The sequence below is a fragment of the Chlorocebus sabaeus genome, chromosome 25, assembly GCF_047675955.1.
Source record: "Chlorocebus sabaeus isolate Y175 chromosome 25, mChlSab1.0.hap1, whole genome shotgun sequence".
In the NCBI taxonomy this organism is placed as follows: Eukaryota; Metazoa; Chordata; class Mammalia; order Primates; family Cercopithecidae; genus Chlorocebus; species Chlorocebus sabaeus.
This window is the reverse complement of record NC_132928.1, coordinates 42,294,677-42,366,765: the sequence shown is the minus strand read 5'-3', so window position 1 is coordinate 42,366,765 and position 72,089 is coordinate 42,294,677. Positions and strand designations below refer to the sequence as shown.

The window sequence follows — 72,089 nt, the reverse complement described above, 5'->3', positions numbered from 1 at the left end:
CCTAAGAAAAAAAATTAGAATCAATTATGTATTTTTGTTTCTTATGTGATATTAAAATATTAGATAATTTTACTTATATTTGAGGTTTGATAATAAAATATTAATAATATTTATGATGTATAAGAAAAGAATTTCTTTTTAATGTATTTGGGCTTATGCAAAAGATATATTAGAAGAAACAAGAAATTTACATAATTATTTTTATTCTGTCTCCTACTATGCCCCATTGATTACTTCTTTGTCTACCCAAAAACTGTGTGTTTTATGAGGGTGAGGATTATGCTTATCCATCATTCCACATTAACAATTTTGCTATTTATTTTAATTCTCTAGTTAATCTTTTTGACATCTCATTGCAACCCAGGTATGGATTAAAATATTTAGGAATTCAATTTCTATTATTTTTATAGTTGCAATCAGATTGATTGATATTAACATTCACCATTCCTTCTTTCTCTATTATTTGTTGCATATTCTCTGATATGCAAACAGTTATAGGATTTACATTAGGCTTTAATGTATTCTCAAACAATTTGGTGAGTTGTTTGGGAATTCTCATGGGTCAACAAGGTTGTTCCAATAGTATCACTCAGCGCTTAAACACTCATGAGTTGATGAGCTATTATTGTAGTAAACACTCCACTCCCATTACTGTTCTAATTAATTTCCATGAGGATATTTAGGTGGCAGTTGGGTGGTACAGGGTTGGGAAATCCATACTCTTTATTTTATTATCTTTTTCTTTTTTAGTTATATTCAGTTGCTTTAAAACGTTATAGATTTTCTAAGCCCTTTAAAATCAAATTTGTAAAGTGGGAAATGATCCATCTCTGTAAAAACTGTATCTAACTGTTTAACTGATTAATACATCATTAAGACACTTTTCAGAGTAAAATATTGTACTGTTAATGCTGTAGATATGTGTTAGAGAACAAAGCAAAATGAAGATGTCTTGCCACGCAAATTTAGTTGTTTACATCTAGTGTAGTGTGTTAAGACACAAGTAATGTATTGACTTCCATGGGTCTTTAGGCATCAGAGCCAAGTTTTAGTCAGTATCTTCATGTTTTCATTAAAACATGTTTCCCTTGCAAAAAAGTGTTTTTTTTAAGAGGACAATAAAACAGAAATTTAGTGACCAGATTGGTTAAAGGCCCAGGGGATCATATATCTCAGTAGCATTCATGTATTTCAGTAGCATTGATTCTGAAGAAAGAAGTGTTTTACATTCAAAATGCAGAAATTTTTGTTTTAATTAATTGGTTTTTCTTTTTAATTCAACACATTCCTCCTTTAATTTATTCAATGAGGGAATGGGATTACATTAATTAGCATACCTTATATGAAATTTGCAAATGATATAATATAAACTTTTCTCGATATTATTTGATTAATATGCAAGCAATCTGAAAATGGATGCATGGTCATACCTAGCTTCTCAGAATAGGAAAATCAATTAACTAAACAACCAACCAACCAGTCAATGAACCAAAAGTATTTTTAAAACTTTGGAAAGTATTTTTTTTTAAATTACTGATTTTAACTTGATTTACGGGGATCAATTGAAATAAAGGCAATATGAATTTAAGTAGAGTATGTACAATAGATTATTTCAACTTTAAATCACTTATATTCCTTTTGTGGCTGAAATCTTTTGGCTACTATCTTGGATGACTTTATCTAGACATAGTGCTTTTAATAAAGCTATCAATCTAACTGGAATATAAACATGAACATTACTGATTTTCAGAGTATGCACAATAAGCCTTTTGTGTCGATGGCAACTTTAATCATAAAATGTTGACATGACACGTTATCACCATATATTAAAATGGTGCAAAAGTCATGGCAAAAACCGCAGTCACTTTTGCACGAACCTAATATTTATATTTCTTCATGTGTAACTAATATTTCAGATAAGGAAAGCGTAAATAAAATACTGTGTCAGATGTGGCAAGGGTGAAAAAACACATCCCCAAAAATGTTAAATCAATTGATGACTAGTTTTCAGTAAATGGAAGGGTTACTTTTACTCTCATTAGACATAAGAAACGAACAAAAGCAATTCTTTTTTCTTTAAATCACATTTTAGAGAGGTAGAAATTAAAGGTGTGATACTGAAGAGAAAGTTTAAGTCAAATTATGTTTCTAAAAGACTATAAGAAAATGAAAGTCATGATTTAAGAACATCAAGGTGACGAAAATTCTTTCTACTAAGGAGTATGTTAACAACAGCAATGTAACTCTGACAATACACACTATAAATCCTGAGGACCCAGTGTTGGCAGCATAAATACAATATGTTATGAAGCTTTGCATATTATGTGTGTGTGTGTGTGTGTGTGTGTGTGTGTGTAGGGAAGGGCAATTGTGCCTATCATTCAAAAGAGAAAAAACTCATTTTTTTCATTTCAAAATCAAAGTAAAATATATGGAGATTGTTCTATACTTCACTGGTTAAAAACTGCCTGAAACTAATAACCCACTTCAAACATTTTTACTGAAAACTGTTTCTACTTTTATATCTCAGCACTGACAAATATAACTGATCAGTTAACTACTGAAAAGTGCATATACACACATAAACATACAGCATGTTTATAGATGGTATTAGTTCAGTGTTTTATCTTTGTTAAAGACTCCTTTTCTATTATTGGATCATTCTCTATATTTTCATACCTATTTTTCTTTATGAATGAAATTTTTGTGTGCAGTTTTTCAAGTCTGTAATAAAATTCTTGTTAAATAGAGTTCATTTTAACTTGCCTAAGGTTTGGATAAAAGGAATTATAACTATCTATATATACCAATCCAGATATGTATGTATGTTTCACAAAATATGTTTTGGAGGCAGACATAGAACTGGGAATTATCTTTAAAACCACACTGAAAAGGATACATAGAGGGATATAGTGACTATCAAACTCACTTTAATGCCCATTCTTTTTTTTTTTTTTTTTTTTTTTTTGAGTCAGTGTCTCATTCTATTGCCCAGGTTGGAGTACAGTGTCATGATCTTGGATCACTGCAAACTCCCCCTCCCGGATTCAAGGGATTCTCGTGCCTCAGCCTCCCAAGTAGATGAAATTACAGGCATGTACCACCACACCTGGCTAATTCTTGTATTTTTAATATAAAGAGGGTTTCACCATATTGGCCAGGCTGGCCTTGAACTCCCGACCTCAAGTGATCAGCCCTCCTTGGCTTCCCAAAGTGCTGGGATTATAGGCGTGAGCCACTACACCAAGTGTAGTGCCCACTCTTTTAAGGAAGTTTTGTTTTGGGAGATTGACTCTTAGAAGTAGCCCGTAATTTCTGTGATATAATTTAGTACACAGATAGATATGATCATAGTTAGGTGTAATATTTTTCTAACTTCAGGTTTAGTTTTCCACTGTTGATTTTTGATGGTTTATTCAAGGTTAATTTGACCGTGCAGAACAATACAATATTACTTATTCTGAGGATCAATACATTTTACATAAAATAGCAGATTTTTAGGATCTAAGTAACTCCCTCGGTATGTGGTATAGATGATAGCCATCAGAAAATTAAGGCTAATTTCTATGAAAATAAATAAAGTACTAGGAGTCCCTGGACTCTATTCCTAAGAAATCTCATCCCAAACCTCCAAACCTTTCTCTATAGGTTTGAATTATTTACTTTGCAATAATAAGATGAAGAGTTGTAAGGATTCTGACTGTCTAACTTTAGGGGATAAAATGAATTAATAACACAAAGTGTCAACAACTCTATCTTGAAAGATACATACTTAAGATCAGCCATTGCAGGAGACAATACTGAAGATAAGATTCATTCATTTCCATTTATTCCACTTGAAATGCCATCTGCTTTTCTTCATTTGCTTTTCAGAGCGAGCATTCCTTTCGCATCAGTGTACTGTCTGACCACAGTTTAAAAAGCCAAAGTGAAAACTACACTGTATTTCTGTTGAAAATGTTTTTATTGATTAGGTAGTTTGGGAATAGTGTTGACTTATAGAAAGTATCTGTATTGTCAAGCCCAAGCTTTAATTACATGGTAACCACTTTGAAGACTAGCATAGTTTTTAATTTTCCCCAATTTCTGAAAGTTAAATTGTCCATCCCAAGAAACATAATGTGTAGTGAGTTTAAACTTTTCTTACCACAAGATTTTACTTATGTTATTTATGAACTATTACAATTATAAACAATATCATCAATCTGGACCTTTTAATGCAGCATTAATCCTGAATTTCCTAGTAACTAGGAATTTATTAGGTTTGAAGGTCATTTTAGAGTGGATTAAGGTTATCTATGTGATTCTAACTCAGATATAGGAGGCCCCTGCTGGGCCATTAATGGAATAAGTTAAATCTTTGCTTTCTACTCAGAGTCTATGTAAACACAGAACAAACATAAGAACTAACCCCAGGCAATGACCTGATACTGTTTTAAGAAAGCATTCTTCCTTATTTTCTAGAACTCAGAAGTGATTCTCTACTGAAATGATACAGTGTGCCCCAAAGACATTGCAGGAGAACAATGGTAATGGCAGGACTGTATGCCCTTGATTTCAGAATGCTTTTTCTAGGAATGAACTATATGTGTCTTTTTTATTGAAAATGTTGGACTAGCTATGTCAAGATACCTTTCTGTTATTTTTTTGCTATTAGTCAATTATATTAGTTTTATGCTTTTGCTTAATTTCATAAGATAATTTCACATTAAAGTAGGTAGAAAAAAATAGTAATTATCATTGAATTTGATCCCCTATTTAGTAATTTCCAATTTGCTTTCCCACAGAAAATCTGGCTTATTATTTTTTCAGAAATAAACTGATTATTCATAATTGATTTTTATAAAACTAGTCATGATTAGAAATTCAAAATTGGGTATAATATAGTTATTATTATGTCAAAAATAATGGGAAAAATTCTGTTTTTTATTCCCTCATTCAAAGAACACTTCTGACACCAAGTATTTGGGTTTGTTCTACACCAACCAGCTCCTCAACCTTTCAGACACTCACAGGATGTTTTACCAGTCCAATTCTCACACTAACTACCTGGTGTTAGTACAGACCCCACAGGTTAAGGTCTCAGCCCCACAAGACTGCCGCCTACTTCAGACATTGCAAATAGTGAGTTTCCATATTTCTGCCTGAGTTGGCAACAAACAGGGGATTCCTATGACTCCTTCCTCAGGTTCAATAATTTGCTCTGATAGCTCACAGAACACAGGGAAAATTTAAATTTGGCTGCTTTATTATAAATGATGTGGATACAGATGAACAGCCAGACGAAGAGGTACATAAGCAAGGTCTGGAAGGATCCCAAGCACAGGAGCTTCTGTCCCTATGGAGTTGAGGTGTGATATGAATTAGCTGTGTCCACACCCAAATCTCATCTTAAATTGTAGCTCCCATAATCCCAACATGTTGTGGGAGGGACCTGGCAGAGGTAACTGAATCATGGGGGTAGGTTTTTCCCATGCTGCTCTTGTGATAGTGAATAAGTCTCACCAGATCTGATGGTTTTATAAAGGGCAGTTCTTCTGCAGACACTCTCTTGCCTGCCACCATGTAAGATGTGCCTTTGCTCCTCCTTCACTCTCCACCACGATTGTAAGGCCTCCACAGCCATGTGATACTGTGAGCCCATTAAACCTCTTTCCTTTATAAATTACTCAGTCTTGGGTATGTCCTTAATAGCAGAGTGAGAACAGACTAACACTGGGTGTGCCACCCTCCCAGCACATGTATGTGCTAGCCAACCCAGAGTTTCTTGAAAATCCATACTTTAAGGATGTTTATGGAGGCTTCATCACATAGGAATAGTATATTATCAACTCAATCTTCAATTCTTCCTTTCATGAAGGATGGAGAGTGGTGCTGAGATTTCCAAGCTTGTATTCATGATGTGGTCTTTCAGGTGACCAGATCCCATCCTGAAGCTATCCAGAAGTTCATCTATAGTCACCTCACTCGAAAAGACACTCCTATCACCTATAAAATTACAAAATATTTAGAATTTTTGTGCCAGGATCCAAAAACAAAATATTTTAGAAAAAAGGATGCTCCCAGCATGCCTATCACATAGGAAATTATAAGAGTTTAAGGAACTTTGAGCCAGGAAACAAGGATAAAGACCAAATACATATTTCTTATATCACAACTTGTAACACAAAACAACCTATGTTTTATTATTTGGCTCACTTTTAAGTGTGAGTAAAGCAAAGCCATATATATATGCATGTATGTGGTAGACAGCAACTGAGAAGGGTGTTATTTATTCTTCTGAAGATAATTAAACACACTGGAGAAAACATATTGACTTCTTTGAAATAACATGTGGTAGGAGAAATAATGACTGCCTCCCAAATGCCCACACCTGTGAATATATGACCTTGGTGGCAAAAGGAACTTTGCAGATGTAATTGTAGCTGAACAGTCTAGCCTGGAAATGCATTTTACAATTGTTTTTTCCTTTTTCTCTTTTTTCCATAGTCTCATGATATAACCTTGGAACTTACTGCAGAAACATTGTTTTCTTCTCCTTAGTCTTAAAATATAGCCTTGAAATGTGCTTTCCTTGAAACACCACATCCCTCTCTTTCTCACCCCCCTTATACCACGGACATTTTTCTAACTGTGTGTTGGTATCTAATTATGTTCTTACTTAGAAGTTCCAGAGGCTAATCTTAAGATAAACCAAGCATAGAGAACCAACTCCAAAATCCCAGAGATTACCTTAAGGCAGCTCGTCAACATCCCGGCTATTGTTGAGGTGATACCAGCCAATGCTCTTGGTGGACCATAGCTTGAGATAGCCACTAGAACAAGACACGCAGACCTTGTACTTGCCAACCCTTCCTAATGTCTTCCATTTCACGTTTTCCTTTTAAAGTCCCTCATTCCAGCGTAAGGCTTGAAGTGGTTACTTTGGATGTGAATTTGGTCACTTCCTCGTTACTAGTTTTGGTAAACAATGTCACTTTCTTTCTACAACACCTCACTCCTGTTATTGGGTTGAGTTACATGATTGAGTATGGTCCTTCAAATAGGAAAATTATTCTGGATTATACTGGTGGATCCAATATAATCACGTGAATCCTTAAAAGCAGAGAACCTTTCCAGTTTGGGTCAGATAGAAAGATATGAAGATGAGAGAAGAATTAGAGAGATGCCTCATTGCAGCTTTTGAAGGTGAAAGAAAAGGGCCACAAACCAAGGAATGTGGGTGGCCTCTAAAAGTTGGTAGAAGCAAGGAAACCAATTCTTGTTTACAGCCCTGCTGACACCCTGATTTTAGCCCTAGGAGACCCAAATATGACTCCCAACCTACAGAACTGTAAATGACACATTTTGTTTAGATCATTAACTGTAAGATAATACATTTGTGTTTAGACCATTAAAGGTGTGGTGATTTGTTACAGCAGCAATAGAAAATGAATGCAAAAGTATTCTTTTATTAAAAAAAAATACTGCCTTTCTGATTTCTCTCCTAGTTTGGATGAATTCTTTTATTATCAAAAGAGATTAATTTAATCAAGTTGTGCTATACTGATGTGTGTTGCAGAAAGCTTATGATATTCTAAGTAAAAAGGTGTTTTTGTGTATTTCATAAATCCTTCAAAACTTAGGGAGCTATAAATACCTCTCTTTTTTTCAGTAGTATCTACATTTTCTTTACAAACAGCCTTGTTCTTTTCATTAAATGAAGAATATTATGTTATCAGTGACAGAGTCACACATCTTTTAGGTTTTCCCAGCAGCTATAAAACTCTTCTACCCATCATCTCAGACTGCTGATTCCAACCTTTTCCTTAAGTATTATTGGTTAATACTTGAGGCTTTTTTTTCCTCAACATGAGATGGACAAATAAAGGCTACCTAGCAAATTCAGTACCAATTTTTCATTTCTTCTTCTTTTTTATTTTTTCTTTCTATAATTGCCTCTACTATTTCATTGCTAGTTAGTAGAAATAATCTATGTAGAGAGACAAAATTGATGCTGCCAGTATCCAGGACCTTCCACTCCATAGCAATACAGGAAGGAGCAGTGTAGGCACATAGCAGTGTCTAATATTCTTTAAAGAACATTCTCATGGCATCCTTAGCCACTGTCAGTTCCACTTGGATCAGTAATGAAGGCTGAGAAGCACCTCAACCCTCTCCCAGATGCAGACAGTGTTTCCAAAATGCCTAGGAATCTTTTTCTTGCCTACTTAACACTAATCCACCAAAGTCTCTAAAATGGTTTCATTTTATTTCAAATGTGTAACAGGAAAAAGGTGAGAATATTGTCTGAAATCCATTTGATTGTACAGAATAACACATTCATTTTTGTGTGGCTTATATCAAATTCAAGCCTGTAACCTTGGACTTGTCAATGTAGGGATACCCTTTCTTCCAAAATGAATGTTAGATTTTGGTTTATGCTTTCCAGATAATTCTTTTTAAACAATTATTTCTGATCTTAGTTCTGAAATGACTATCTATGCAGATAAATAAACATACCAGAACTTATATTTTGAATGTAGTTCAAATAATTGATCTAGTAGTGAAATAGGCAAATAGTAAGAATCAATGTATGTCAAAAATGTGTGTCTGATTTCTACAAGTCTGCTGTAAACTGTTCTTATCAGAGCAGTAAAAGCTTTACTATAAAAAACAAAATTAACCTAAAAGCGTCATGAGTTATGAAACTGACACACATAAACACACACACACACCACACACACACACACACACACACACACAAGGTTAAAGGGGAAATGTTTCCAATTCCTTCACAAACTAAATGTTGTATTGACAAGACTGTTCCATGTATTAAATTACTGTCATCTGTAATTATTATATTATGAGCAACAAGGTAGCTTTTACATCACATAGAGGATTATGTTAAAAGAAAAACCTAAATAAACTTACAACAATTTTTGTAGTGAGCAGAGATGTACGTTGAATACAGATAGCACATTTTACAACATTTTGCTGAGATATTAGCTTAATTTTTCCTTTAGCTTTTTCCAGAATGTGTGTATTTTATCCAGAAAATGATGCATGTTTTTAATTTTGGTGATATGCTATATTGATGCAATGCTACATGATTAAGAATTTATTACTGTTATGTGCTGCAACACTTTAGGTGGTGCATAAAAAGGAGTCAACTAGCTTCCAAAATCCACTGCTTTCTAATTTAGATTCCTGACATGATGCTCTGTTGCAAAATGCAAAACATATTGCACTGTCTTGTGAATTATTTTTTCTTTGTTAACAAGGTCACTCAAATGTGGTGTTTACAAATTGTGAATTGTGCTTAATATATTAAATAATGACTAAAGGTTGAGAAGTCAAAAGGTTGCTCTTTACATTAATCTACCTTTTAAAAAATTTGTGTTATTTTATTGTCATTACTTTCTATCCAACCAGGAAAATGCTGCTATATTTTTATTTTTGTTTTTATTTTCATTTTAAAGTGCTATTGCTATAAGAATAATGATAATGCCACTAGTATCTTCAATAATAATAATCATAGTTCACACTTACATGGCACTTTTTATGGGTGAGGAACGGTTCTAAGCACTTCACATATGTTAATTCAACTTTCATAAGTACTTTAAGGTCGTTATTATTATTATCCCCATTTCATAGGTGAGTCTGATATACAGAATATAGAAAAATTTGTTTAGTTTCTGATTAATGGAGCTTGCATTTGAATCCTAGTATTCTGTATTCAGAGTCTATGCTTTTAACCCCTATGATAAACCTGTTAAAAATAATTTATGTAAATTTTTTCATATGAAAAAGAGTGACAAAAATGCTAATAATTTTTGAAATGTTTTGGATCTGTTCTAATGGTTGGTTGACAATTTCCATAATAAATAGTAAATAGAATTTATGTGAAATTTTGTGAAAATATACGGAATCACCTTTTCTCCTCTTATTCAATACCTATTTTTATAGACCTCTAGTATTTTTTATTCTATGGATGCTACTTCCTGCTACAGACTACATATTGCTTTCTGAGGAAGGTTATGTTTGCTGAAATGTTAAGTAATCTTAAACCATAACAAAGTTTATATAAATTTCCCATGAAGTGAAATGCATTTGTCCTCTGGAGTCCCAATGTTGAATGAGAGTCACATCGACATTTGTAAGTTTTCTAAAACTCTTTCAGAACTCTAGGATGGACACCATCTAGGTTCGCTGACTCACTGTCCACAGCTTCTTTACCCTATGAGAAAAATTTAAAATGGGTAAAAATAAATTGGGAAAACTGTCATAATGCAGACAAGTTTGATTCCTTTACTCAGTTTTCAGTCTAACTTAAACTCTGTGGTGGGCTCTTGTGTACTGTGACTTTGCTGGAATATGTTGGGGTATTGGTACCATTGAATCAGCTGTGGAACAAGAAGAGAACTGGGCCAAATGGTAACCTCCCTGGGCCAAGGAACAGGAGATGGGATCAAACAACAGTGTTGCAAGCCTTGATCTCATCAAATGCAGCCAACACGTCTAATGTCCAATACAAATATTATTGAGCTTAGACATGACTTAGATATGTATCAATACTGAGAGGGCCACCCTAGTTAATGGAGCACAGTGACAGAGAATCTGAACACAGATAATATTACAGGCAATTATAGGCCTGTGACTGTAGTATATACTTACAAAGCTTAAAAAAAAAAAAAAAGGACATACAAAAAGCTGAGCATAATGTCAATGACCAATTAAATTTCCTGCTCCTCAGGACTAGGGTGTTGACTGAAATATCCTATAGGATGATCAATCAGAAATTAGAAGGGGGTGAAGCAGACAAGGTCACTCTAATGGGAAAAAAGGTAGAGGAGGGCACCTGCCCTGTTCAGATGTCTATTTACTCTGACCACTCAAATACCCTATCTTTACCTGTAATATTATCATCCTCCTAAATTGTAATCATTCATAATATTAAACTCAGGAAAACAAAATTATAAAATCAAAAGAGGTCTTCCATAAATAACATCTAAGGCAATAGAACCTATTTTCACTATTAATAAGGGTCACAGGATTATACTTTCAAGCCTTTTTAAAAGATTAATTCTCTATTGATGAAATAGCATTGTTAACATTTTTGGTCCTTAATTTATTATTTTGCTAAAAATAAATAAAGCATATTTGAATTAAGTTTAGATATGGGCTCAAGAAAAATGCTAAGAAATTTTTTATGAATATAAAATGTATCTTTTTCCCTCTGAAAATAGATTCTAGGGTATTGATTCATTTTTAGCGGGACAATCTTGCTGGAGATTATAGAGAAAAGGTCAGTTTTCTGCCAAATTACTTTCATTATGTTGTCCAAGAAGGTAAAAGACAGGTTAATTTAAAATTGCAATTACATCTTTGCACCAAATACATCTGGATTAGAAATAACAAGGAGTTTTTTTAAGTTAAAATTTTGAACCAGTGAAATTAAGGTAAATGTCTTTAAGGCTGTCTTTTATTTTAAGTAAGTATCCAATAAGAGCTTGTTTATCTGAAATTAAAATGTAATACTTTTGAAATAGCTGTAATTATAAATAACTGATTTTAATGGCAAATTACAAATTCAGTAAGAATATTTTGATTTGTATTTTTATTATGTAGATTTATTTCATGAAACATTGTTTTTTGTTAGGCAGATAATTACATTTACAATGGAAGCAATATTCTTGTTGATTACTCAGTAGAAGTTTGCATTTTATTTTACTAAATAATTTGCCTTTAAATACATTTTTCCATGATATTCCATATTAGGTCCTTTTCCCCACACTAATAATAGATTTTCATGGAGAGGAGAATATTTGTGGGTTGTATTATATACTGATGCCTTATATATTATGTTGTCTCAGTTATCAGAATAGAAACAGAAGTTCAGGGAAGTTTAATTTACTCAAATCACAAAAATGGTAAATGGAATTCTCAGAAAGACTTATAATTAGATCTGTCAGACTCTATATGTGCTCTCTTGGCCCCAGGCCCTTCGGAGACATTTTCTTCCAGGTCACTCCTGCTGTCCTGGGTAGCCAGGGATGCCTGTGGGCTGGCTTCGCTACTGCCAGGGCAAGGTTCTCAGCCTGTGAGAGAAGTTCCAACAAGGCTGTCACCCAGCCTTTCTTCTGAAGCTAGTAAGGATGCATGAAATCCCTCTAGCCAGAAGCAGAATAGCTTGGTCTGCGCTGTGGTGCACTGTTCAGTGAAGCAGTTTACTAATTTTAGAACCAAGATTGTCTACCTGAACACCGGGGATGGAAACCTCACCTCTCTGTGTATGATAGCAGGACTTTGCCATTTTACCATCTTCATTAGCATCACTTTACTTTTGAGGGACCCTCCTGCTCAGAAAAATGATTTGTTCATTACAGAAACTTCTCAAAGACCCTCTTTTCCTCAACAGAAAGTATCACCAGAATCAAAGCATCAGAGGTCAGTTTTCTGTGAAATTACTTTTGTTACATTGTCCCTGAAAAAAAAATTAAATTATCATTTCGGTTTGAGCCCTAAAATTATTTGAATGCCTCCACCAATTTCCGAATGATTGTATCTTAATTCTTACCTAATCCTAATCAATCCCCCTTTTGGAAAGACCTGTCTTAAATCAAATTTCCAATTTTCAAATTTGTGATCCTGCTGTCTCTTTTCTGATACACTGGCAATGCTTTGCTTTTGTTTCTGCAATAAGTAATAAATTCAGCTTTGCCTTTTTCAGTAAGTTGTTGGTGATATCTGGGGAGTCAGCTTTTGACATTTGCAAACACACAATCCTTTTCTTACAGGTCTATTCATATATTGCCATCCGAGAAGAGTTCTATCTCTTCTGACTTGCTGCTCATAGACCCAAGTAGAGTTGCTTGTCCCCATTACAGAGCCAACATCTGGAAGGCTCATGTTTACTAGCCATAGCAAGCAATTACCTGGGCTGCTATATTGAGAGCTATGAAACATTTCCTGGAAAAGGTCATTTTAAGGGGAGGCATTTGGGGAGAATGATCCATAAGGCAAAATAAAATTCTGTATGAGCAGGTGCAGGTTAGAGGTAATATAATTTTGGTGCCCATATTAAAGGTTGTGTCTGTGAAGTCAGAGACTGCTGAAACAGAGACATTTGGAATTTGTATTAGGCATCATTTAGCTTGTCTAATTATAGTTGTGTAAAACAAACTGTGAAATTCCCCTTCTGACACAATGTCTGACTCTTATACTCTTTTTGCTGTCTGTCACATACCTTGAGATCTCTCTGAGTGTGATACAATATCTAGGCCCTTCCTCTTTCTTTCTTAGCTCAGAAACATTTCCTAAACCATGTGCCACAGAACACTCAGATATTCTGGGTAATCTTAATTGATATCAAGTAAAATATACAATATTATATGTCTCTTTATGAGATTCAAATGGAAAATTCTGTCTCAATTTGAGATTGAGAAATTCTGTCTCAGTTTGAGAAAATTGTGTCTCAAATTTTGAGATTCAAATTAAAAATCTGTCTCAATTTGAATTACAAAAATAAAAATAAATTTTGTGTGAATTGGCATGTTTTAGAAGTATTTGAAATGCCTTAAATTTTTGTTTTTCCTAGTGATATCTTGCTGACCTCTTGTGTCTCAAGTGAAGCAGTTTGGAAGTGTTCCCCTAGTCTGTAAGGACAACATCAACAAACCTTATCTCTTGTCTCTCTTTCCACATTATAACCTATTAATATTCCCCTAAATTGAAATGTCTTTTCAAACTTCCACCCGCTCTGCCACAAGCAAAATATCAAACCAAAAAACAAACAAAAAACCTAAGGCAAGGTTCTCTTCTTTTCGTGTTTTTGCCACCATTTTGTCTTCAACATTTTTAAATTTCTTGTTTATTTAATCCACCTCTTAGAAAATTACTGTTGTAATCTTAATGAGGTCACTTCCCTAAAACCAACCAGTATTCTTTTGATGATTCTCCTATGGCCAGTAGTTCTCATTTAAATATTGTCCCAAAGATTTGAAATGGTTAAAAACAGTATAATAATTGAAGGCTACTTTGTACCCAAATCCAAAAGTTTACTAACTGCTCTGTTTCCTATCATTCATTATATCCAAATACATTGCCCAATACAGCCAATCAAAGATTCTGCAAATAAATCAAATGACAACATTGAAATTCACTATTAGAGGCTAACATAGACATTTCCAAAATTTGAATATAAATTTTCTGTTATGAAGGTACCAGGAAAAAATATAAATCTAAAAATTATGTCTCTTGTCAATTTATAGAAGTTTATAGGCTTCAAAATACAAAGGAATCAAAATTCAAAATTAAATTATTTTTATCTTTTGTGAGTCTGATGAAGCTAACCATTATCTTGTCTTATTATTTGCAATCATAGCTAAAGAGGTTCTGAATATTTACATAGAGATGAGGGTTTCTTTAGCTACTTTGTACCTGGGCTGTCTTTCATGGAAATAATCACAATTCCTTCAAGACCTCAGAAGGTATAGATCAAGGTGAAATCTTTGATGTGTTTCATTTCCAAGAACAGCCAAAGAATTAGAAGGACATACAGGATTATCAAAATAGTCACAAGCCTGACCACTCAACAAATTTAGGCTCCAAACTTTCTGGGGACTGATTCTTAGTTCCTGGAGAAAATTCCCAATCAAAATTATATTCAAAAGCCTCCTCCATAGTTTTACCAATGATCACGGCAGAAATGGAATGATAGTTACGGGAGAAAGAGGACTGAGATGTCCCTGGTATCAGATGATAGTCAAATATAGAGAGATCACAACATGTAAATCTGAAATCAATCAATAGAAATCTCCATAAACAGTTAAATTTGACACCGCCTGGGGAAAATTAATTATACATGGGTGGGGACAGCAAACAACATTGCTGATATTCTGTCAGATAGTAGCACTAAAATAGTGTTGTCTTATTGGAAAGCATAGATATTCAGTGTGGTCCCTGCTGTTGTCAACAGACACGTTTCTTTACCATCCCACTATTTAAAATCTTGTAATTTATCTTTCTCCATGGACTTCTGAGACACTTGTACTACAGGACTGGGACATGGAATCTATCAAGTCACATAGCCCTCACAAAATAATATTTTAGGATTCAGTATTTTTCTGTAGTGTAGCACATAGGTATAGCCAGTGCCTGTTAGGATGGAATTTCACAGTTTTCTTTTAGTTACGCTTCTTCGGTCAGCTAATGCTTTTGAGGTTTATTCATGTGGGTGCATATACCATTGCTTTGTTCCTCTTTATTGTTGAAAAATATTCCATCATATGGATATACTAAATTTTGTTATTCATTTACCAGTTAATAGACATTTGGATTGTTTTCAATTTTGGGCTATTATTAATAACACTGCGCTGATTATTCAAGTACAAATCTTTGTGTGGACATGTTTTCCTAACCCACCAAAGAGTAAAACTACTGGGTCTTGTAACTTTTAAAAAATTGAAAAACTGCTTTTCCAAAGTGGCTATACCATGTTACATCCTAGTAACATATAAAGGTTCTACTTTTTCTACATTGTCATCAGCATCTATTTCAAAGTATTTTCTATTTGAACAATGTAATAGGCACGTAGTAGTATCATGCTGTAGTTGGAACTGTTGTTTCTGTAATGACTAATGATGTTTAGGACCTCTTCATGTGCATATTTGCTATTTGTATGTCTTATTTGATTAAATGTTCATCCAAATATTTTTGTCCATTTTTTAATTAGATTGTCCTCTTACAGTTGGTTTGTAAGAATGTATTATATATTCTGGATAAAAGTCTTTTATCAGAAATATGTTTTTCAAGTACTTTTTGCTTCTCTGTGGCTTATCTTTTCATTTTCTTAATATTGTCTTGAATAACAAGAGACTTAAATTCTTATGAGGTCTGGTTTGTTATTTTTATTTATTTTAATTATTATGCTTTTTGTCTTATATTCAAGAAATTTTTTCTTAATCCAAAGTCACAAGGGTTATCTTCTATGATTTATCTAAGAGGTAGTATAGTTTTGCACTTAAATTTAAGGCTGTGATCTATTACAAGTCATTTTTCTTTGTGGTGTGAGGTAAGGGTCCATGCTTATTCTTTCCTTTTCCCTGCAACGTGAATCTCCAGTTGCTCTAGAACCATTTTTTTATACTATCCTTTCCCCCATTTAATTATGTCGGCACTTGTGTTCCAAATCAATTAATCATATATATGTGTTTATTTCTGTTCTGTTCCATTGATCTATGTGTCTACCTTTATGCCAGTACCACATTCTTGATTACAGCTTTCAAGGAAGCTGTGGAATCAGGTCATGTGTCTTCTAAATTTATTCTACTTTCTTCAAAATTGTTTGTTATTCTAGGTTCTTTATATTTCTAGCTGGTCAATTTCTATTAAAAAAAGATATATTTGGAAATAATTACCCTCTTAATGATATTTAGTATTCTAATTCAACATACCTTTTTGTTTATTTAGGTCTTTAACTTTTCTTGTCAATGCTTTGTAGTTTTCAATACATGGATCCTTCACTTTTTAATTAAAATGTATCCCTAAGTAGTTTATTTATTGCTATGAAGGTTTTAATATCTGAAAACCAATTAATGTCATATGTAATATTAATAGAATAAAGAATACAAATATGTGATATGAAGGTTTTAATATCTGAAAATGAATTAATGTCATATGTCATATAATGGAATAAAGAATAAAAAATATCATCACCTCAATAATCTCAATAGAAGCCAAAAAATTGTAAAAATTAAAACACATATATTCATGGCAAAAACTCATTTTATATTTTATTTTCTGTATACTGTTGTGAATTAAAATGTTTTCTTAAAATTAATTTTTTAGAGTTTTGGATTTTTCATTGCTAATACATACAAACATAATTTTGTAAAATTTTGTTTTCATTTTTAATTTAATTTTTGATTTTTGTATACTTATCTTGCTACCCACAACCTTGCTACTCACTTCTTTGCTCTAGTATCTTTTTTTTCTTTTTTAGAAGTGTTAGCGGGTAAATTATTTGTGGTTTTCTATGTGTAAGAACATTTTTACTGTGAATAAATGCACTATTACTTCCTGGTTTTTTAATCTGAATGGCTTTAATTACTTAGAGTTTCAATTGGCTAGAAACTTTAGTACCAGTGCTGAATAGAAGTTGGAAGAAATAGTACTGACTTATCCCTGATCTTATGGGGAAAGCATTTAGTCATTTACCATTTGTATGATATGTGCTATAGTTTAGTATTTTTTTTCAAGATGACTTTTACAAGCTTGGGTAAGTTCCCTTCTTTTTCTACTTTCCTGGATTTGTTGAGTTTTTGTCATTAATAGATGTGTGTTTTAATTTTTTTTTTTTTTTTTTTTTTTTTGGAAACAGATTCTTTCTCTGTCTCCCAGGCTGGAGTGCAGGGCCACGATCTTGGCTCACTTCAAGCTCTGCCTCCCGGGTTCACGCCATTCTCCTGCCTCAGCCTCCCAAGTAGCTGGGACTACAGGTGCCCGCCACCACACCCAGCTAATTTTTTTGTATTTTCAGTAGAGACAGGGTTTCCCCGTGTTAGCCAGGATGGTCTCCATCTCCTGACCTCGTGATCTGCCTCCCTGGGCCTCCCAAGTGTGTTTTAACTTTTTTAATTTTTTGGCATCTATTGAGATTATTGAGATGACCATGTTTTTATTCTTTATTCTATTACTATGACATGTAACATTAATTGGATTTCAGATATTAAACTGACATTGCATTCCTGGGGCAAAACTCACTTGACCATGTGGTATAATCCTTTTCACAAGTTGCTAGTTTCAATTTTCTAATATTTGTTAAGGGCTTTTATATTTATGTTCATGAGGTATATTCGACTGTAGTTTTCTTGTGATATCTTTGTCTTGCTTTGGTGTCAGGTTAACAAAATGACCTCACAAAATGAGTTGACCTCATAAAAGTCACCATTTCCTTCTCTATTTTTTTGAAAATTTGTGTAAAATTGGTATTTTTTTTCTTAAATGTTTTCCAGAATTTACTAGTGAATCCATCTGACTCTGAACTTTCTTTGCAGAAAGATTTTTAAGAATTAATTTCTTTGCTTGGTATAGATTTATCTCATTTTCTGTTTTGTTTTGCTTGAGTCAATTTTGTTATTTTTTTCTTTCTTGAAGTTTGTATTTTTTATCTAACTATTCAAATTCTCAGCATAAAGTTTTTCAGAATGTTCTCTTAAGCTACTTTTAACTTCTGTAGGGCTTGTTGTGAAGACTTCTCTTTTGTTCCTGATTTCGGTAATCTGTAGTTTTGCTTGTCTTACTAAATCCTTATTTAGATTTTGTCTTATGAGGCTCTCCTGTGGGATTATAATAAAATCATTATGTCTGTGTCTGCCAATAGCATCCATTCATTGTTCAAATAATTCTTATTCATCTTCATGCAGGTGATATGCTTTTCTCAGGCCAATATCCAATAAGGGCTGCTTATATTCAGTCTATTACTCTTCTGCTGGCTCCCCTTTCAATATTTCTACTGTTAGTTATGTTTTACCCTGGAGTCTTAAGTATACAGTACTTAAGGCTCATCTATAAAAACTCTATCACATTGAAACTCATCCAGTGATTATTTTAATATGTTAGGACTCTTGGGCATGGGGCCAACTCACAAAACTGTTTTCTCCTTGATCTGCAAAACAAAATTTAGAGCAACTGACTCATTACTATTTACTTAGGCCTGATACTAACAATTTATATCCAGACTTACTGGGATATTCCACTATACTTATAACTTAGGTGTCTTGGGTTGAAAAGTATCAAATTATATTTTTCCTACAAAACATATGAAGATCCATTCTCATGTAAGCTCATTTATAATGCCAGGCTACACTGCCTCCTGAAGATCAAGGTTAAACTGTATCAGCCCTTAGATGTAAGGCCTGTGTGTTTCCTGAAGCCTGTGTTCAGCAAGGAAAATCTCAGCCTTTACAGAGAACTGGCAGTGTTTTCTGAAATGCCTACTCATTAGCTCAAGAATGGGCTAAATATACCAAAGGACAATTACCTTAAGACAAGGTGACTGATATGGTTTGGAACTGTGTCCCCACCCAAATCTCAGTTTTGAAGGTGGGGCCTGGTGGGAGGTGATTGGAGAGTGGGGGTGAAGTTTCATGAATGTCTTAGCATCACACATCCTCAGTCCTGCACAGTGAGTGAGTTCCCACAAGATCTCGTTGTTTAAAAGTGTGTGGCACCTCCTCCCTAACTCTCTTGTTCCTGCTCCTGCCATACAAGACTTGCCAACTCCCCCCCGTCACCTTCTGTCACAATTCTAAGCTTCTTGAGGCCTCCCTAAAAGCCAAGATACCAGACTCATGCTTCCCGTATAGTCTACAGAACCATAAGCCAATGAAACCTCTTTTCTTTATAAATTACTCAGTTTCAGATATTTCTTTACAGTAGTACAAGAACAGACAAGACAGTGATGTTCCACGTGCCTGAAAATTCAGTGAAGACCCAGCTGTTAAACTCACAACTACAAAAATACAGTCGCATCATAGAATTACAGGCTTATGCAAACTTCCCACACAGCCTGCATTGATGAAGTATCTCCAACATTTAAAGCCTGTTGATCTCGTCAGGACTCTGCCTGATCTCGTCTTCTTATTTTATTACTCTCCAAATATCCATCTTATGATTTCCATTTTCAGTGTGCCAAATCTTAACACTTTTTAAAATGTAAACTACTACTCTCGCAAACTTTAGAACCTCTTTCCTCCTGTCTTCACTTTTCCAAAGGGGAAAATAATGTCTTCGTAAGTTTCACAGCATGAAGGAGCAAACAGAAAGCATGCCCTCCCTGTAGGCAGGTCGTCATGTATCTCACTGAAAAAGAGAGAATGGGGCTGGAAGAGAATCATATTAATTTAGTCCTCTCTCTCTAAAGAGGAGGAATTGAGCAAAGGAAGCCAAGAAATGTTTGCTGACAAAAGTCTCCCTATATGGAAGAAGACGTTAGGATTGGGAAAGAAACATTCCTTCCTAATATAATTTGTGGTCTCAAATTCTCACAAATAATTTTACTCTTCCCTTTTTGAAAAGTTGCCAATCTTCAATTCTGGGTAAATCCCACTGTTGACGTTTTATGTTCTTGTTTTTAGCTTGGAAAAAAAAAATCTGTTAGGAAAAAAGAACTAATGAATACACTGAATCATTAACTATGTTTTTGGGTTTTGTTTCTGCGATAATGTTTCATTCTCTAAAAGATGTCTATACTGTGAGTATTATTATTTGCCTACTGCACTTCAACTGTATTCTTTCCTATTGTGGCTGATTTCCTCAGTAGTACTCGGTATTTACATTATTCATCTCCAGTTTTAGTTTGCTACAGAAATCATTTGAAACATGTTTCGTTTTCCTCAAATACCCAGGTACTGAAATACACACCTCAGATGACTTTCATTTCCTCAAAAGTTTTCGCAGTTGCCCTTTTCCTCCTTTCTCAGAGAAGGGGGTTATTTTCCTGTTGTAAAGTCAACCCCTTCATGAATGGCTATATCCCCTTTTATCTTCTTTTGGTCCTTCCACTTCCCTCTAAAAAGACAACCACTCTAATGTACTAAATTTGCATCTCTTTTTTCTTGCCTTGTGAATTTTTGACATATGGCATTTTATTGCATAATCTCACTTTTTCTTATTATTTTCCTTTTAGTGCTGCTTGTTGCTGATGTTTCTGCCCAAATATCATGAAATGTGGAGAAGAAAGAACGCGCACATGTGCCCTGGAGACTTTCCTTTTATTTTTAAACATGTACATCCTGAAATTATGTTAGAGTACATTTCAACATATTCAAAATCATGTCATAAAATGAATGTTGTGAGAATTATTGACAATTCTGAAAAAGCTTGGGTTGTTACTCAGTTAAGATGTAAAAGAACCCACGATTATTTTCCTTTTCTTCTTCTCTGCCCCACTGTAGGTTCATTGTTACCAGCCCTGTAAAAACAAAACAAAAAAACAAAAAACTGTTTTTGATAATCAGGTTCAACCATCTCTCCCTACTGCAATGGTTTGTTAAAAACATGCTTCTGGCAATGTGTAAACCTAAATACAATGCAGAGTTTTCATTATCCTGCAATAAGAGCAACTGCCTGAAAATAAAGCCTGCACAAACGAGGGCATAGCCAAATTGTGGAGAGAGAATGAACGTGAAAGAAGCACAGAGCCAGAGGGACACAGGCAGCCTCTGGGTCAGTGTGACTAGTGGGCCTGAAGCGAGATTCCTTTATCTTTTTAGTTATATGAGTTAATGAATTTGCTATATTTGCTAAAAGTGGCTTGAGTTGGCTACTTAACATTTGAAAATAAAGTGTGCTGGAAAACAGAATAATGGGTAGTAAGAGGGAGTGTTTGGAATTTGAAGACCCAAAATGTGGAATCAATTGAGTCAAAATAGGGTGGGCGACAGGGAAAGTATCTTTTCCTCAAATTGGAAATTCTTGACAATCTTTTTGTAAGAAGCAAAGGGTTGATTAGACCAATGATTATTGTGTTTTTGAAAACAGATACTTGATTGAGTAATAGTAGGAAGCAGGATGTGTTTTCTAATGCTTAAGTCTTATAATATGGTATTAGAGGAAAGAATATCTAAGCTTTAGTTTCAACTGTCCTAACTAAGAGAGGAAAGAGAATGGTACAGTTTGCTATGGTCAGCAATCCATAATGACAGAGAGTTAGATAATCGTGCATAGTGGGAAGTTGTACTAGGTGAAGTTTTTAAGTTATTCTTTTCCTTCCTCCCTCTTTTTCTCTCTTTCTTTTCTTTTCTCTTTCTTTCTTTCTTTCTTTCTTTCTTTCTTTCTTTCTTTCTTTCTTTCTTTCTTTCTTTCTTTCTTTCTTTCTTTCTCTTTTCTTCCTTCCTTCCATCCATCCTTCCTTCTCTTTCCTTTTTTCTTTCTTTCATCTCTTTTCCTTCCTTCCTTCCTTCCTTCCTTCCTTCCTTCCTTCCTTCCTTCCTTTCTTTCTTTCTCTTTCTTTCTTTCTTTCTTTCTTTCTTTCTTTCTTTCTTTCTTTCTTTCTTTCTTTCTTTCTTTCTCTCTCTCTCTTTCTTTCTCTTTCTTTCTTTCTTTCTTTCTCTTTCTTTCTTTCTTTCTTTCTTTCTTTCTTTCTTTCTTTCTTTCTTTCTCTTTGTTGTTTTATTTTATTTTACATTCAGAGGACACTTGTGCATGTTTGTTACAAGAATAGATTTGTAATGGCGAGATTTAGGCTTCTAGTGACCCAATCACTCCAATAGTGAACATTGTACCTAATGGGTAATTTTTCAGCCCTCACCCTCTCCAACTTCCCCCATTTTGAAGTCCCAAATGTCTATTATTTCTATTTTTATATTCATGTGTACCCATCGTATAGCTCCCAATTGTAGGTGAGAATGTACAGTTTTGATTTTCTGTTTCTGAGTCATTTCACTTAGGATAAAGGCCCTCAGTTCCAGCTCTGATGCGTCAGAGGACATGATTTCATTATTCTCTACAGCTGTACTAGCTAGATGTTTTGTCTCAGGCAGGGTGAGGAGCAAGAAACACAACCATAGATGCCATTGGGAATAGAGGAAGTTTGTTTCCCTAGCTCTGTGTGAAAGTTTCCTGTACTATGTTATCTTCCAGACCAAATGAATTGCCACTTACTCTTTAGTCACCAACTATGATTTAGTCTTGTAGCAAAATACAAAATATACTTACGTCATTATCTAAGCCCATTAATTTGGAAACAGAGGCCTAGAAGGGGGCTATTAAAGACCAAAGAGGGGAAGAACACCAAAGTCTGTAGCTAAAACACAAGGATGCAGGATCTAGATTAATCAGCTCTAATAAGTTTGCTATCTTTAGTTACTTGGTTGGAGAGTTGAGAGAATGCAAATTTGCCAGCATCCTATTGTGATTTTAAAAAGTACTTTATTACCGGAAAAGTCCCAAGCTAGGTAAGTAGGAAAGGATTCACATGATTATTTACTCTTAAGGTTTGAAACTTGAAACTACCCACACAGGTAGTGAGTTGGTAAAGCAGCATAGCTGCTCAATGTCTCTTCCACATAAGAGTAGGAAGAGTGATGGAAGGGTGAATTTTCCAGTGAAAAGAATCAGTAGAATTGACTTTGGTTGACCAAGAAACATTTCACTTCCTTGGCAGGGAATCCTTGCAAACCATGTCTAGGAAATATCATAGATGCCTTATACATTGTTTCTCCTTCTTCCCCTTTGTAAATCAGAGCTTTTGTGATAATTATCCTGTTTTAACTTCATTAGTGTATATTCAGTGTGTGGAGGTGGTTAAATATATTATTTATCTATGGCCTTTTGCACCTTGAGGTCATATCTAAACAGACTAGTCTGCAGATTGCCCAGAAAACCTTGACTTAGAGAACAAGGTATGAACTAAGATTCAGCTAGTCACCCTCTGGAGGAAAGGATAAGTGAGATTTTGCTTATGAATGAATGGGACACTTGCATATTGCTGGGCTGAGAATTTTTGAAATTTTATGAATTGTGGAAAAGGCATTTATGACTACCAGGAAGTGAAAGGATAGAATTACTGAAAGCATCTGCTTTTTTTTTTTTTTTTTTTTTTTTTTAAAAGACGGAGTCTCTCTGTGTTACCCAGACTGCAGTTCAATGGTGCAATCTCAGCTCACTTGAACCTCTGCCTCCTGGGTTCAAGCAATTCTCCTGCCTCAGCCTCCTGAATAGCTGGGACTACAAGCACTCATCACCACGCCAGGATAATTTTTGTATTTTTAATAGAGACAGGGTTTTTGCCATGTTGGCCAGGCTGGTCTCGAACTCCTGGCTTCAAGAGATGTGCTCAGCTTGGCCTCCCAAAAATGCTAGGATTACAGGCATGAGCCATAGCACCCAACCCGAAAGCATCTGCAATTTTTTTTTCACTCTGCCCACCACCATTTATTTTCAGAAAAAGTGTCTCTTCTGCTTCATATGATTTTGATAAGCTTGTTAATCAAGATAGTTTGACATTTCTAAATGAGATAAAGGGATAGGATCTGATCATTTTGTTAGAGCAAGACATTTACTATGATGTTTATAAGGTAATATAGTGTCCTTGTGCAGTGGATAACCTTTATAATTAAACACTATGACAGTGGTTGTGATATACAGCATTAAGGAGCCACAGGAACACCAAAATGAAGAAATCACCCTGGATTGAAGCATAGTGTTCTGAGAACACTAAGTAGTTTGGTGCAACAGAGGTAAATTATATAGAAAAGCTTGTGACATCCTCTTTTCCACATAATTGAGGTCATGGTGTTGAACATCTTGTGGCTGTAATCAGAAGGTTAGACTTTACACTGTAAGCAGTGTTGGGCCACTAAAGAGGAAGAGTCTCACTCTGTCGCCGAGGCTGGAGTGCAATGGCACCGTGTCAGCTCACTGCAACCTCTGTCTCCTGGGTTCAAGCAATTCTCCTGCCTCAGCCTCGCGAGGAACTGGGATTATACGTACTCACCACCATACTTGGCTAGTTTTTATATTTTTAGTAGCAATGGGGTTTCACCATGTTGACCAGGCTGGTCTGGAGCTGCTGACCTCAGGTGATCTGCCCACCTCAACCTCCAAAATTGCTAGGATTATAGACATGAGCCACCACGCCCAGCCTCCTTTCTTTCAATAGTATTTCAGAAGTATGTTGAATGAATGAACTAAAATGAGTTTTATCGTTACAGCAATCTGATAATAAGTATGGAAAAAGACTGTGAAAGACCAAGTGATCTGGGAAATAAGATGGCTTTCCTGGATGAGAATGAAGTGCAAGTTTTTCCAATCCTCAAAGAACCAATAGAAGGAACGCCAAAGATTTGGCCCTTCTCTTACTCTTTAGCATATTGAGTACAGCTTGATTGACTGTGCTGTAGGTATTAGACAATTTTAGAATCATTACGTAAATCAGCATGCCTCTCATATTAAAAAAAGTTTTATTTTACATTGATGAATGCTTGTCTTCCTTCTTAAGAAAAATAAATAAATATCTACATCCTAGCAAACATATGGTGTGTTTTAAAACTGCTAGCAAATAACCTACATAATTGGACAGCCCATTATCTTGATTATTATTATTACTTAACAGATATAGCACTTGCTTCAAACGGCATTCACTCAAAGTAACTGACAAGCATTAATTACTTAATGTGTTCATGTTCTTTATGGAGAAGTTAAATATAGTTGAGTATATATCTGAGGACACACACATATACACACACTCCCAGGATTAATAGAGAGTCCAAGGAAATGTCTGTTGATTGCTGAATGTGTGTATAATTATGTGTATATAATTCCCAACAAATGGATATCAGTCTTCATTTCAGAAATATACTTTCAGTAACAATGTTTATAATCACTTTTAGCTACAGTTTTAGTATAAAAATTATTTTAGTCAGAAAGTTCTTTACAGTTAAATTTTTGTGATAATTTTAATCCATTTATTCTTCTGGAAAATAACATAGTATGCTTTATGTTGTCTTCCGTGAAGAATGCATTAAGTTCCCCATATTGGTATCCTTGGTGTCAGAGCAAATAAAGGAAATAAATAAATAAAAGACAAAAATCTCTTTTCCACTTCCTAAATATACATTCATAAGAGACTAAAGGGCCAGTGTTATCAATTATTTTCTTCTTTCCCTCCATGCATTAGCATATTCTCTAGAATGATGTGCATGTGCTGATGAACAAAGTCAGCTTCTTCTTCTGGGTTAGTTGCAGTGTGTACCCAATTAGTATCTCAGGTCTTTTTCCTATCCATATGGCAGAGCGCCCAAATATACCTGGGTTTAATTGCCCTTACCTTCATTTGTCGATATTTTCTGTAACTTAGGTGGAAGTTGTTATTCTGGGCCACTGAAGGATCCGTCAGGATGTGTAGAGTGAAAATAGTAATAGTTGGTAGTAATTTATTCCTTGCTCATTAGGATCTCTAGATCCAAAGTCTCTAACTTCAAACTTACAACATAGGCATCGTACATCTAACTATTTCTGTCTGAATGTACCATGTAGACCATTCTATGTCACATATATATTTATGACACTTTAACTGAATTATTGCTATCTTACAAGTGATCAACATTGCAGTTTACAAAAGATAATAGAAAAGATGGAACTTTCCCTCCTGAGTCTCATCTATTACACAAACCCGAACTAGATAGGCAATAAATACTATAGGCTGCCAGAAGGGTGGGAAGTAAAATTATGGTAGTGCAATAAACCAGGGTAGTATGGTCAGTCCCAAAGGAGAGGTTTCTATAACATTGAGAGATAAGGTTTATATAGAAACTAAAGTGTTCCATAATTTATTCTAATATCGTGTCTATTTTATTCTGGTGTTCTTTCAGGTAGCTTTTACTTTGTGATGAATTCTTTTTAATTAAATTCTAGTTATAATTTGAAGCCATCTAGGCTTCCTATTTTCTCTGAAAATCTGATGAAAGACATCGTTCTTCTACACAGATAATTGCACACATACAAATAAGTACAGAATTTTAGATATTTATGTATAATGCCTATCCAAAGACTTCATAAATGGTTCACAAAACATATGTTAAAAACCCCTATACTTTGGGGGTTTAGAAAAAATAAATATACTATTTCATCTAATGCTGATCATAGACTAGAAGATTTCTACATGAAATCAATTATTCTTTTATGATTTAGTTTATATATAATACCTCTCATTCTCCTAAAGTGTTAAGGATCTAAAACTTTAATCCATGTGTAGTATTCTATAGTTTTATCTATTTTATACTATTATTCATTTATCTGCTTATAAAAACTCAGGTAAAAATTTTGTGTTAGAAATATTGCTGACTTCTGAAATGCACTCTAATACTTTGGACCAAGAGAACCATTTTTGTATTTCACTTTTAATGTTTTTCACATCCTGAAAGTATCGTTAAGATCCTTTGTTTTACAAATGGACGTGATTGAGAGCAACTAAAATCTATGCATGTGAGACTACAAACGCAATAGCAGCTCTTGTGAGAACATATGTGTGTATGAGCTTTGTAGCTCTTACTTTAATTTATAGAGTCTGTGATTGCTCTACTTTGCCTCTTACGTGTTTGGATTTCTTGAATTCCTTATTTGAAAGAACTACTCCATAAATGATGGATATTCCTTCCTCTGAACTACGTGATTGTACAAAAATATGCCTACTGAAAAAATGGGAATAAAAATGCAAGGGTTATAAAAGGTGTTGGTTAATGTATGATTATATAATAGTGAGGTGCTATTAGCTATTCCATTTATCTATTGCTGTTAAACAAGCCACCCCAAAACTCAGTAGCTTCAAACCACAACTCATTCTCTCTCATGGTTTTGTGGTATGCCTGCTTTTAGCTAGGTAGTTTCACCTGGGATCTCTCGTGTTTATAGACAGATAGCAGCTGGGACTGAAGTCATCTGAAGGACGGGCTGGCCTGACCCTGGACACTCCCTATCGGCTCATTGCTTAGCTGGAGTTGCCAATTGAGAACCTGTGTGTTATCTCTGTGTGACGAGGGAATCCTCACATCACAGTAGTTGGAGTTCTTATGTGGGGTCCTAGGGCTCAAAGATAAAAGGTGGAAGCATCCAGGCCCGTTATAAAAGGCTAGCCCATAACTAGAATAGTTTCATTTTGCTATAGATAAAGCAAGCTGTAGGCAAATAAGGCCAACCCAGATTCCAGGAGAGGTAAATAAGACTTCACCTTTTAGTGGAAGAAATTTTTGAAAATGTGCTTTAATCTCTTACAGAAGCCTTTAAATAATTCCCAGAGATGAACAGCATTGACAAGCTGTAAGAACAGGGATTTCTAATATTTTCTAACCTTGCTGTGATGTGCTATGTTACCTCTAACTCCCAGAATTTTTCTTAGGTTGCATACACATATATAAAAGTTGTGGATAATTAAGGGTGAAAGTATTTAAAGGAAGCATAGCTTGTCTCACATTCACCACTTTGTTACTGAAAATAGAATGATGTCCTACCAAGAAGACTGCGTCCAGGGCATTCAAAGCATGTAAAGCAGCCGAATGAACAATGAGATATGATGAGGCACATAAAGAAGTCCATATAAATCTTCATTGTGTATAATCCTAAACACAATATAAAATATTTGAGAGTTTCTGAAGTAAAGATCCCAAGTAAATCTTGTTCAACCAGTGGTTCCCATACTAATTTGACATAGATTAGTCACACTTTTTCTGTCTCTCTTTTTTTCTCTCTCATTTAATTTTTTCTTAACAACTATCAATATCTAACAGTTTCCTAAAGACACTTTGAAAAATGCTGCATAGTAAAATATAACAGAGTGTGTGTTGATTTAATAAAGAAGAATATCTTTGGATTACAGCTTATGAGATAGATTTAATGAAGGAAGTAAAAAGCTAGCAGAATCATTAATAAACTTGTTTTAGAAAAGAGGAGGAGAAATGTTGCTAGATGGGATAGAAGAGATTCATCTAGTCCTAGAGTTTTCTTCAGCAGGCCCTAAGATTTTCCTGGAGATATGTCAGAGAGGACCAGGAAGGAAGTGGACAGAAAAGCAAGCAGGACTCTAGACACTAATATCTTAGCAAACATCCAAAAAAAAACCTCAGTTTATACATCTTCACTGTGAAGAGTTAAATAATAGATTTCATTTGAAATGGTAATGGTGATAAAAGGATGAAGAAGAAAGGAAGGACACGAGTGGGAGGAGGAGGAGGAGGAGAAAGTTTATTCAAAAATTCAGTGGCACAATCAGAAATAGAACAAATCCTCTGTCTTTGAGACCAGGCTATTCTAGTCTTCTACATGATCTCTAAGGAGGGGAAATTCTGAAATTAAGAGAAAGTTAGGTTGTGGCGAGACTGTTATCAATCTTACATTTTAGGATAAGAATTTTTGTCCTTACACATAAAGATTTAAAAAATTTTATAAATATATCTTAGCAGGAACAGGATTTAATTTTTAAAGGAAGATAAAGTGCTAGTAGTTTAAGATAAAATTAAAGATAAAAATATTGCAATTCAGAAGAAAAATGTTTAAATAAATAGACTGGTTTATGTAAACAATTTCAGCAAGAGGTAGCGAATGACAGGACTCTGTTAATTCCAAGCTGATTGAAAGGTAAGCAAAAAAAGCCATATGTTTTCTGCCTTGTAGTTCTTCTGAAACTTTCTTAATGTCGGTGTATTTGATCATTAATTCTATATTAAAAATATTCAGCAACTTAATTTTAAGTCATGATTGTAGAAATTTGGTTCAGTTGCTGGTATTTATGTATAAGTATTATATCTCTAAACTAATAATATTTACTGCTCTTTCTTTTTTAAAATTTTTTTTATTAAGTTAAATTATGGCATCTTCTTAAATGCTTTTTATTAGTTAATCGTTTACATTTATAATTGACACATAATAATTGCTCATATTTATATACAGTATGATGTTTCAATGGATGTATACATTGTATAATAATCAAATTGGGGTAATCACCACATCCATCACTTTAAACATTTATTATTTCTTTGTAGTGACAACATTCAAAATCTCTTCTAACTATCTTGAAATATACACTACATTGGTATATGCGTAGTCACCCTCCTGTGTTACAGAACAGCAGAACCTATTCTTCCTGTCTAAATTTGCACCCGTTGACCAACATCTCCCAATTTTCCGTCATCACTATCCTCCTGAGTCTCCAATAATCACTGTTCTACTCTTTATTTCTATGAAACTACTCTTTTAGATTCCACATATAAGTGAGATCATACAATGTTTGTATTTCTGTGCCTGGTTTACTTCATGTAACATAATGTTTTTCAAGTTCACCCATGTTGCCACAGACGATAGGATTTAAATAATTTTGAGGTAGAGTCAGCCAGTGTTATTGGGTAATTTACTGAAAAAGTAAATTAATTATAGTTAGTACATTTAATTGTGTAGACAGTGTCTGAAACACAACACTTAAAATGTCAATGCCAGCTTTTATAATGAAGCCAATTCTCTAAGCTCGAGTAGGATGGAGATGTGTCTGTTTTAGTTGGTATAATTTTCTCAGTGTCTGACACCTGGTAGACACTCCAAGTTATTTGTAGAATGAATATATGTTAATGCATGAAGTTGCTCATTTTCATGTTATTAAACATTGTGTAATACATTATTACATTTTGAAAGTTTGTATAATTTCATCATCCTCAACAATATAGGTTGTGTGAATGAATATGATTGGATAAAACAAACAGAAATTTATATAGGATTGATCATATTATAATTGAAAATTACTTAGAAACTCTTCAAAGTAAATAAGTAGGTACACATCATGCTGTACAAGGTCATTTCTCCTTTTCTGAAAGCACATTCCTGTTCAGTCTAAATTAGTTCCTCCAATCAAGCAACTGATGAGGTACTTTTTACAACACTTGAATTTTCTGCAGTACTATAAAGAGAGAATAGCACATAATTAGAAAGCTTGGAAGAACATTTGCTAAGCCATATCTGTTTTTTAAATGATTTTTGTTCATTCTTACTCCACATAACTGGAAAAAAAAATTTTCATGGTGAATTTGTGAATTTAATGCTTGAAATAATATAATCATTTATTATAAAGTATGACTTTATCTCTCTAAACAATTTTTTGAAATTGAGTGTAATTTGAATTTTTTGAATAAATACACCTCTAATATTAGACTATTACAATCAATACAATTGTTTCTTGTAAGAAAATCCTGTATCTGGTCCTAGTGCAATTTCTTGTAATTTTGGCGATGAAGAATCTGATTGCAAATACCGTATCAGAAATTCTGATTAGCAGTTGTAGATGTTTTTGATTAATAAGTGATAAAGTCATCATTAGTTAATAAATGTCATTTATTTCACAGAAAATTTCTCTTTCAAACACAGGACTCATGAGGAGCAGAGGTCTCTGTCTCTTGAGTGCCAAAAACATTGGGGCACAATGAACTCAATATGGTTTAGGAATGATTAGTTCTTTGATAGAGAGTTCTCTGAGGTAATTAATGTGATTTTTTCTTCAGAGTTTTAAATATCCAGCAAGCTCTTTTGTCCACTTGATTAACCAGTAAATTAAATTTTTATGTAAGTCTTCTGACCTAGTCAATTTGCCAGGAGTATACATTAATGGAGGGTAACAGATGAGGTTCTTCCTGACCCTCTGTACAAATCGCTGCACCTCATCTACTTCTACCAGAAGGAGCCTCTGCTTTTACTGACATATGGGCCGTTGTGTACACAAGCAAAAAACTAAACATTAAAACTGAGAAATTCTAAGAGAGTCTGTGAGGTTCCACAGTAAGAGAAGGCAAGACACTGAAAAGAGAAGGAATATGTTAGCGAAACTAACATTAGGTAGTGTCTTTCAAGACGAGAAGCACTTAGATGTTTATTGAATACATGAAGTGAATGAATAAATAAATGGCTTATGGGCTGCACCAACTTAATATCTGGATATTTTCTTCTATCCAAAAAAAAGTTTTATTATTCTTTTCTTAACTTCCAATGATTTTAAAGTCACTGTGATCATTTTAAAGTCACTGATTTTAAGAATTTAGTAGGCCTTATCTTTTAAAGTTGCATGACCTTAGGATTTAGGAAGAAATCTTGGAGTGGGCATTGGATAGCGCTGATTAGAGCAGGTGAGTTACTTAGATACTTGAGAAAATGGACCAAGGGGTTAGAAAAAAGGCAGGAATAGAAATCAAAAGTAACTTAAAAATGTTTCTTAAGGTAAGGACGACATTTAGAAATAAGCAATGCATTTCTCCTCCACCCCATTCTTTATCTCCTTTCTTTTCCCTCTCAGCTTTTCTTTTTCTCCTCCTCCTCTTACCCCTGTTTGAAAATTGAGATCCCTATTTCCCAGGCTACAAACTCAGGCTGAAATTACTTATTCTATATTTCAAATATGTTAGTTACACTTACATAGTTCAGGGACTTCAGACCCTAATCATAATAGTTTCTTTCGAAAATGTTGCTTAGTTACAAAACTTGTCTTTTTATATCAAATACAACAACATTCCTAAGTTGGAGGTGTATGTGAAACCAATCGGTGGAATACCTACATACTTTACCTTTTCTCCTCATTAAAATAAAAATCAAGATGTTCTAGTAAATTCCTTTCACTCATTACACCATTGATGATTGTATTCTTAAATACCTGAGGAAAATTAATGAGCTTTTGCAGAGTAGTAAAACCGTGCATATCTTTGGAAACTAATGTTGTATTTAGCTTCAGCCATGATGGATTGATCCAGTCCACTGTTATACTGGAAAATGATTTATAAGAAGAAAAACAGGTGTCATTTTCTTTATGATTTATGAGTTTTTATCTTTAATCCTGAATTTTCATATCATTAGTGTTGAGAAGGGGATATTATAAGACAGGTGCAATGAGACTTCAAATAATTTCATATGTGTAAATCAGTTTACTATCTATTTTTTTGGTCATGGGTTTTATGATGGAACACATAATCATGATGGAGCACACGATTCTTAACCCTAGCAGAATTTCTCAAATCCATATATTTGCCAAATTGCATAACCGTATGTCAGGTTCATGACTATGCCAATTGTTATGCATGGGATTAGGTTCTAGCCCATCCTGAGGTCTGGAGGAAGTGGGTGAATGTGCAGAAAGAACACTCTAGGGGCCATAGGCAGTGAAAGATGATTTTATTCAGTAGCAGCTCTCATCAACAGCTTTTTCTCACATTGTTCACCCTGTCCTGGCTGTTTAGTCCGGTGGTCCCCATACACAGCTGTGTGTCTGGTTCTCTCTTGCCTTCAGGGTCAGCAGCTTAGCTCTCTCTCTCTAGGCATGAGTGAGCTGAGCTGTGTCCTGGCTCCCTTCTGTCTGTCTGCAAAGACAGACACCTCTGACTCTCTTTCTGTGGGCACCAGCATACCTACACAGTGTTAAAAGGGCAATTATATCTTTTACAGACAATACTGGTGTAGAGCCAAGTGATAGCCTTCCCAAGTTATGGCTTCATGGCTGTGATAACAAGTGGAGTTATATGCCTGTGCCCTAAAGTTGCTGATGTAGACATCCTACCTCAGCCTATCCTTGACCAAAGCACAGCCATGTTCCTTGTACCATATGTATATTCATATAGATATATATGTGCATGTAAAAAATCAATTTAAGTATAAATGAAGACAGCAAGAGAGAAATAGTTTATTTAAAAGAATTTGATTATTGAATACAAATAATCCCTTTTAATATGGGAGTTCACCTATACTTTATAAAATGAAAAAGTGTTTAGGAATTTATTGACCTAGGTTCAGGAGAATTACCTTTATTCTTCCCAGGGCCCAATAAGTTACTTTTTATCAATGAGTGAGTAAAATGTACAGAACTCTATAGAGACATCAGTCAGAAAGATTTTTCAAAAATGTTCTCTAGTTTTCTACTCAAGATAACTTAAAAAATTATTATGCATTATCTAGGCTATTTTTTTCAGCTTTTTTCTAGTTTTCTTTCTCCTTGAATAGTTTCAAAAAAAATTAAAGCTAAGCTTGAAGCACCATTTGAGGAGGTAGAATATGGCTTATTTGAATTATGTCAAGGCCCATAGAAACCACCTGATTGTGGTTTCTTTACTTTGAAGTGTCTGGCCTCTTCCTCTACAACCAAGATGATGGAGAGTTGTCAGGGTTCACCAGAGAAGCAGAATCAGTAGGAGATACACATTAAAATATTTTTGCAAAGAATTGGCTTAATCATTTATGGGAGTTGGAGATGCAAGTTTGAAATTCATAGGGCAGGCTAGAACACTTGGCCAAGGTGGTGTGGCGGGGGAAAGTCCTGCTCACATTTCTTCTTCTTTAGGAAAACCTTAGCAATGCTTTTAAGGCCTTACACCTGACTAAGGTCCATTCACATTATCAAGAATGGTCTCACTGAAAGTCAATTGATTATCAACTTTAATCACAGCTACAAAAAAACCTTTCTGCAACACCTGGATTTGTATTTGATTGATTATTGCAGTCTATAGTTTAGCTATATTCACACTTCCAAAGACCATCACATCACAGCGATGATACACCATTATAGCTTTTCCTTTCTCACTTGGGGCACTGAAAGGCAAATGATCTATGAAGAGACTGAGAAAACCTCATGCCTTATGTTTTTTCCCATGTTAGTTGTCTTACCAAGAGCACTGTCTTACCATGCAACCCTAATTACAATTACAATTCCACTTATTCACAATTAAAAGAAACATGCTCAAACTTCTGGCACTGGTACATAAAGATTCATATTGGAAATTTGACTTTTCGATTATTTTGGTAATTTGGTAATTGTGTTGATTGAAATATATTTTGGGGATTGGGATGTTTTATAATCTATATAGCAATTATTAAGGAGATTGATATAGTTTGAATGTGTCTCCACCCAAAATCTCATCTTGAATTGTAACCCCCATAATCCCCACGTGTCAAGTGAGAGACCAGGTGGAGGTAATTAAACATGGGGGCAGTTTTCCCCATGCTGTCCTCTTGATAGTGAGTGAATTCTCATGAGATCTGAAGGTTTTATAAGGGCCTCTTTCCCTTCACTAAGCACTTCTTCTTCCTGCCTCCTTGGGAAGAAGATGTCTTGCTTCCCCTTTGCCTTCTGCTGTGATTGTAAGTCTCCTGTGACCTCTCCAGCCATGCTGAACTGTGAGTCAATTTAACCTCTATCCTTTATATATCACCCAATCTCAGACGGTTTTTTATAACAGTATGAAGATGAAATAACACAGAGATGAACTATTTATTTATAAAACATTTTTAAATCATAAAAGTTTGTGCTTTTTCAGAGGATATTTATATTTATTTAACACTTTTACATGGATAGGGTAGATGTTAATTAACTACTGTTTTCACCAAATATTCTGCCAAATCATAACATCCTTTACTTTTGAATATAAGGAAATAGTCTATCTATAAAGAAAATAAATTTTTTCATGAAAAGCTATTTTTTTGGGAAAAATTTAGTATAAAAATTTTGACCCTTTAATTACAAGCTTGGGATCATTATATATTAAAATGCTTATCCTCATGTCACTTGAAACAAAAGTCAGTTTGAATTAGCCTAGATAAGAAATGAAACTTGGCTGGGCACAATGGCTTCCATCTGCAATTCTAGCACTTTGGGAGGCCAAGGCAGGGGGATCACTTGAGACTAGAAGTTTGAGACCAGCCTGGGCAACATAGCGAGACCCTGTCTCTGTAAAAAGTAAAAACAAATAGTTGGGTGTGGTAGCACCTACTGGTAGCTCCAGCTACTTGGGAGGCTGAGATGGGAGGGTTGCTTGAACCCAGGAGGTTGAGGCTGTGGTGAGCCATGATCATGCCACTGCATGCCAGCCTGGGTGACAGAGAGAGATCTTGTCTCACAAAAAAAAAAAAAAGAAGAAGAAGAAGAAAGAAAAATAAACATAAATTAGGAGAGAAAATCTCATCATTTGTGTCAGAGCAAAGGTAGTACCAAAACAATGGTAGATTCCTCTAGAAATAGATTTTTCTTCAGAAGCACAGAATACTTGTTTATTCTGTTTTTCACACCATGTCCAATCCCTTTTATTTGTTGCATGGCTACTGCATTAATTAGCAGTTTTGTTTGTTTGTGAATATCTGCAATAAATTGTAAAGCAATTTGGTCTTTTAAATTGTCCTTTCTAAGATCAATGCCCATACCCAAGGCAAATAATTCAAAATTTTTTATTAGTCCCCTATATAGAATTAATTGGTTCTTGTTGTCTTTTCCTTTCCATGCTGTTCTATAGCAAAGTGGGAGCATGAAAATACCTAATAACTGTTCAGTAAATATTTGTTGATTGATAACAGAGGTTAGTTAGAAGAGTTTTAATGATTCATTAGTACTTTAAATTAATAAATCATGACAATAATATTTATGATGGCTTAGCTATTTTTAGACTCTGCATTCATATACACCAATAATCTATTGGTGGCTTTGAGTTCATTGCTTTACCTAGATAATTAAATATAATATTCCAAATTAGTTAGAGATAATAAACTCCCTCAGTAAATATTCAAAATTTATACTTACATATGTCTTCCTGTATGCTCATCAAAATATTACATTGGTTCAAGAAAATCTTCAGTCCACTCCCCCATGACACATGCACATTTGAATATAACTAATTTTGTACCTAGTAAGCATCACTTCCCCTATAACCACCGCAAACTGTTTATCACATAAAAGAAAGTGTTACAAGAGACGTTTTTCTTTTGAAGGAACTGTTTACTCCTAACTGACCAGCAATTTTGCTTCATCAGCATTTCCAAGTCCTAGATGAGTTTCCCTTACCTGTTTATAATGCATAAAAACTGAACAGGAAAATTTTTTTTTTTTCCTCAGAAACCATCTAATACTTTTATTATATTGTTTGCACTTTCTTAAACAGTGGACTTGTTTCATCTTTTCCATAACCAAAAATCCGGCCAATGATGCTTTAATCACACTTCGCTACTTGCTGATGATTGAAGACGGGGTTATTTTATGAGTAAATATCACTGTGAAGAGCCAAATAGGGTTTGAAAATTATTCTGAAGCTGGGCTTGAAATGGCTTTTGGCACTCTGCTGAGAATAGTGATTTATGCTGCTGAATAATCACAGGCCTGCCCTATTTTCCCTGTGGTTAGTTGCTACAAGGACAGGCAACTGTGCATGGGAGAACAACTGGGCAGGTCCAGAGGGTAGTAGGGCCGAAAACCATGGACTCCTGATTAATTAGATGTAACGTATTTCTCTTTTGTGCTTTATGAGGGCGTTGAGAAAAATATGGTGCTTTGGAAATAACGATCTTGTGAAATAGGCAGACATTAAACAAGTACTTGTAAAAAAGATAATAGAGTTATAGAACAACGAGACAGCATTAAAAATGAAAGAATGAAATGTGAAGAGCAGAGTCTAGGTCCTAACCCTAAGAAACCTCAATGTTTAAAGTAACAGAAATCTGTGTAGGAGACTGAGAAAGCCACAATAGAATTTCAGGAAAACAAGGAAAATCATTTCATGGAAAAAAAAAAAAGAAGGAAGGTAGTGTTTTGAGAAGAAGTATGTGGGCAACTGAGCCAAATACTGTTGAAGGTCAGGGAAAATCAAGACTGGACCATCATGTCATCTCCTAAACTCCTGCTTTTCTGCACCATGTGCTGCCATTGATTGAACCGTGATGTTTGGTGCTGGTGCATTGATTTCACTCTGTCTATCCCCCACAAGTTGCCAGTGTTGACAGCAATGCCAGTAGAGTGATACGTCATGAGTTCAGATTGAAACACATTGGGAGGACAAAGAGCAGAGTCCCAAAGGGCATGCTGTGAGTTGTTCTGCTTTTATTTGAGAACCTACCCTGCTGCTGAGTGAATGGGCATGGCTCTGCAGTTCAGTGATGAGATTAAAGACTCTTAATCTTTGGGTCGGAGGAGCTAGTGGACAAATGCTCCAGCATGCCATTCTTCAGGCACACAATTCTGAAAGGTAGTCTCTTTTCTTTTAGAAGGTCCCACCGTGATGACCACGATACAGTGCTCCTATGTTGACCTTTTTTCCTTTTCTCTTTATTCATTGCAGCTTTCTGAAATCACTTCCCAAATCAGCTTTCTGCAATTGTGCAAGTCTCCCCTTTCAGCAGAGCTCTTAAAATTAGTATTGATTGGTAGTTGAAACGAGATTTAGAGTTTCAAGAGTTTTGTTCATTTATTTGATTGTTTTAAGACGGAAGTATTATAAACATGTATAAAATCTAACCAGAAAGATCCAGGAGTAATGGAAGGAATGAATACAAATGAGATAAAGGGTATAATCAATAAAGTGAGTTATCTCAGAGGGAGATAGTGATGGGATTCACCACACTGCATGATTACCTTAGATGAGAAAAGGGATACACAAATACACACACTCTGAGAGGGAAAAAAAAAAGGTATGGATAAGTGTATTTTTTGTAAATTTTATGATGGGAAATACAAAGAGTTTCTTTTGGTGGCTTCTATATTTTTCATGAAGTTCATTTATTTATTCAGTGTATACTTACTGACTGCTCACTACAAGGCAGAGACTATGCTGAGCACTTGGTCTAGCAAACCAGATAGTAACTACTCTCTAGGGAAAACTCACAGTCCTCAAGGAAGTCAGTTGCTGTGTACAGAGTGAAGGCTGAATACATATTAAGTTTACCAACATTAAGAGCAACAGGTCACTAGAACACAAAACAGGAAAAAGAATCTGGATAAATTCGGCAAAACTTTCAGGAGAAAGGGATGTGGAAGCTGAGATCTGAATAATTGGAAGATCTTGAGAGTCAAAGGATAAATGTGTACAGATCTCAAGGAGAGTACAGAATATAAGACCAGAGGCCAGAGGATGCAGAGGCCAGAACACAAAGATAATCAATGTTCCTCAATTATTGAAAGTGAGGGACAGTGTCCTGCAAGTTTCAGAGAGAGGAAGATGCCTGATAGTGCGGAATTTAAATTGACGTGATTAGGGCTTTGGATTTTATTCAAAAGGCACTAGGAAAGTACTGTTTACATGGGACAATGGCATAATCAGATCGGCAATTGTTAAAGATTATTCTCGTAGCGTTTTTGGAAATTTAAAGAACAGATTAGAAAGTGCAAAGCAGAAGCACAGTAGTTAGGACAGTGTTTTTCTAGTCTGTTGTTAACACTACCCTCATAAATAACAACAGTTTTTGCAACAAACCGCATGTAGCACATAGCACACTTGCAGCTAAAACAAAATTTTTATAAAAATGCTTAACAATGTATGCAATATTCTCTCCTCTTTGCTATTCTTCCCTTGTATATTATTCCATTCTACTTTATTTTATTTTTGAAACGCTGATCCATGAAATTGATCTTGTGCCACATCATGAGGATTAGGAGATGGTTTTGGTAGTGAGCATAAAAACTATCTTTGGATTCAACAGGGCAGAGGCAGACAGGTGGCCAAATTGAAGATTTATTTGTGACAGAGAATCAACAGGACTTGGTGCTAGGATAAATTTGAAGATGAGATGGAGCCAACAAATATAACCTGCTGATTTTTTGATTAAGCAACTGGGTGGATGACTATATCATCTGACAATATAAAGGACATCAGGGATGGAGATTATTAGAAGGGGGCCAAGACATTATTTCAGTTTGCATATTGTGATGCAGTACCTAAATAGCATTTTAGTGTACATGTTGAGTAGATAGTTGAGTACTTGCAAATGAGGTTAGAGAACTATGTCAGGAATATAAATACGTGAATTTCCAACCTAATTATGATAATTAAAGTGATGCAGACAGATACTGTAATCTCGGCAACAGTATAGGGTGAGAGAAGAGTCTGTGACTGGCCATTTAATTTTTGCCCATTTGAAATACAGACAAAAAAAGGTTAAGCTGGCACATAAGACTAAAAAGTGCCAAACACCAAAGTACGAGAAAATCGTATCATGGAAACTTAATGAAATCCATGTTTCAAGGAGAAGAGACAGATCAAGTGATAGTACTGAAAAAGTGTTCATGGGATTTAGTGACGCTGAAGTAACTCATGACCATACAAGGGTAGAAGAAGTGAGAAGTCAGATGTAAGCAGGTCCAGAAACTGGAAGCAGATGATAAAATACAGGCATGGTGTAGGACAATTCTTTGGAGAACTTTTTCTGTGAAGGAAGATAGTGGAAAAAAAATAATGGAATAGAGAAACGTCCTTTATTGAAAAAAGTCCTTTTAGAGTTTTAAGAAGACAGAACCTGGACAGAAATCTGCTTATTGTTTCTGTGAGTTTTATTCAATAGATGCACAGCAAACACAGTAGAAGATTCATTTTGGAAGTTTACATTAAGGAAACTGTATAGATTATTCAATAAAATTAGGAAAATGCAAAAAGTAAATTTTAGGGAAATTCCACCCATACTCTTACTACTAAAAGATAATCATTAGTTACGTTTCTTTAATGTTCTTCCAGCTTTTCCATGCATACATTTTAATATAGCCATAATGATATTATTCATATGCATATGTAAAATATTTTATTCACTTACCATTATAACTATTTTTCTATGTAATTTCACAATATTTAAAAAAAAATTGATTTAGAGAGCACAAGTGCAGTTCTGTGGTCTGGATGTTTTCCATAGTGGTGAAGTCTGTGCTTTTAATGTAACCATCACCCTGATAGTGTACACTGTACCCATTAGGTAATTTCTTATTTCTTACTCTCCTCTAACCCTCCCACCTTCCCAAGTATTCAATGCCTATTCCACTCTCTCTGTCCACGTGCATGCTATTTAGCTCCCACTTATAAGGGAGAACTTAGTATTTGATTTTCTGTTTCTCAGTTATTTTCATTAAGATAATGGCCTCTAGTTCCATCTATGTTCCTTCAAAAGACATAATTGTAACATACTTTCAAATTTTTTATGGCTCAGTAGTATGCTCAGTAGTATTCCATGGTGGCTATGAGATTCTTCTGTTTGGTTTGGTGAATTGTTAAAGCATTTTACTATATTTTTTAATTCCCTCAATGAACTTTTTATTTCCAGAAGTTGTCTTTTTAAAAAATATCTATCACTTTGGCAAATTTTTTACCATTTCCCTGAACTGATTTTCTGATATCTTTGTATTTTTTTATTAGCTTACTCTTGGATCTCATTGAGCTTCTTTAAAATCAATATTTTGAATTATTTATCTGATATTTCAAAGATTTGATTTTCATTAGGATTTTTTGCTAAAGAGTTAGTGTGATCCTTCAGGGGTGTCATAACACTCTGTTTTTTCATACTTCCAGAATTGTTTCTCCCGTTTCTTCTCATAGGGAGAAATTATTTCTCCTTATTTTTGAATTTTTTATTTGGATGGAACTTTTTTCTTCCCTTGAGGATGTGACTATAATGTATGTTACATACAGCCACTTGGCTTTGGTTCTGAGTGCTTTCTGTGGTAAAGATTCTGTATGTAGAGTCTTGGTTGTAGATATCCTTAATGTGGTGAATTTCTCAAATGCTGGTTGTAGTAGCAATGTACTGGGGCATGTGAGCAGGCTCATGGCCTCCCCCAGGGTCAGAATAGTGGAGGTCTCCAGAAGCTTCTTATCTTGTTCCCATGCACTGTGCGCTTGTGTCAGGAGATTTAGTATTGGGTTGTGTAGTTTAACCTCCAAGTCAGTAGGTGGTTCTTTCATGTAAGAACCAAGTGTGGTGGTAGCAGAAGGATTGATCCTCGTTCTTTGTTTACACGGAGAAGCTCTTTGTTGGCTCAGGCAATTGGTTGGTCTGTGGAATGCTCAGTGGTCTGGGCTTCCCACTCCGCTCCACAGAAGGGATGAAGCTAGTTGGAGCTGGACTGGGCAAGCTCACCCTTGGATCCCCCAATGGCAAGTACAAGCACCAGCCCTGACAGAGGTGCTAGGGAAGCTTAGGGTGAAATGTGCTGGGATATCCCCAGAGTATGGGAGTGGGGTTGCTCCAGCTCTATTGCCTGGACAGGCAGGAACATGACCCATTTCCCTGTCACACCCTTGTCCTGGTAGTCAGGACACACAGTTCTGTCAGACACTCCTGTCCATATCTGGTCTGCAATGTTGCCAAGGGCCATAAAAGACACCTGCCTTGTAAACTCACTGTCAAAATGGCTGTGGTGCAGAAACTGCCCCCTCAGCCCCAGACACAAAAACCTCTAGCTCTCCACTACAGGAATGCTGGTGCTCTATGTAAAGAGGGAACAGTTCCCCACCTTTCACATAACTCTGGGCCTAGTGTGAACACTGCCAGTGGGAATGCAGTCACCCCTAATTACCTCAGAAAGGCTTTCCCCCAGCATGCTTGTGCCAACTTCCTATGGGAGTGGCCACAGCTGTGCTTGTAGCAGTGAGCGGAGGAAGAGTAGAAGTACTCCTCTCTATGCCTGGGCCTGAGCACGGAGGCTGCTTGGCCACTGGAATGGAACTACAGTCCTCCCTTGCAGAGCCAACCACAGCACTTGTATCTCTGCTGGAAGCAGGACCATCATTACAGCTCACAAATGGGAAACACTTGGGCACTGAAAAGCACATGATCTGATTTTCTTTGTCCCAAGAAGTGCTCCCTTCATAAGCTGCACTCTCCCTTCTTTTAGGAGCAACACTTCCTCCCCAGGGATAGACTCCCTCCCCAGGGGATAGACCCCTGGAAATTCTGCAGCTCCCCCAGGTCCAGCCAGTCCTTTGCAGCTGACATAATCTGAGCAGGCACTGGGGAGTGTCTGCAGGGGTTCCTGTGATATGGAGACACAACGGCTGATATTCCCTGGGTAAGACACAGTTATCTGATAGCTTCACCACAAGTATGGTGCCGGATCACCACTGCCCAAGTTAGAGGAAGGGTGAGTAACCTGTAGTGAGTTGGTAGTCTGATAATGCCCTCAGAAAGTCACCAATTTGCTGTCTATACCAGCATATACCAGTGTTTGGGCTCACAAAGGTAGAGGAGCTGTCTGACAGTTCAGATATCAGAGGTCTACCACAGGGATGAGGGAAGCCAAAACATTTCCACCTATCTTTCTGATGAAATACCAGTTGTTTGGGGTTCCCAGCTGATTTCTGCCAGTCTTTTGCTTTCCTCTTTTTCTGTGCCCCAGCTTCTTCCTGGGAGTTCTCCACTAGGTTCTAACACTTTCCCCTCGATAATCTATTTGAGTTATGATTACAAGTAAGTAATCTTGGTTCCTCTTGTGACAACTGGTATCTGATGTCTCTAGTCAGCCTTCTTGAACTAGAACCTCATGTCATAATGTTTACAAAATAATTTTACTTTGTATAATATTTGGAATGAAAATATACTATAACATACTTAGCCATTTTTTTCTTCTTTACATCTAGATTTTCTGCATACTGTTTTTAATATCATTTGAATGTCATTCTCATTCCTGAATACATCTAGATTCACATGCTCAAAATCTAAAATATTGATAAAGATAAATCTTGGAAGGCTCTCTCCCTCTCAGATACCAGCCATGACCTACATGCTATTTAAATTAGTGTCTTGTCTTCCAGCCCTCACCAGCGCACAAGTGAGTTGGCAACATATCTCACCCTTATTCCTCCTCCTGTGGCATGATCCAGGCTTTCCTAAATCAGGGCCTTGGAAAGACTGCCTTCAGGAGCCACTAGTGTTGATCTCAACTCTATACTTTAATGCTCCTACTATTGTCCTTGTTGCTATAGGTAACATTGCTGAAGGGTAACCTTGAAGAGACCTTGGTTTTAGCTGTTACATCAGCATCATGCCTGTTACCATGGGTATTCTAGTGGGTGTTGTTGCTGCTCCAGTGTAACTGCCCGATGGGTTCTTGCCTACTGTCCAGATAGAGTCAATTTATCATGGCAGGGGAATTGCGATAAAGTGTTTAATTTGCAGAGGCAGCTGAAAAGGAGACCAGAGTTTTATTTTCAATCAGATTAGTCTCCCAGAGAATGTGAGGGCTAGGATTTTTCCAAGGTATTTTGGGGGAAGGGGTTTGGGGGTTTAGGCAATGTGTGCTTGCTGCTGATTGGTTGGAGGCATATCTGTGTGGGAATGGTCCTCTTGCATGCTGAGCCACTTCTCTGTGGGGTCACAGGAGGAGTTGGTGGGTCCAGGTGGAGCCATTGGTGTTCCAACATGCGAAAAAACCTGAAAAGATATCTCAAAAGGCTAATTTTACATTCCACAATGGTGATGCTATCTGCAGGAGTAATTGGGGAAGTTGCATATCTTGTGACCACTTGTATATAACGGCTGGCAACTGTTCGTATCTACACCTTAGCAGAATTCAGGCTTCTCCATCCACCTCGCCTGGTGGTGTCTCATTAACTTTACAAAGGTGGTTGAGTTTTGGGGAAGGGCTATTATCATTTAAACTATAAACTAAATGGCTCCCAAAGTTATCTTGGCCTAAGCACAGGAATAATTAAAGGCAGCTTGAAGGCCAAAGGAAAGATGGGATTTAGCCCGATCAGATCTCCTTCACTGCCATGATTTTGCCATTATTGTAATTTTTGCAAAGGCAGTTACACTAGCAAAGACTATGTCTTAAGTGACCATGGAACATCATCTAAAATGACACATTTTTGAGCCAAAGTCAATGCCATCAATATTTATACTAAGGGAGACCACCCCTCATATTGTCTTATGCCCAATTTCTACCTCCAAAGAAAGAAGGAAAAACTTAAAGGCAGAAATGAAATCCACAGGCAGATAGTCAGGTGCCACGCCCCGGGCTTGGTAGTTAAAGATTGACCCCTGACCTAACTGGTTGTGTTATCTATAGATTCCAGACATTGTATGGAAAAGCACCGTGAAAATCCCTGTCTTGTTCTGTTCCGTTCTAGTTACCAGTGCTTGCAGCCCCCAGTCACATACCGGCTTCTTGCTCAATCGATCACGACCCTCTCACACAGACCCCTTAGAGTTGTAAGCCTTAAGTGGGATAGGAATTGATCATTGCGGGGAGCTCGGTTTTTGAGACGTGAGTCTGGCCAATGCTCCTAGTCAAATAAAGCCCTTCCTTCTTTAACTCAGTGTCTGAGAGGTTTTGTCTGTGGCTCGTCCTGTTACAATACTGGGCAAACAGGTGTAAACTGAGCAAGCTGACACCTATGGTCACCTAAATTGTAGCAGGGACTTTCTGTGCACCAACATTAGATTTAATTTCCTTGATTTCTTACAGCCTGTTTTCTTTTTTTTTTTTTTTTTTTGAGACAGAGTCTCACTCTGTCGCCCAGGCTGAAGTGCAGTGGCCGGATCTCAGCTCACTACAAGCTCCACCTCCCAGATTTATGCCATTCTCCTGCCGCAGCCTCTTGAGTACCTGGGATTACAGGCGCCCGCCACCTCACCAGCTAGTGTTTTGCACTTTTTAGTAGAGACGGGGTTTCACTGTGTTAGCCAGGATGGTCTTGATCTCCTGACCTTGTGATCCACTCGTCTCGGCCTCCCAAAGTGCTGGGATTACAGGCTTGAGCCACCTGCGCCCAGCCACAGCCTGCTTTCTTAAAGACTTCAGAAGAAGGTCATCTGAGTGAAGGGGAGAAAATAGGATACTATCAAGGCTAAATTCATCCAAGTCATATTTTTATCCTCACAAAACCGGAACACCTATGGTACACCCTGAGTGTTTAGGAATTAGTGTTTGTTTTCACTCTTGCCGATAGTTCCGTGGTGTTTGGCGTTGTCAATTGTTCTAAATTCCCTTTCTCTTGTCTACTAAGAAACCCATTAAGTTTGTGCAAGGTGAAGCAGGAGACTGCAAAGAATAGCCCAAGGAGCAGCTTCTAAGAGCCTAAGACTGAAGCTTCTTTCATGTTCTGTCAAAGAAATCCTACACTTAAGGGAAGGTGTGGTGCCAGACCTTTCCTTTATAGCTTTAGCTATACGTTGTAATTGTCTTTTTTATGGTTTAGTTTTATATTTCGAGATCATAGGAAGAATTTGATTTTGGAGGGCTTTGATTTTATTAACTTGTTATAATAAGTGAAGGATGTGAAAAGAAAATAAATCTTTGTGCCCCTAAATCACTAAGCTAAAGGAAGAAGTCAAGCTGGGAACTGCTTAGGGCAAACTTGCCTCCTATTCAGGCAATTCTTCAGCCTCAGCCTCCTGAGTTGCCGGAATTACTGGCACCCACCACCACACCCAGCTAATTTTTTGTATTTTTAGTAGATACAGGGTTTCACCATGTTGACCAGGCTGGTCTTGAACTCCTGTCCTCATGGTCTGCCCACCTCGGCCTCCCAGAGTGCTGGGATTACAGGTGTGAGCCACCACGCCTGGCCTCCTGCCTTCCATTCTATTCAAAGTCATCCCTCTGCTCACTGAGATAAATGCATATCTAATTGCCTTCTTTGGAAAAGCTAAACAGAAACTCAAAAGAATGCAACTATTTGTCTCTTACCTGGAAGCCCCCTCCCTGCTTCGAGTTGTCCTGCCTTTCTGGAAAGAACCAATGTACATCTTACATATTTTGATTGATGTCTCACATCTTCCTAAAAAGTATAAAACCAAGCTGTGCTCTGACCATCTTGGGCACATGTCATCAGGACCTCCTGAGGCTGTGTCATGGGCACGTGTTGGCAACCCTGGCAAAATAGACTTTCTTTTTTTATTGTTTATTTGTTTTTGTTTTACTTGGTTTCATTTTATTTATTTATTTATTTTACACATTAAGTTCTAGGGTACGTGTGTACAACGTGCAGGTTTGTTAGATATGTATACATGTGCCATGTTGGTGTGCTGCACCCATTAACTATACATTAGGTATATCATTTACATTAGGTATATCTCCTAATGCTATCCCTCCCCCTTACTCCCCACCCCATGGCAGACCCCAGTGTGTGATGTTCCCCACCCTATGTCCAAGTATTCTCATTGTTTAGTTCCCTCCTCTGAGTGAGAACATGCGGTGTTTGGTTTTTTGTCCTTGCAATAGTTTGCTCAGAATGATCTAAATTAACTGAGAACTGTCTCAGATATTCGAGGTTCACATTTTGGTAACCATGAACGGATTCTGAGTGGAGGTGCCCTTGACCTTTGACAAATCTCCTATCAGTATTTGGTACTAGCCTGAGCTGTCTTTATGACTCACACCAATAGGACAATTTGCTGAGTCCTGGAAGCACCCCCTCCGGAGAATCCATGATCTCCTAAAATGTGATTACTATCTAAAGTTTATTTTGCTGTACAACTCCTTTTTTGGGGAGTTTTACTTGCTTCCAACACAAAGAAGGCAAGTTTTTCCTATTTCCAAGACGTTAGAAGGCAAATAACTCCTTTATGGAGTTTGAGCTGGCGTTCAACAGGGAAAATAAGCTTGAGTTTTTTCCTGCATCTAGGATGGTAGAGAGCAGTCTTCACCCTGAGACCCAGCCCTAGGTAAGTAACTGAATTGGTGTTTGTATTGCTAAAGTTAAGCTTAATAACCAGCTGGTCTTGATTTCGCCTTACTGTTAGAGCACTCCATAATTGTGTAAGTTGTGCAATTGTTTTGCTTAACTTTGGTTTGTTTCTGTTTTTGTTATTGTTTAAGTGTTTTTTCTATTGGGTTTGACCAACTCTATATCCTACTTGATCAACTCCAAAGGAAAGCTTCCAATTATGGGGAAGGAGTCCTCTGAAGTGGCTAAATTCACACATACACAAAAGAAAAGGTAGTGTGGTGAAGGGAGAAAGCCAGCAAAAGGAAAAAAAAAGGAAAGATTTTTGATGTTGACTACTTAAGGGCCTTTATTTACATAACAAGGCCACCTATTTGGTAGCCAGGCCAAACTGAAAGAGCAATGGTTGTCTCCCCAAGCTGCCGTTCCACAGCTAAAGTTCTGCTTTCTTTTTTTCACCACAACAGTCTGGGTTTGGTTCCTAAATCAAGCCCTTCCTGGTTTGATACTTGGTACTTCTGAAATAGCAGCAATTTATCCTAGCTGAAATATGGTAATGAGATTTAAAAAACTTTTTTTTTAAAGGACCTCAATGGTTAAAAATCAGCTTCAATTAAAGCTAACATCCAAGATGTGTGTGGGTGTGCGTGTGCGCGCGCATGTGTGTTTGTATTTAAAAGGCTTTCATGGTTTTGTTGTTGTTGTTGTTTTCCTAAGAATTGGTTAGAAACAATGAAATTTTCTTAAAAGGTTGATTGACTCTTAATAAATTATATGAGATTTTAATTGTTTCAACCCAAAGTTTAATTTTTATTGCATCTCACCATTTTCAGTTTTCTCTCCCCTTTTAAAAGGCACGAAATGGTTACTGTCTTCTTCAACTCTGCTTGGAGTTGTCCCACCTTGCTGGATGGAACCAATGTACATCTTATATATATTGATTGATGTCTCATGTCTCCCTAAAAATGTATAAAACCAAATTGTGCTCCAACCACCTTGGGCACATGTTGTCAGGACCTCCTGAGGCTGTGTCTCAGGCACAGGTCCTCAATCTTTGCCATATCAACTTTCTAAATTAACTGAGACCTGTCTCAGATATTCGGGTTTACAAGGGTAACAAAAATTAACTTGTAAAATAAATTAAAGGCTACTTCTGCCAGTGTTTTGAGACCAGTATATTTTAACAAAATTTTTATTTAATGATTTCTGTCTTTCTTGTATAGTCATACAGAATTCACAAAAAGGACAGGACATAATGTTTGAAGGCTTTACCTGACCCGATTTAGACATCTGAAAATCACTGCTTGAAAGACATGGATCAACCAAATCCAAATATTTTAAGTATCTAGAAAGTTAAATTGGAAACTGAAAAGACATGCTTGTCTTATGCTTCACAAAGATGCCTAAGCATTGGATTTTTTAATGTGTAATTATTCTACATAGCTCTCCTGAGCTCTCAACATTAGGCAGCCTACCACGTCGAAATGGTATAATCAATCCACAGATGAACACTTCTAAAGAAAACGAATGTTCCCAAATTCCATAAAGATTGATGATGTCTCTGAAAGGATGGCATATACTTTGTGACAGAGTAAGATTTCTTGTCTGGCTTGGGAGCCATTGACTGCAGTCACATTGCTATTCAAGTAGTGGTAGTTAATGATTTAATCTTTATTAATAGAAGAAAAGATTCCATTTGTTTAATATGCAGGTTATTTGTGATGCTAAATGCAATGTAATTGATGTAATTTAAAAGTTTCAGAGATAATGTCATGATTAATTCATCTGTAAACAATCTGGCATCTTTCATTTTATTGAGGCAGGCAAAATTTTTAACTAGCTGAAATGTGAGTAAGAACATTCATGACAACAATTATCATTTAAAAATACAATGCGGTATGAAAGATGAATGTCCTACAGGGCATTGTGCATTTGCTGTAAGGTCTTAAGAGCTGTAATTCGGCATGATTCATTGTCTCTGTATGAAAGAAACACGAGGGCAGCATAACTAGCGTTGTGTCTTTGGACTGAATAAAGTTTTAGAATTTCATGAAGGAGGTCACTGAGTATATTTCAAGGGTCAATTTCTTGAGAGTTTTGCTGCCCCTATGCAACTATTCATTCATTGAATCATTTACTCATTCATTCAATAAATATCATGGAGTGCCTTTTAAAAGACAAATGCTTTGAAAGAACTGGGGATATGTAAATATAGATTCTTTCTGCCATCAAAGAACACCTAAAGTATTAAAGAGTATAGTTTAAGTAAGATGAAATTAATATCCCACGAAATACATAAAATGGATACCAAGGGAGCAATGAAAGAAGGCATTTAACCCAGGCTTGGGAGACAGGCTGATCAGAAGCTGCTGGAGGAATTGACATGTGAAAACTGTATCTTATTAAACGATGCAGATAAAGTCACTGAAAAGTTATTACAGGCAGAGAAGATGACATACAGAAGCAAGAGATTTAAAAATAAAGCCAAACAAAACAATATGTGTTATTTATGAGCCATTTGGTGATGTTAGAGAGCAATGTGCAAGGCAAGAAATGTTGCAGAGCAAGATCGAGATCGAGTAACCAAATGGTTACTCATTCTTATTGGCTAAAACTTTTACCCCAAACTCCCATGTATTCCTCTGCTGAAATCAACCGAATTGATGATGCAACTCCTCAAATGCAGACCTGCCTGTAAAAAGAGTTGGGTCAGTGAATTGTGGTGAGAAAGTGGGTATTGACTTCGGGGGTTTCACCTGTGATGAAAGAATAAGTATGGAATAAAGTCATGTACCAACACATAAAGTCCAGCATGGAATAAAGTTATATATCAACAGATTAAGACCAAGCAGGTGGGCTTTCTTTTTGTGGAAGGTGGGTTAGGGATGTTTTTCAAACGTAGTGTTTTCTAAGCTATTTACAAATGTTAACTATGTAAGCTTTTTTTTTTTTTTTTTTTTTGATGAGGTACAAATTATTGCTGTAGATGAATAAATAGAAACACAGAAAGAGTAAGCAAATTGCCCAAACTCACTCACACATTTTTGAGTAGAAGTGTCAGGATTTGAATTCAGGCAGTCTGGCTTCAGAGTCTCTGCTCTTCTACGCTCTAAATACACTATATTGTATAGGTTGGGTTTTTATATATATATATATATATATATATATATATATATATATATACACACTAATAAGGACATAGAATAGTGAAAAAAAGTTATCATTTGGAATCTCCGAAATCCAGTTTTGCTTAATAATAATTAAAGAGGTCCTTTAATTAAGAACTTTAGGCCGGGTGCAGTATTTTATGCCTGTAATCCCAGAACTTTGGGAGGCCTAGGTGGGAGGATCACCTGAGGTCAGGAGTTCAAGACCAGACTTGCTAACATGGTGAAACCTCGTCTCTACTAAAAATGTAAAAATTAGCTGGGTGTAGTGGCACATGCCTGTAATCCCAGCTACTCTACTCAGGAGGCTGAGGCAGGAGAATTGCTTGAACCCAGGAGGCAGAGGTTGCAGTGAGCCGAGATCGTGCCACTGCACTCCAGCCTGGGCAACAGAGTGAGATTCCATCTCAAAAATAAAGGAACTTTAGACACACAACCACAGTTTAATTATAAAAAACTAAACTCACGTCATTTAATGAGTTCCTATATCAAATTACCTATAACGTCAAGAATAACACACAGGTGCACTATACTATTTATTCATTAGTATACCTAGCGCTGAGTTTATAAAATAGATTACCTTCGAGAATAAGGAATCTAGGACTGGAAGAGAATGCAAACATTTTAGAATGAGCATTTAGAAAAATGAGACAGTGTGATGGGGATTTAACTAGAGATTAGTAAAAGGCATGTTAATCAGCTACGAAGTCTGACTGAGTCTGACTTGCATACATTGGCAGTGGACCAAGTGACCTGGCTTTATGACTCGACTTTCACTCACTAACAACAGTCAATAGAGCAGGAAGATGCGTGCATATGTATCCGTGTGTCTGTGTGTCAGGGGTTGAGGAAGCAAATGATCCTTTCTACAATCAGGGTTGCTGAAGGGAAAGGCAGTAAGGCAGATGGATAAGGGAGCAATTGGAATTTTAGGAATATATATTTACATAGTTTTGTACAGTTCAGTAATAATCCAGATAAATTGCTTAGGCCAGATGGTTGGTTTATCCAGCCATGCAGTGTGCCTTTTTGTATGCAAATGAAATGTCTACATATCAAGAGAGCCTTGGGCAGAATCCAAAATGAAGCAGCCAATTTGCCCTAAAAAGTGATAAATTTAGGACCCGGAGAGGAGAATACTGGAGGTTGACAATATTGTTTCCTAATATGTACTAGTGATTTAATTTTAATAAATTGATGTGAACTCGCCGGTCATCTAATTGTTCTCTAATAGATGTGTTGTAGAGACTTTTTTTTTCTTTTTTTTTTTTTTTTGCATAAGTATGGCACAGAGGAGGCTAATAAAACTAACGTTTTCTGCAATTTTTGGTTTATTCAAACCATTTCAATTTCAATTTCTCAAAAACTCATCATTGGAAGAAAATTAACAAGCCCCTAAATGATCATGAAATTGCAAATTCTCACAGTAGCCTCAAAGAAATGCCTATCAGATCAAAATTGGGGAAGAAAGCATAGTTGAGTAGAATGAGATAGAGTCCTGAAGATCATGATTAAGACAATGACGGCTATTTCACCTGAAATCTCTGCCACCCTCACTAAATGTGTGCTTTATCAAGTAATTCTTTCTCCTTTGACTAGGGTGGGATAGGGAAAAGGTGGCTCTGAAGTTGGCCAGTGCCTAGCTTCAAAAGAAGAGCTGGCAATTCAAATATTTTCTTGATAATTTAGGATTGGGAAGTCATGTTGCTGAGTTTCTATGATTAGAAACTAAAGGAAAGTTTGAAAGAGAGACAAAGTATAAAACGGCATAAATTATGGGTAAACAAAGGATTCCTTCTGGAAGAGAGAAGAGGATAGGGTAGAAATTCCATGAGTGACAGATCAAGCAGCCCCTGAAGTTGTTTTAGAAAAAGACATTAGTGATCTTGGTGAATTGGGTTGTCTAATCATTTTGGTAGGCTCTTCTGTTCCCTCCCTTCTGAACCCTTGCCACAAAAACTAAACATATGACCCAAACCTCATCAAGTATATTACTTCACTTGCCTGGCAACAATGATTGGGCCAAGGCATAAGCATGTGACCCAAGCAGGGCCAATCAGATTTTTTCCCCTGGAGTTGTTATTTGGTCGTTGATAGGAGGAAATACTTTTACCCCTGACGATTGCTAGACTGAGATACTGGCAGTAATAGTAATCTTCCCTAGTCACTGGAAGTAGCCTGTGTGCAGTAGGAAAGAAAGAGATCTGTCCCGCTGAAAGAGAAACAAAAGCCAAAATAAGAAACAAATGGAGAGGGGGGTCTTCATTCCCATCTAAGAAGGTTTGGCTGTGTAGCCTCAATTCTGTAAGCTGCACTTGAAATCAGGTATTCTGACTTGGTTACTGGCATCTTTCAGGTGCCAGTTTTAAGTCCTATACTCATCTAAACAAAATTAGCCTCCTAAAAATAATGAGTCACTCCTCACCTCCCCAGTCACCCAAGAGTGTGTTCTTTGTAAAAAGAGCATCACTAAGTAAAATGGGAGCTTAAGAAATCAAGTAATAGAAGGCTGTGGTCAGAAGGAAGAGTTTCTGAATTGAAGAGCTTGATCATGCAGCAATTCTGAGAGATGGTGAGATCTAATAGAAGCAATGACGTTGTTAGATATTATCAATGCATATTTTCTGGGGGTCATGAGAATGATATATCAGAGACACGGGTAGAAAATGTCTTGTTGTTTCATTTAGAAAATCGTTCAGAAGGAAAGGAAATTAGACGTTAATAGGTCCTAGCAATGAGGATTTTTAGACAATGGTATATGAAATCAGAAGGGAAAAACTGTTGAACCACAATGAAGGAGCAAAATGCCAGATGAAGCAGAGATACTGTAATGAAATCTACCAAACATATTGAGTGTCAGGTACAGGCAGAACATTAGATTATTTCTATTTTAAATTTTATAGCACAAGTGAAAAGTTGTTTGTTTTGGTTTTTCATTTTTGCTATTTGGAGTAACAGAACATTTATGAAGAAGAGAAAGACACTCCATTAGGTATACAGTCTGCAGAAATAGTACAATTTACGTCCAGAGAGAACTTTGCTTGTGAGGGCCGCCCACTTGATACGAATGTTGTTTGATAGTTATCACTTTGATTTCCGCAGGTACCATAGAGATATCCCAAGACCAAAGGTGTGGCTAAATATAAAGTAATGGGGTCTCTAAATTAATGTCCACTAGGTGGCAGTAGACTGTGGTTTTTATTAATAACACTAGTCTTTAACTATATTTGTAGTATATTTAATTTCCACTGAAGTCTTAAAGATTTTGCTATGCAAACTGTTATTTCTAACATGTACATATCTTAGAGAATCATTTATTGTAATTTTCTTCTTTTCTAGATGAGTTTATGCCCAGGACCACCAGATAATTGAGTCCTGTACAAAAGCTTCTGACTAATCCATGTGCTGTGGCTCAGGACTATACACAGAAAAAAACACAGTTTTTAAATTGATTGTTTAAAAGGAAACATATTTATGACATTTGCTCCATGATGTGTATCTCTCACCTTGTTAGCTCAGGCAGAATTAAAATGCTAGACAATAATGTTCCATGCCACTGTGCTTACTCAGGTCTCTCACATCGGTGCACTTCTGGCACCAAATCACATGACATTTGAGTAATAGCTGTCTCCTGTGTGGACTTTACACCACATGATGTCAGGGGCCATTCATTCTATTCCAATTATATAAATCATAGATTAGAACAGGTCTTGGCAAGGACTGGGTACTATGTGAATATTTTAGAATAAATGTATGAGCACAAAATATTTTATGTGGTTATATATCTAGTAAAACACGGAAAGCTAACATATCCTTTCATTAGACTTCAAGAATACTCCGGCAAATATTTATCAGCAAAAGGAACCAGGAAAAATGAAAGAAGAAATAAAATTAAAATCCTGGACAGACCAAAAATAAATGATACAGAGCATTTAGGTAGTCAGAAGCTGTGCTCACTGGTTTCCAAAAAAGGTAAAGAACAGCCTGCTAGGAACACACTGTATCTCAAAGGGCAAAACAATAACATCAAACCTTTCTCCTCTGCATTGCAAATACCATTTGCATTTCAATGACACTACACTCTAAAGAATATGCTCTAAGTTTGTTAGATAAGCCACATGTGCTCTGTTTCAAATCACATAGTAATAAAAGTGTTCCAGTTCTTTGATAGATTTACATAATTCCCTGCTGGACTACCATTGATTCCCCTTAAGAAATGTATGTAGACGCTCTATGAAAAATAGAGTTTCTTAAATCCAACTTCCTATGTGGAATGTATTATTACTTTATAGAAAAATAATTTCTAGCTGTTTTCCTGTTGTTCCCAAGAGTCTTTCCAATTTCTTTGTATATCTGTCCTAGAATGTTCAATTTTCTCAAGCCCCTTAAAAAATCATTCTTGCTTTTCTACTCATTTTCACTTGTTAATCTTGACCCAGTTTTCTCTTGGTTTCATATTTTATCATTCTACTTTTATTCTACTCTCTACCCTCTCCAACTCCCCTCAATAAATTGGGTTTTTTTTGGTCACCATACCCCTATTTGTTTGGAATATTATCGAATGTTGGAAAGCATAAGTTTGTCTTAGGACGCAAAGTTTCTAACAAAGATTGATTCTTCTTATATTAAATAACTGATTCTTTTTACTTTTCATGGCATTTTAGAATATAGGGTAGGATTGCAATCCCTGAAATGTACCTATTCTGAATTAAATTTATTTATTTATTTTCTCAGCACACCACAGAGGTTGTGCCATCACTTTTTTGTATCATGCTGCCCCTGATTTTGCCTCCTAGTGGGCCTGAGACATCCATCTTTCCACGACTGTGGTCAAGAGATTAGGACTGTTATAAATGAGGCACAAAGAGAATTACTATTCCAAGTAGAATTTTGCAGTCAGTAAGATGTTAAAGATTATCTAAAGAATATCAAGTCAAATCCAGAAGTCTCAGCTAAAAGTATTTCTTCTTCAACATACAGATTTTATACTGCCCATCAACAAGGGATAGGCCTTGGGACAGATTTATTCTAAGAAATGAGGACAGAGTAGAGAAAGAAAAAATTTGATACTCTTTTTATGGCACCGTGGAGCTGGGAGACTTTGAGAAATATGAGAAAGGACATAAGAGAGGCAGACGACACATGAGTTTTCATGTTTTCTCTCCAAACAGATAGGCAGTCTGGAAAAGCCAGGGATGTGGCTTTTGACTAGAAAAATGTTTGGGACTCTGAAAGGGGTTTGCTTCAGATAACTGCCCTGCACAGCTTGAGGGTGACCACATCAGGGAAAACACAGTGGCACAGTGTGGTGACAGAGGGCTGATGTTCAATATCTAAGTCATTCTTCCTGCCTGGCATGAATAGAGCTATATGTTCTAAGGAGGGACTTTGGAGGTGGCTAAATGGACAGTTGGATAGTCTGCCATGTGGCCAATTCTGTTGGTGATTCTGCAGATGAACTACCTGCACTGGGACTCTGAGGGAAGATATTATAGAAATGCAGAGAGGTCTACAGTACAAGTAGGAGTTAAAATTAGGTCAACTCTGAGCCTGGTATGGTGACTCGGGCCTGTAATCCCAGAATTTTGGGAGTCTAAAGCAGGAGGATTGCTTGAGCTCAGGAGTTTGAGATCAGCCTGGGCAACATAGCCAAACCCTGTCTCTATAAAAAAATAGAAGAATTATATGGGTGTGATGGCGAGCACCTATAGATCCAGCTACTTGGGAGGCTGAGGTGGGAAGAGTGGTTGAGCCTGGGAGGTCAAGCCTGCAGTGAGCCATGATTGTATCACTGCACTCCAGCCTGAGTGACAGAGCAAAACCCTGTCTCAATAAATAAATAAATAAATAAATAAATAAATAAATAAATAAGAAAAAGAAAAAGTGAGGTCAACTCAACCACTGATTACTGCTAGACCCTGGCCAAGTTAGAGAAGACAACCCAGTGGATTAAACCTTTCTCCAAATTAAGCCACACTGCTAGCATGTCAGTGATGATCAAGAGGTCAAAGTAGTGAGTGAGGGCTAAAGAAGTGAGAGGACACTTAATCCCAGAAGTATTTCAATCCATGGGCAAAAGGATATTCTTACTAATAAGAATATTATTCTTACTAATAAGTAAGAGGAGGAAGTTTGCAGAAATCTGAAACATTGAAACAATTCTCTTAAAGACAGTGGGAAAGACTTAAGTGTCCAAACTGTTTTACACCAAATGAGTCTGTTTTTATTTTTATTTTTTTTCCAACCGGAGAACATTTAAAATTGTTTTGGTTGGGACAGAGGGTGAAGGAGTCTTGAAGAACATTAGATCAGATACACCAAATGACCAATTTGATAGATAGATTGATTGACTAACTTTGTAAAAACATTTAAGTTACTATGAGAGTAAATTCATAACTTTGCTACAAATGTTGTGGGAAAGTGGACAAGTCATTTCACTACTGTGAACACTAATTCACGTTTCCATTTGGAAAGATAAAGGGGTTGGGCTGCATAATTCTTAAGGTCTTCTTTAGTTGGGAGAACCTATATATATTTATAGTCTGTCCTTTCTACGTAGAGAACACCAGTGTCTAATTGTTTACATTTATTTTTATGATAGAATTAAACTGATGTATTGAGCTAGACTTTTTCAGACATACTAGCAACCAGAGTCATCGATTTTGAAGACAGCAACCAAGCCAAGCAATGTGAGGGTACAGCTATAAAACAGAACAGAGATGTCTAGACTGTAGACACAGCCTGCTGCTTTGTGCTGATCGGTAAAGTGTTTCAGCCAACTGGAAGCAAATGTTTCTCAGAAGCAGTTTCCTGCTCTCCTCCTCTCCTTGCCATGCCCACTGTGCCCAACATGGCTCCAGCTGGGTCACAGAAGGCTTCGTCCTGGAATACAGCATTTCCCTATTTAAATCTCTAACTTTGTATGTACTCTTTTCAATAAAAGAGTATTTTTCATTGCCTTTCTGACCATACTCCCTTCTTTGCTGGCCCCACAGCTAAGGTTTCTGCGCCTGTTCCATAACTTCTGGGATCTGTCTCTGTGGCTGCAAGTATGCATTCCGTAAGTATTAATAGGTCCATTCTCTCTATCTGGGCAGCTTAAGTCATATTACATTCTAACATAGTTTCACTACAATCAGTTCTACCCCCGATTCCGTGTGCAAACACAAGCACTTCTCCGTAAGTTCCTTGAGGTCAGAAATAGTCCCATAGTCAGCCTTCTGCCTTCTGTATTTCCTGGTCCATCAAGGTGCAGAGTACCTATTCCACAGATAGATAACTCTCATTCAATGCTCTGATCTTTCCTTTATCTTGTTTTCCTGGATATTCCTCTTCCACAGCTCTTTTCTATTTAATTTACCCACGTACTCCTCTAATTCCATCTGCTTACTTTCAACAAATTCTTTTCATTGCTTATAAACAGATGTTTAGACAGTTTGTAGACATGATCAGTAATATGAGTCAACATTTTATCACTGCACGGTGATGTTAGAAAATTACATCTTAAATTACTTTGTGACCAAGCTTTTAAAAAATTTGCCCTTTGATAGTTATCCAGAGATCCGTATTGTTTTCTTATTCAAAGTAGTAAAACTTAATAATTTTACCACATTTATAACTATAATATGCTGTAATTTTACATTTTAAATAGGAAAAGGCAGGAAGATACACAAATCTTGAATGTGCAGAATCTTCCTTCCATAACTGAACCAGGGATAGAACATAAGTCAGTTTTATTCCTCATTCGGGAAAGCTAATATCACTCCCTCTGTATCCACTTTTGTTATATTCAGTAGAATAAATAATAAGAAAGTGACTCTATTTGTAAAGGAGAATGGTCCAGAAAACCTTGAATAGAAATTTCAAATAACATGGTAGTTACAAGCTGAGTGACTTATTTGTCATAGAATCAATAAAGCTATGTGTGAGAGGTGATGGCAGAAAACCTAGACAAAAATTGTATAATATTGCAATAGAAGTACACCTGGAAATGCTAAGAAATGAATTTGAAACCTATTTCATTGCTTGAATGGAGTCTGTGTTCTGAATGATAAGGCGATCCATTGGGGATTTTCCATCTGAATGATCTTTTGTAACTGAAGCCACAAGAACATCATGTGAAACTGCCCAGTGGAGATTATGCTGTGCTCTATGTGTATTCCGAAGCAGACCACAGACTTGGAATTAGTGAAGTAATTGATGAATATAAAACTTCAGCATAACACGTAATTTCATTTTCAAAGGTTGAAACAAAACCTTAGCTTTTCAGAGATGTGCTGCTACCTTAACCGGCATTCCTTCTTGTATCACGGTGCAATTGCAGATTGAGAGGCGATTATTTTCCTTCAAATTAAATAACTTCCTGAAGCTGGTTTCTAAAAGATTCTGTTTTCTGCCAAAGTCATTTTGTGAATGGCCACTTTAGGAATGAGCGTCGTAATGGTGTCCCAAATCCTGTAGACAGCTGATTTTCTTTCCAATTTATTTAGAGCAATAGTTTTGTATTCAACCCCTGATGTCGAATCAAAGTTTCTACATGTGAAGAAGATTCAACAAATTTGTAATGAGTAAATGCACTTGAAAATTTTTATAACTAGTCAGAAACAGACAAATTTCACTACTTTGTATTGTAACTTTTCAAACTTCTTAGCTTTTCAGATGCAAATAGGCAAACCTGTCTCTATCCACATTGTCTCTTTTTGTCCCTCTTTAAGAAAGAAGTCTGACAGCATTCTCTGCCTCTCTACTATATATATACATAGTACTATATAGTATAGTGTATATATATATACACATCTACACACATAGATGTCACTTTGTATATATTATGCATATAAACACACACATGCATGACACATACATATAGGTGTATGTATATCTGTCACTATCCGTATATTATATAAACACACACAAGCACACACACATGCATATTGGTCTATGTATATGTCACTTATATGTATGTGTGTGTGTGTGCGCACATATATAATGTTTTCTGAGAGTTGGAAAACCACAGCAGTCAAACCATTTAGAAATAGTAAAGGACAAATATAACAAAGACATTACTGAATATTCTATTCCTTTTATAGTCAATTAGAAATTAGTTCTGCTAATTCAGTGTGTGACAATACAGTTGAATATATAAATTTCTTCATTCTATTTTATATCATTCTTTAATATAGTAATAAAATGCAGATTCTTAAAGCATATTTTTAAACATACTTGAAAAATAACATTTTTATATGAAATTATTGACAAATTTTCAAGAACACAAATCTCTATAATGTGTGAGGGAAACATTACATTACAAGTCTCATTAAAGATGCTTAGCTTAAATGATGGTTCTGACAATGAGTATGTGACAAATTAAAGTTAGCAATGAGTATGTGAGGCTAATTCCAGTAATGCTAGGTATAATTCGTATTTAGTTCCTTTATTAATGCAATTAATCCCATCTTTAAAATCAAGAAGAAAACCCATCAAACCACTTGTAAATTGGAAATGGATTTTGTAAATTTCAACATCCATTCCTTATTTTTTTAAAAAAGTTGGTTAAATAGAAATAAAAAGACATTTCTTTAACTTGACAAGCCAACAGTTAGATCTTTCCCTCCGTAGAAACAACTTCTTGACCATATTCCATCAGTTGCACATCCTGTGGGTACCAACTACTGAAACCCTCCCAAACCCCTCCATCTCCACTGCTGTTGCTTAGTTTTACCTTTTTTTTTTTTTTTTTGAGACGGAGTCTCGCTCTGTTGCCCAGGCTGGAGTGCAGTGGTGCAGTCTCACCTCACTGCAACCTCTGCCTCCCGGGTTGGTTCAAGCGATTCTCCTGTCTCAGCCTCCTGAGTAGCTGGGATTACAGGCACATGCCACCATGCCTGGCTAATTTTTGTATTTTCAGTAGAGACGGAGTTTCGCCATGCTGCCCAGGCTGGTCTCAAACTCGTGACCTCATGATCCACCCGCCTCGGCCTCCCAAAGTGCTGGGATTACAGTCGTGAGCCACTGCGCCCTGCCTAGTTTTGCCTTCTATTATCACTCAATTAGATGATACTCGCCATAATTCTTTTCTGCCATTTTTTCTTACTCCCTTCCCATGTTACTGTCAGAACAATCTTTCTAAAATGGAAATCTTACTTTATTCCTTATTTTAAAAAATTCAATGGCTTCTCAGAACCTATAAAATAAATTTCTGATTTCCAAAAACAACATGCTAGACCTGCCATGTTTTGGTGCAACCAGTCATCAAGCTTTACCTTTGTCGTTTCTCACATTTTCAATGAAAGTTTCAACTTTGATGAACTAATTTAATTTTCTGAATGTTAGTTCTCTCATAACTTGTGGCACTTTCATGAGTTGCAGTTGTTGCTTGAAATGCTTTACTTGCCATATTCATCCGGGTAAAAAATAAGGATCTAATGCAAGCATTGACTACTTGGAGTATTCTATTCAGATCTCCAAAGGTCAGAGACTTTTCCCTATGATTTCACAGTATCCTGTTTTGTCAATAATACATCACTTTCCATTGCATGATGAATGGTGGTTTACATCAACTTCAGGGAGGATGTCTTATTCAGTTTTGTATTCTGAGGACCTGTTCTGATCTGAGAAATAGTAGTTGCTTATCCAGTATATGTAGAAATAATCAAATATTTTCATTGAATCTTATTTCTTCAAGGCTCCTTGGAAATAGTAGTATCATCTAAGAATACAATATATTTGGAGCTCTAACCTGCAGATATTTTTTTTTCCAAGTGCCTGCAATCTGTCTGGAATTCAGACTATTACCCTTCTGGATTCACTAAAAGTATACTCTTAATCTGTACCAGGAAGTTCTATACTGTTGCTTTAATCCTTGGTGCTGTTTATTTCAACCGAGATACACCTTGAAGACAATCTGCCTGCAGATAATAGCACCCAATAAAAGAGAAAACACCATCACCAATTTTCTCTTCTATCTAAGTCCTCCTCTGTCTTTATACCTTATTTGACCTGAATATCTTATCTTTCCATGTTAAATGCTCTTCTTCTCTTGACCTCTAGATCACCATACTCTTCTGGTTTCTGCCTCTGTTTCCCTGATATTTTCTGCTTTAAATTGTCCTCACCTACCCATGCCTCAATTGATGCCCTGTTTTTAAAAACTCTGTCCTTAGCCATCATTTCTCTCTAAGTTCTACTTAATAATAACCTTAGATATTTTTGTGATTTTATCTTTTATTTCTATGCATATTTTTTTACCAAATGCATATTTCTAGATGTGATACCCCTGATATTTTTCAGAACATATCTAGTTCATTGACATTATTTTCAAAGATATATCAACAGCACCCCAAACTAAACTTGTACAAAAATATTTGTCTTCTCCACAAATATGCTCCCATTTGAATATTTCCTGCCATTGTTGTTGGAGGATACCTCTAAAGAACCCTGGAAGAAAATATCAATGTTAGTCACAATGTCTAATATATTTCACCCCTACAGTCAAGAAGTAAATCACCATATCATAAAGAATTGTGAAGGAGCTGAGATTTTTATCATCTTACAAGCTAACAGGTTAGCTGGCTACAATTTTGCAGATGCTGCAGAAGACACAGGACTCCAGGATCAGATACAAAGAACTTTGCTACTCATGGCACAGCAGGCAGCATGAGCTTCATGTTCACACCAGTTTCCTTTGACTCCTCAGTCACATTGGTGTGGTGCAGAGAAAACCCAGGTGGATGCTGGACACACAGTGAGTTTGTTTCATAGTCAAAGAATTCTGATCTTAGGAAACCCAAATCTTTTGTAAGGTATATGCAACCAAAAGCACCAAGCCTTTGCCCTGACGGGCGACACCATCTCTATCTTCTAAGGAGATAGAAGATGCAAACATTTTTGAAAGATAGGGACAAAGGGAATAAGTATCTCTGTTCTAAAACATGTAGGAATACAAGAAATATGTAAAGAATATTCTCCTGGTGCCGCTCTATCTTCTGTTCCTCATTTCTTAATAGCTGTGTGAAATTGGACAATTTACGTTCATTGTGCCACAATTTTTTATGTGTTAATGGGAATAATAATAGTACCTAAAACATAGAATTGTTATGATTTTTCAAAGAGTTAATATGTCTAAAGTTTCTGTGGCAAAGTCTGGCACATTATTAAATGCTTTTTAAGTCATTATTAAATAACTGAATAGTAATAAGTACTTATTACCATTATCATCATCATCATATTTACTGTTCCTTTTCCATTTTGTTTGCACTGGCACTTCACTTCTCTCTTGTCCACTGCAGTATAACCTTACTGTGATTCTGCACCCAGACTCTCACTTCCCCATTTACTCTTTGTGCAACTTCCAAAGCTTATTTCCTAAAATCAACATCCATGATGTCCACTTGATTCTTCCCGACATTTGTGATGATTCCAGGTTGCAGACAGAAACTGGCCTGCAGTATGGAATTCAGGATCCTTCTCAACATGGCTTTTTGCTAGTCTCTTTCCTCTTTAGACTTCAGTAGTTTAGACTTTTTGTATTTTATGAAGAGATTAGGCACATTTAGGTATCCACACCTTTGATCCTGCTGTTGTTTCCTCAGTCAGAAACCCTTTTATCTTTACCTGTGAAAATTCTTGTAATGTTTCTGAGATCAGCTCATGCTATTGCTTCCCCAAACTTCTTGCAAGCACACACTCTGCCTGGCTTATCTTTCAATAATCTGTTGGTTGTAAAATCATTTTTAACAACACAGTTTCATATTCATCATCCATCCATTGTCCTTATATTCTTCCTTTTTAACTTTGTACCCATCTAGTTCCCTTGTCTTTGCTTGTCAACATATCCTGGTCATTCTCTTCATTCATCTGAACTGATTTAGTAGGCTCATTTTCCTACAGCTTTAGGTTCTGTATGCACGGCTTCCTTTTGGACATCTGATTTGGACTGATCCAGGATGAACACTGCCCTATACTGCTTCCCCTCTAATACGGTTGAGTTCTGTCTCTGAGGTTGAGGCCTTACAAGTCCAAAAACAAATCATCAATGCCTCATAGTCCTACCCTTCACCTTTTTTGATCTAACACACATTTTTGTGTAGGAGGCTTATTGTCTTGATAATCAAACAAAAAGCCCAGAATCAGAAAGTCACCTGTGGTCAAAGCTGCAAATACCAAGGTAATGTTTTGTTGAGCATGAATAAAAACAGGCATATTACTTTCTCCATTTAGCCTGTGTCAATTAAGACTGTGTAGGAGGAGATTTACTGCAATTAAATAATTTAAAATATTATGTATAATTATAGTTAATTGAGCAAAAATGTAACAGCATTCAAGAGAAAAGGGCAAAGGAAAAACCAATGTAAAATGTATAAATATATACATTCTATATGTTGATCTGGGTTTATAAAGGGATTTAAATTGCAGTTCTAAATTTATTTAGTTTTATATCTCAATTGCACATCTGTTTCGTGTTTTCATGGAACATGTTTCAATCTCAGAGTAAAAGATTTCTTGAAAATCATAGGATTTATGTTTACTGTGTTCCTTATAAAACCAAACTCATGACAAGTGATGATCAGTAAGTGGTCTTTGTTGTATTAAATGAAAATAATCTGTGAATTTTTAATGCTACTGCTTATTAATGCACAAAGCTGAATACATAAAGATAATGAAATATTGATAAAATGTAAATTTAACATAATCCACTAACATTAAGATAGAGGTTATTAAAAATCAAAATTAAGATATATATGATCGAATTGAATATTTGATGTACGAAGAAAATAGGTAACACACAAAGCAAATAGAGAACATAGCCAGTAAACACATGAGAATAATATACTACAAAATCTCTAAAATTTTCCTCATATCTATTTAATACAGCTAATAAAAAGTCCAGGATATGCCTTTTGAACAGATGTAACGGTGTGCCTACCAGGTATTGAGCCTTAGTAACCAGAGGAATTACCTTAGTTCCAGCCAAGACAATAATGGGAGGGTGTATTAGTTCATTTTCATGCTGCTGATAAAGACATACCTGAGACTGGGTAATTTATAAAGAAAAAGAGGTTTAATGAACTTACAGTTCCATGTGGCTGGGGAGGCCTCACAATCATGGTGGAAGGAGAAAGGCATGTCTCACATGGCAGCAGACAACAGAGAATGAGAGTCAAGTGAAAGGGGAAACCTCTTTAAAATCATCAGATCTCATGAGATTGATTCACTACCATGAGAACAGTAAGCGGGGGACTCTCCCACGGGCCCCTCCCACAACACATGGGAATTATGGGAGCTACCATTCAAGATGAGACTTGGGTGAGGACACAGCCAAAGATAAGGCGCAGTGATGCCGTTTTCTCCTGACCACTCCAGCACTTGGATTAGGTGTGTTACTACTTCTTATGAAGGCTATAAGCAGGTAATAGGGGCAGTAGATGATTCTAGATTGCCCTGATAGCCAATAGCTCATCTCAGTTTTTAATGACTAAAAAAGGTTCTGTTTCATGTGTTTGGCTGACCAATGACTAAGTGGTCAGGGATGGTGTGAGTGTGCTCCATTAACCCCTTTCTCTCCCAGATCTCCCCAGCCATCCCTATCCTCAAGCACAGTTTTCCAGAAATTACGAAACTAGATCATGCAATGGAGCTGTTTGAAGTAACAAGGATCACAAAAGAGATCTACTTGGTATCACATCAACTGAACACCTGGCTCCTATTTCCTTTTGTTTACTACAATCATTTTAAGAATTAAGTAGTCTATTCTTCCTCTAGTCTAAGTTGTTATCTTTCTTTCCTCTCAGAAGCTTTTCTCATAATAATTCATTAAAAAAAAAAAAAATCAGATCAGGCAGAATGTGGTGACTCAATCCTGTAATCCCAGCACTTTGGGAGATGGAGGAAGGTGGATCACTTGAGGTCAGGAGTTCAAGGTCAGCCTGGCCAACATGGTGAAACCCCATTTCTACTGAAAAATACAAAAATTAGCTGGCCATGGTGGTAGGCGCCTGAAATCCCAGCTACTCAGGAGGCTGAGGCAGGAGAATTGCTTGAGCCTGGGAGACAAAGGCTACAGTGTGCCAAGATCCCACCACTGCACTTCAGCCTAGGTGACAGTGTGAAATTCTGTCTCAAAAAAAAAAAAAAAAAAAAAATCAGATCAGTGGTCTGCTAAATTCCTTTAATATTTTGAGCTCTAGAATATTTTCAGTCCTGTGAAGCCTAGGCAGGAATAAGTCACACACGTTCAAAGGAAATGACATACTCAAATTTTAATGAGAGAAAAAGCAGTGTTTCAGTTTACAAAGAGAAGGTTAGACAGGATGTTATGCATATTATTATTTTATTAATATTAATTTGTAATTACCATTTGTAAAAATAAGACAAACACAATGAGAAAATTCAGTATGTCAACCCTGTTGTCAATATATAGAGATGATTGATTTTATTTCTAAATCAAGATAGCCATATCTCAGAATAAAAATTTGTTATTTGGCCTAAAATAGTCATTGAAAGTCTTCAATAGAAACGTTTCAGTCCTCTCTTCGTTTTTCTTCATGGAACTTGATTATGTACATTTAATGGGCCATTTCTGATATTTTTCTGAGATTAATGGATGTCTGGGAAACTTTTCCTCCAGTTAAGCTTTATTTATTCATTATATTGATTATCTTTTAAAATAATTTTGATAGTTGATTCTGAAAACTGTAGATACACTTTGTTTGGAATATTCAGTTTCTAAATGCTAAACCAAACTGCCAATGCAATTGAATTATTGTCCATGTAATAATAGACCATTTATCAATTGATGAATGAATTGCATGAATTAAACTAATCTTAACTCTATCTATGAATCTTTTCCCAAGCCAATCTTTACATTCTTTGTAATAGAATTTAGACAGATTGCTCAACACCTCCATAGATAGATGGATACACAAATAGTTTCCCATGCATTGTTCCCGCATAAACTGTCCTATGTAACTGATTAAATGCTCAATTTAAAAACAGTGTATAGAGAATACAACATTATTCTTGTGATTATGAAAGAAATTATGACTTAATACTCTTTATGTTTTAATTGCTGAAGCTCTATCTAGCAGTTTAGAAAAATATTGCATTTTCTATGAAATATATCAAGATTTTAGATTACCACGTGCATCATTTTATTGCTGGTCTAAATGGCTACCCAGACTTTCCCAAGGGAGACGCCATATTTTTCAGAGTATGCTTTTCTTTATTGGAAGACTTGTTTTAAAATAATGTGCAGTGATAGCACAGAGTTCTTAAAGGTTATAACCAATCCAGACTTCTCCTACACTGAAGATTCTGAGGAAAAAACAAAACAAACAAACAAACAAAAAATCTTGAAAGTTGTCATTTGCCAAAGCATTGCCTAGGAGAATATATTCAATGATGATATATTGCACATCCCCAAGTACGGGTTCTATGCTTGACTCTGGGGATACAGAAAATAGTAAGCCATACAATTCCCGTGCTCTCAGGAAGCCCACAATGCAAGAGATGAGATGAACGTTAAACAAACAATTATACAAATTGTTATTTAATGACAATTGTAATAAACACAGCGTGCTATAAGAAGGCAACATATGGACTGCACACTAGTCTGTGAGTATTGAAACCTTTCCTGAGAAATGAACATTTAACCTGACTTGGAATGGAAAGGAGTGGAATTGACCAAATAAAGTGGTGACCAAATCAGTTAGCAGCAAATTAAGACTGATTTTTATAGTATAGATTGCACATAGTTCTGAAGAAAGCTTTATAAATTAGCTACCTCCACTCATTTGAAAATGTAGAATTGTATGACTGTGTATAAAAGAAGACCAGATGGCGAAGCAATCTACTGATGAAAGTTAGAATAATCAGGAGGAAAACTTGAGCTGATTCTAAAGGATAAGTAGTTTAGACAGAATGAGAGGAACAGCCTATACCATTTCATTTACTCAATAGCCCACCGATATTTACGATGGACTTAGTATATTCTAGCAATTGTCTTGTGTTGTGGAATTACAGAGCACAATAAGCATTGTGTCCTTGCATTCGAAGGGCTTATTGTCTAGTTTACGTATATATACACAATGGGTTCTATTAACAATTATGAAAACTGAGACACAAAGTAGTGAAGGAACTTCCCCAAGGTCATACAAACAGTATAAATGATGAAGTCAGGATTTGATTACAGGGAACTGACTCCAAAGTCCATGTTCTTAACCACTGGTTTTGTATCATTAAAATGATCGTTTTTGCAAGAGGTAAAAAACAAGATGCTGTTGTACACATGAGACCACCTACTATGCCCCACACCACAGTGTAGTGCAAACACTTTTGAGGGATCAACAGGTTCAAGGATCTGGCTCTTTAGCTCTCTGTGCTTGAAAATTCAACATCATTAGTCCATATTGAGGCAATTTGGCATAGAGATTATTGCTACTCAGCCATACTAAAATAATTAGACTGGAGCAGCCATGAACATTGAAGAGCAGAGTTTGAAGCCTGACTCAATGAGAATGGAACTTTGGCTTCACCACTTAGTCACTGCTTGTCGTTTACCAAGATACCTAGTATCTCAGGGAATCAATTCTCCCATCTGTAAAATGAAAATATTACTAACATACTGGATTCTTGTGATGCTTAAGAGTGTTTATGCACATGCGTAAAGCAATTGGAAAAATGCCTGGATCTCAGTAAGAATCCACCATCAGGGTTGTAATGGTAATAGTTGTTGCAGTTGTAATTCAATACACCTGACATAAGTGTTTGTCAAGATAGATTTTCTCCTGAACACTGTAGGCAATGCACAGACACTATTACTCTCTGTTACTCTGGTTTCTGTGGGGCAGATACTACTATTAGCCTTCATTTTACAGATGGGGAAAGTGAGGCAGAGAGGTAAATAAACCTATGAATCTTTCTTGACCCGTGCCACTGCTTTCTGCATGACTCATTATTTCTTTAAATATGTAGATACATATGATTCAATGATAGACTACTGCAACTGGGAACTGGCCTGGCTCATCTACATGACTTTGCAAATATCTGCTTTGACCCATCATGTGTTTGGTTGAAAGTTCAGCGTTCATGGTTATTGACTATGTGTGGATTGAAAGAGAGAGAGGAGAACTGAGAATTTCACTAAGGTTTTTATTTCTGGTTGTTGGAACTATGATGATGCTAGTAACCTAGAAAACAGAGTGGTGGGTGATACGGCAAATTAAGTTTTAGATAAACCAAATTTAGAATTAGAGCTGGCCTAATTGTTCCTGCAGTTAGGCATCTGAGTATGCAAAATTGTATACATTATTCTTTTAAGTGTAACTGTGTTGAAATAGTACATAGACATCTTACAAAGTCATTTGACAAGTACATAAAACAAAATGTATTTTACTTTCTCCTTTTAAATCTACTCTCCCCAGAGGTAAGCACTGTTAAAAGTTATGGGAACCATTCATCTAAAAGTTAAGTGACCCCTAACATACATGTAACATTAATCTTATTTTCCCCTATGGTCCTCTCAGTCTCACTTTTTCCCCTAGGCCATTGGCTTCTGATCTCCTGACTGAGACTTTACTGAGGCAACCAGCAATGTATGGATGACCACCAACTCCAGCAGCGGCTGTCTCCTGCCTGCTCTACAGCTCTCACCCCTTGGCTCTTGGCATCCTTGTTAAAGCTGTCATTGAAGCAGATATTTGAGATGTGGGAGATGAGAGTTCGTGACTAAAATCTTCTTCCTTCTTTCCCACAATGAACCATCATGTTGCGATAAGTTGTTGTTTCTCTGGGAATACTGTCCCTGGAGATCAAGACATTATTGGGGACGGACACCAGGTGCCACCCTGCAACGTGGTGTTGGTCCTTCCTACTTTGCTGGAATTGCACTCTCTAATAGCACAGTAGCATACAATGTTTGCTTCAGGGTTTGCTTTCCATGAATAGCACAGTTAGACAGTTTAACTAAATGTATGGAAATTATTGCACATCTCTATGTGAAAAGGTCTCTTTTGCTTTGTTTTGTTTTTTATACTTGGCTAGACAAAATAATTTATGTAGCCATTTTCTTTTTGATCAACCTTTAGCTTTTTTCTATTTCATTGAAATTCAATATGATATATATATGTTTGTATATATATGTTCATTTTTTTTAGCATTTTGTAGTATTTGCACCTTTTCAAGTACGTGATAGCCATTTGTATGTCTACTTTAGAAAAATGTTTATTCAGATCCTTTGCCCATTTTTAATTGTAATATTCATGGTTGTTTTTGTTTTTGATATTTTGCTACTGAATTGTATGAGTTCCTTATATATTTAGGACAGTAATCCCTTATCAGATATATGGCTTGCATTTTCCCATTCAGTAGGTTGCTTTTTTATTTTGTTGATTGTTTCTTTTGCATACAGAAGCTTTTTAGTTTTATATAGTCCTATTTGTTTAATTTTACTTTTGTTGTCTGTGTTTTCGGTGTCGTATTTAAAAAATCATTGCCAAGATCAATTTCAAGGAGGTTTTTTCTGTTTTTTCTTTAAGAGTTTTACAGTTTCAGGTCTTACATTTAAGTCTTTAATCCATTTTGAGTTAATTTTTGGACATGGTGTAAAATGGGGATCCAATTTCATTCTTCTGCACGTGGATATTCATTTTTCTGAACAGTGTTTATTGAAGAGACTCTCCCCATTGTATATTATTGATACCTTTGTCAAACAATAGTATATCGTATATGTATGCATTTATTTCTGATCTCTCAGTCTATTGTTTTGTTTTGTTTTTTTGTTTGTTTGTTTTTTTAATGCCGGTACCATTGTTTTGATTACTATGACTTTTTAACATAGCTTGAAGTCAGCAAGTGTGATGCATTCAGTTTTGTTCTTTCTCAAGATTGATTTAGCTTTTTGGAGTATTTTATGGTTTTGTACGAATTTTAGGATTGTTTTTTCTCTGTATGTGAAAAATGCCATTGGAGTTTTTGTAGGGAGTACTTTGAATTTGTAGATCACTTTGAGTAATATGGACATTTTAACAACAGTAATTTTTCCAATCCATGAACACAGGATATCTTCACATTGATTTGCACCTTCTTTAATTTCTTTCATCAGTGTGTTTTAGTGTTTAACGTACAGATCTTTTGCCCCCTTGGCTAAATTTATTTTTAAGTATTTTGTTCTTTTTGATGCTACTGTAAATGAGATTGCTTTGTTGATTTATTTTTCTGGCGGTTCATCTATAGAAATACAAGTAGGTTTTGTATGTTGAATTTATATCCTGCAACTTTACTGAACTTGTTTAACAGTTCTGATAGTTTTTGGTTGAGTCTTCAGGATTTTCTATATATACAAACTCACGTCATCTGCAAACAAAACAATTTAACTTCTTCCTTATCTGGATGCCTTTTATTTCTTTTTCTTGCCTAATTTTTTGTGGTTTTAACTTCTTGAATTATCAGTGAGTTTGAGTATCTTTTTGAATATTCATTGACTATTTCCACGAGTTATGTTGTTAGCTTTCTTTTTAGCTGAATTACCCACTCACATCCTTACTATTTTATGCCATTGATTTCATGTTTTGTTTTCTATTTTCATGGTAGCTAAGAGGAGGTCTTCATGTGTTATGAAACATGTGCTTATATATACCTTACGGGTATTTGTCACTTATTTTTTAACTTTGTTTATGGTATCTTAATCTATACAAATTCTAAATTTTCTTTTCTTTCTTTTTTTTTTTTTTTGTGATGGAGTTTTCTCTCTGTCGCCCAGGCTGGAGTTCAGTGGCATGATCTTGGCTCACTGCAATCTCTGCCTCCCGGGTTCAAGCAATTCTCCTGGCTCAGCCTCCTGAGCAGCTGGGATTACAGGTACATGCCACATGGCCCGGATAATTTTTTATATTTTTAGTAGAGATGGGGTTTCACCATGTTGGCCAGGCTAATCTCGAACTCCTGATCTCAGATGATCTACCCACCTTGGACTCCCAAAATGTTGGGATTACAGGCATGAACCACCGCCCCAGCGGGCCCTAAATTTTCTTATATAATCTACTATTTATTACTTTGCATTTTATTCTGTCTTCCAAAAATCTTTCCCCATCACATCATATTAAAAAGAAAAATTTTCTACTAATTAAATTTGATTTTGCTGTTATTTTTGATACTCTACTTCATATCCATCTGAAGTTTTTATTGGTGGTGTGAGATCCAAATTATTCTAAATCTTTTCTCAGTAGACAATTGTAAAACATTACTTACTAAATATTTTATAATTTATACATTGATTCAAAATTCCATTCTAAGAGCTTTCTCTCGCTCTCCGCCTTAACACCCCCTCTTTTCGGACCTTGCATTTTTATTTACTTATATCTGTATTGTCATGTGAAATCACAATGTTTAGATTGGTAAATGATTATATATTTTTATACTTGGATGAATGTACCATTTATAATTTTTTAAATGTTGGCTATTCAATTGTATTTATCTTCCAATATAAAACCTTAGAGTCATTTTATTGTCATAATTTTAAAAATTAGATTAGTATTAATTAATGAATTTTCTAGAAACGAGGTCTCACTCTGTCATCCAGGATGGAGTGCAGTGGTTCAATCCTAGCTCACTGTACTCAATTTTTCCACGTTAGCCTCATGAGTAGTTAGCACTACACGTATGCACCACCATGCCCAGCTAATTTTTTATTTTATTTCATTTTTTGCAGATATAAGGTCTTGCTATATTGCCCAGGTCTCAAACTCCTGGCCTCAAGTGATCCTGCTGCCTTAGCCTCCTAAAGTACTCGGATTACAGGCATGAACCCTTGTGCCAGGCCTCAATTAGGATGTTAGTTATCATTTCATTTAATTTATAGCTTAATTTACAGAGAGCTGACATTGTCACAATATTGAGTATTACATCCTACAAATACAGTGTATTTCTATAAAGCAACTTGTATATTATTTTACATGCTAAATAAAATTGAAAAATAATATTAGCATGAATGTTCTCTTTTATTCAGGATTGTTCTTTGACAGCTTATTGAGTTTTT

General features: G+C 35.9%; 1 long non-coding RNA gene across 1 annotated transcript; it reads left to right on the top strand.

Annotated features, from left to right (window-relative positions):
• The first annotated feature begins 20,580 nt into the window (after window positions 1-20,580).
• Window positions 20,581-53,606, top strand: LOC119619775 (uncharacterized). Its single transcript, XR_005236243.2, has 3 exons — window positions 20,581-20,770; window positions 47,048-47,168; window positions 53,402-53,606. It is a non-coding gene; the product is annotated as an uncharacterized lncRNA (long non-coding RNA).
• The last annotated feature ends 18,483 nt before the right edge of the window (window positions 53,607-72,089 follow it).